This window comes from Ruditapes philippinarum, unplaced genomic scaffold (assembly GCF_026571515.1).
Source record: "Ruditapes philippinarum isolate M1 unplaced genomic scaffold, ASM2657151v2 ctg285_1_1_1_1, whole genome shotgun sequence".
NCBI lineage: Eukaryota > Metazoa > Mollusca > Bivalvia > Venerida > Veneridae > Ruditapes > Ruditapes philippinarum.
Genome location: NW_026858036.1, coordinates 284,099 through 355,607, shown reverse-complemented (window position 1 = coordinate 355,607; position 71,509 = coordinate 284,099). Strand labels below are relative to the sequence as shown.

General features: G+C 31.7%; 5 protein-coding genes and 1 long non-coding RNA gene across 6 annotated transcripts; 1 reads left to right on the top strand and 5 right to left on the bottom strand.

Moving 5' to 3' along the window:
- The first annotated feature begins 15,241 nt into the window (after positions 1–15,241).
- LOC132751883 (uncharacterized) lies at positions 15,242–35,667 on the top strand. Its single transcript, XR_009628735.1, has 3 exons — positions 15,242–15,609; positions 31,360–31,541; positions 31,691–35,667. It is a non-coding gene; the product is annotated as an uncharacterized LOC132751883 (long non-coding RNA).
- A 9,377-nt stretch (positions 35,668–45,044) lies between these two features.
- Positions 45,045–49,071, bottom strand: LOC132751899 (monocarboxylate transporter 1-like). The gene is made up of 3 exons (XM_060742113.1): positions 48,584–49,071; positions 47,813–48,211; positions 45,045–47,093 (listed from the first exon to the last, which is right to left on the bottom strand). Exons 1-3 carry the CDS (start codon positions 48,912–48,914, stop codon positions 46,912–46,914), a joined length of 912 nt encoding a protein of 303 aa, XP_060598096.1. The 5' UTR covers positions 48,915–49,071; the 3' UTR covers positions 45,045–46,911.
- A 4,909-nt stretch (positions 49,072–53,980) lies between these two features.
- LOC132751898 (uncharacterized) lies at positions 53,981–57,106 on the bottom strand. Its single transcript, XM_060742111.1, has 2 exons — positions 56,703–57,106; positions 53,981–55,714 (listed from the first exon to the last, which is right to left on the bottom strand). Exons 1-2 carry the CDS (start codon positions 57,088–57,090, stop codon positions 55,533–55,535), a joined length of 570 nt encoding a protein of 189 aa, XP_060598094.1. The 5' UTR covers positions 57,091–57,106; the 3' UTR covers positions 53,981–55,532.
- Positions 57,107–57,331: 225 nt separating this feature from the next.
- LOC132751903 (monocarboxylate transporter 3-like) lies at positions 57,332–59,658 on the bottom strand. Its single transcript, XM_060742116.1, has 3 exons — positions 59,309–59,658; positions 57,906–58,049; positions 57,332–57,711 (listed from the first exon to the last, which is right to left on the bottom strand). The coding sequence occupies exons 1-3, from the start codon at positions 59,568–59,570 to the stop codon at positions 57,332–57,334; spliced, it is 786 nt and encodes a 261-aa protein (XP_060598099.1). The 5' UTR covers positions 59,571–59,658.
- A 970-nt stretch (positions 59,659–60,628) lies between these two features.
- Positions 60,629–65,333, bottom strand: LOC132751897 (monocarboxylate transporter 4-like). Its single transcript, XM_060742110.1, has 5 exons — positions 64,662–65,333; positions 63,893–64,036; positions 63,328–63,684; positions 62,479–62,877; positions 60,629–61,815 (listed from the first exon to the last, which is right to left on the bottom strand). The coding sequence occupies exons 1-5, from the start codon at positions 64,849–64,851 to the stop codon at positions 61,634–61,636; spliced, it is 1,272 nt and encodes a 423-aa protein (XP_060598093.1). The 5' UTR covers positions 64,852–65,333; the 3' UTR covers positions 60,629–61,633.
- Positions 65,334–66,117: 784 nt separating this feature from the next.
- Positions 66,118–71,092, bottom strand: LOC132751896 (monocarboxylate transporter 3-like). Its single transcript, XM_060742109.1, has 7 exons — positions 70,869–71,092; positions 70,303–70,484; positions 69,619–69,762; positions 68,733–69,101; positions 68,027–68,168; positions 66,923–67,176; positions 66,118–66,602 (listed from the first exon to the last, which is right to left on the bottom strand). The coding sequence occupies exons 1-7, from the start codon at positions 70,982–70,984 to the stop codon at positions 66,454–66,456; spliced, it is 1,356 nt and encodes a 451-aa protein (XP_060598092.1). The 5' UTR covers positions 70,985–71,092; the 3' UTR covers positions 66,118–66,453.
- Between the last annotated feature and the right edge of the window lie 417 nt (positions 71,093–71,509).

The window sequence follows — 71,509 nt, the reverse complement described above, 5'->3', positions numbered from 1 at the left end:
GTAGCAAACACTGTTGTACAGGTGTCAAATGTTCTATTTACGTGGTGTTTATAAAAAGTACGGAAAAATTGCGAAGGAAACATAAAAATATATCTTGACTAGGCTTGATAAGAAGTTAAAGGCTATATAGGAAGAATTATTTAAATCGTGTAAAATATAACAATGTTATTTTGTTTTCATTTGAAAGATTTGAGATAAACAGTCAGTCATTGCTGTAAACCGTATTGAATTTAAATATCAAATAAAAAGTTATCTACATATTGTTTGATAATTACGGTGTTATGAGTGTCTCACAATGCACAAAGGAATTATATCATATATTATATAAATATTTAAATATTTAAATATGCACCTGGTGGAACAATCTTACATGCAAAATAATTTTAAATAGCATTCATTCATTTCCAATTTCTTTAACAATATTGATTTATGTATTAAGAGTTTCTTTGCTCATTTGAAGGTAAAATCATAAAACTTCAAACCAACTACTTTTGCACATTTGTAGTTGGTTTGTATTTACACATAATATATTTCTTTTATTGCTTATGATCAGTCATTTATCACATTCAGCTGACTTAAATTATGCTAAATACAAATCAGTGTTAAACTTCATGTTCTCAAGTAGCACTGTGTTACAACATTCATTACAATGAAAATAACTAAGTACAACAACTAAATATTTGATTTAACAACTGTTTCGGGATACAAGACGACTGCTTTATCACTGCGCTATTGACGCACTTAGCATTTTATAATAAGTTTGATAAGTTTTTTTCAATATTCCATTGGACCAAATGGTCCATGAGGATAAACAGATACATGATAAATGACAAGACAGTGTAAAGCATATACATAACATGTGTAAGTGGAGAAGGTGTACATCAAAATGTATATCATCAATTAAAATGAACATCAGAACAAAAGGACATTCAACTTAACCTAATGTTAAATAAATTACCACTGTCTAGCAAAACTTACAGAGAAGTGAATTTCGTACATTGTATTGAATTAATTTGATAAGATACATGTATATAATATAATGCATCATATAGATTTATATTCATATTTGCTTGAGTATGTGTATGCTGTTCTTGTCGAATCAAAATACAAGAACAACATAACCATTTGTCGGTAAATTTAGATATAGAACGTGAGTCAATTTAAAAAAATTAAATGAATTTGACAAAAACTCGGATGTATATACTGTATCATATAAAGTTATATTTATACTTGTTCGAGTACGTGTTTGTTGTTCTTGCCGAAACAAAACACAAGAACAACATAACCATTAGTCAGTAAATTTAGCTATAGAGAGTGGTTCGATTTAAAAGGACGCATAATCTTAAGAATCATTTAGCTATATATTTACAAATATATATCCTTGACATGTATATCTTCTAAACTAAAGCATTTACTAATTCAAAATTATTAAGCATAATTGAGTGATAAATGTATGCTTTATATACACGGTATTTGTTTCTTTTAGTACTAGGATTAAAGTGATAAAGAACTGATTTTTTTTTCTCTCAGTCAAAATACCTAATTACATATAAAAATTGATGGCCTATATAGATTAATTGCATAAGTGAAGACAAAAAAAATGAAGAAAAAAATTATAAAAAATTGGTTAATAAAGCTTGCCCAATCTGAGCTTTAAACTCACACCTTACCGAAACACTTGTTCTGACTTTTTCAGAAAGGGGAATTTACAGTAAGTATTAAATACTTTCAATTTCAAATTTCTCAAAGATGTTTGCTTATTTTTAGAGGGACCTACAGATTTTACCGTTTGTTTGTCAGCTATTGTCGCGGCAGCAGCAGCAGTTCAAGAAGCAGCACCAACAACTAGTATACGCAATTGTAGTATGACTTTAACTTTATAGAATATATTAGGAGGGGGACAAAACTTTATAGATAAAATATTGGTGTCATTATATATATAGTGGGAAGTGGGTCACTGTTATACATAAAATAATGATAATAAAATAGACAACGTTACACCTGCCAATGACCTTCCTGATAAGTTGCAAAGCATGTTGACGATATAAATTTAAGACAAAAATTTAAATGTAAGAAACGTTTTATTAAGGCAGCTTCAACACATGGTTATGTCATAGCGAGTAAAACTTTATCTTTTTTGAGTGTTATATTGGACCATTCTTATACATGAAGTGATTTTCAAAAATGGATTCACATAAATTTTCGACAGATATTATTGAAATTACAGCGCATCCGGGCGCTTTCAATATCGGTCTCATTCATTTTATTTATAAAATGTAGACAGACACGGATGACCTAGCATCAAAAGAAATTGTGACACGGGAAAAGATCGGCATATTTGTGATCAATTTCCCCAGGTGACGCATAATGGAGTTGTTATTAAACGGTAGAGTAATTTGTATACAGGTTAATTTTCACCAAGGTATCAAATCTACCTTAGTAAAATACAATATAATTAATAATGTATAAATGGTTATATGTTTAACCAAAAGTCAACTCATCTAAACTATGAATGCGTCGATCACTAAAACATAGTGAGTCTGATATTGCGATTTCATACATATGACAACTACTATGAACGACATGGAGGTTCAAAAAGATTAAACGGTGGAATCGTCCCTCTTTAAATCATAAACATACATTGTATATAGAATATATAAATCGGTCCCCTAACGAATTACCTTTACAGTAACTTTAAAGATGAACTAGAACTACTACAAATTCAATGACACTGAGGGTCATGAGTTTTATATTATCTTTCAGATCTTAATTAAAAGTCTAAAATTCGTATTACATAATCATTTTATATCTGTTAATGTGTCAACAGACGATGACTTTCATCAAGAAATAACAGTGTTGAGCTTATTATTTTTCTATTGTCAAAATAAGATGCATGGAATGTAATTTATATTTTGCTACAATTATATAACTAATCAAACCGACTATATCGAAACACTAGTTCACTTCATATTACGTGTATCAAAAACATAAATATATCTTATCTACATACGTTGACTTGGATATTATTAACTTTCTTGACTTTGTTTACTTTGGTAAGCTTAATACCAGCAAGTATCTGAATCACTCCCAGCCATGCTATTTTTCAAAATTTACTATTTTGAAATAAACTTACACTATTTTAGTTTCCTCAGTTTTGGATTAAAATACTATTAACTCTTTCCCCCATGAGCATATTGTGAAAAATGGCCGTTTTCACTGAAAAGCCTCCTGTTACAAGTTCAAACTGCTATGAAACTATGAAAAATGCTTAAATACTGATCAAACTTGGCACAAATGTTAACCTGGCCATTGCCTTTGTAACGACATGCTCAGTCTTAAATTTCCTGTTACCATAGCAACGAGGGGACATCTCAAAATTGCCAAAAATCACTATCTTGCCTCGATTTTTTCCATCAAAATTTACTTCAAAGTGCTGCAACTTCTCAAGGGATTGAGATAGAGTCAAAGGCTTTTCAGCATTGTTAACACGTTACCTTATGATCGACCTGGGGTCATTTTTAGCCTCTCACAAGTCCAAAATTTTCTTGGCCATGAGTGGGACTCCGCTCCCCTTCAAACCCCCCAAACAAAAGGGGGCACATCCCCCTTCTGGCAACCCCCTGATGTATCTTTTGGATGGGGGCGGCGCCGAAAAAGTGCTCACTTTTTTTAGCAACATTTCTTAAACGAAAACATGTGTTTGGGACCCAAATAGGACATTTTTTCACTCATTCCAGGCCTAAAAAGGTGGGGGGTCGAAAGTGCGTTGTTTCGCGTATATATAAGGTAAAGGGTTAAGCTATTGACATTAAAATGTAGTCACCCTATAAATTATAAAATGTTAAATTTTATAAATATTATAAAAGGGATATACAGAAGAAAGTAAACTGATTTCTTCTTTTGTGTTCTTAAACAGTTAAACTAAAAATGTCATATACTTATACGAAGGAGATAAAACTCTTTCATAATGATTTTGAAGAAGCGCGGTTAAATAAACGTATGTTTCTTTGTTTAGTATGTCTTTGCCTTCCTCAAACACTTCCAAAGTGGTTATGTCGTTTTGATAGATAAAGCTGTTGGTTCAATAAATGGTGCAGTGGTTTTGATAAGCGGTGATGTCGTTTTGACATATGGTGCTGTGGTTTTGATAAGTGGTGATGTCGTTTTGACATATGGTGCTGTGGTTTTGATACAGTGTGATGTTGTTTTGTTATAGGGTGTTTTATTTTTTGTATATAGTTGTCAGTTTATATGAGTAGGTACGTTTGTAAAATATGGATATATGGTGAATTCGTTTTGATATATGGTGTGTGGTATTGATACACGGTGCTGTGGTTTAAATAGATGGTGCTATCATTTTGGTAATACATGGTGTTGTAGTTTTGATGGTCAAATAAATTGTTATAGAATTATAGACAATGTAAGGGAAAGGCACAAATCAATACAAAATGCTGTATATTAAAAGCCACAAGTGAATAAAATTTAGAGCTTGCCTGCAAGGAATGATATTTAACACTATAATATCATGTTTTTACTTACTTAGTAAAAATGTTTTTTTTCTCAGAACATAGCAAGCTGTGTCAGATATTTTTCATTAAATTGTCACTTTATACTACTGACGAGGGTGTATTGATCGGTTTTTGTTAAAGCATCACCACTGGGACATTTTCAGGCGTTACAACATTTGTCCTTTTGAACAATCACACTTTTTTTCCGAAAATACGGAGTAAGTGAAATACCTGAAACTAAGAACATAGATTATTCTACCAGACCTACATCAAATGGTACAAAAATCTCGAAAAATAAAATTCCTGTCTCAGCCGTTTGGTTAGCTCAATAGGTAAAGTGTTGGATTGTGAATCGAACGGTCCGAGTTCAATTTGCGGGCGTCGCAGGTCTTGATCATTAAATCCTTTCTACGATCATTCGCACTGTACCAATGCACTGGCATATACAGAAGTAAGCAGTTCCTTGCACAAATGTAAGCCACTTGTTAAGTGGTTGACAGCATGATTGTTTCAAGAGTATAAATGCAAATCTCAGACGGTATTTTTAAATTTACAACACATTTCAGGTGCCTTATGAATAAAATGTGTCGCTCTCTATCCCAATTACGATTATCATGTGACTTTGAATTGCACATCTCAAGTATGTTTAACTGTGGTATTGTGGAGTTGTCAGTTTGGGTAATTTTCACCAGCAATTATAAAATAAATTTTATAGTAATAAAAGATTGAATACTATTAGGAAAAGTAAGCAGTTATATTATCTGTCCATTATCAAAACTTTCAAATACTCATTTACTTGAATATGCATTAGTGATGAGTCGACGCCGAATAAAATGCAGCACTACAATAAACTTTAATACATTCTGAAAGATACATTATATGTTAAAGAAATAAGATAACAAGACAACGGTACCAATATTCTAACAAACGTGTAAAACCTCAATGAACTGTATTGTATACTATATAAATAATATTGTCTCCGTTACCTATTTCAAGACAGGTATTAATACGGATTATTGTTACATCCACTTAAAACCTTTCAAAAATATTGAGGATATTTAAGCTTTCGTTTACTCTATAAATACAATATTTATTTTCATTGAGTAGTACGAAAATAAATATACCATGAGTGGCTGCAGCCACAAACGAAATATGATAATTTTCATGCCACAAGGTTAAAAATAAAGCCTGTGTTTATAAGGAAAACTTAAATTTTATATTCCTTATATAAATCATTCTTTTTGACAATTTGAAGGGCTTCCCCATGAATGTGCGTTTTGGCTGAATTTAGATAGTAAGTGGTTAGGCACCAATGAAAATTCAGAAAAAGAAATACTGCAGTTAAACAAAAAAAATACAAAGAAAATACGGCGAATATAACATGTTTTTATACAAAAGGAACGTACTAGTAAGAGCATAATTATATCATTATTTAAAATGTTAAACTATCCCAGTATTCAATTCAAAACAACTACGGAAGTCGGGTTATTTGCTCACATTTCAGGCATTATGGACAAATGAATCGTATAACATTGGATTTATTCAGTTTATTTTTAAGTTATAGACATATACTGTGCGGGTGAATTTAAGCGAGACATATTAAAATTTGCCATTGCAAAAAAAAAAAAACAGCAATAATAAGTTATAAGAATAAGAATAATAATAATAATAATTATTATTATTATTATTATTATTATTATAATAATAATAATAATAATAATAATAATAATAATTATAATAATAATAATATATTATTTAATTTCTGAATTTATTTATTTTAATAAGTTTTATTCTATTTATTTTTTTATCTATTTTTTATCTATTTATTTATTACTATATTTTACTTTATGTTTTTGTTATTATTTGACAGTTAAAAGTTCTTTAGTATTATTGTTTGGGGAATGAAATTTGGAAACATAAACAAATAACAAGACTAAGTGAGCAAACTTTACACTTAAACACGCACATACATACGCACATACATACCTACATACCCACCTACCTACCCACCTATCCACCTTCCCACTTACCTACCTATCTACCTACCTACAGATCAAAAGATTTTAAGTATCGACATTTGACCAGAAGTGTCAAGTATAGACTGTATTGACGACTCATTATGCATTAGAAATGAATGATGTTTCACTCTTTTAAAAGTGCAAAAGTGTTTGTAAAAAGGTTGTAATATTTGGTTAAGAGAACATATGATATGCCTATCACATGCTGAAAAATCGCTCCATATAAAATGGTGTGCAATAAAGATGTTAACAAATTGGTATTTTGACAATGCTAATAAAATATATTAAACTGTAATTAAACAAGTTACCACGGCGTAAAAAGCAAATAAATGCTATGTAAAATGATGAGTATTTTTTTCTTTTCTTCTGTGTTGTTGTTTCAAACAATAAAAAGTACACGAAAGATAAAACAACTTTTGAAAAAAAGTCAAAGCATTTGTAGACTTAATGGTCAGTTAAAAAATGCATAAAGCTTATTTGGGAATTATAAATATTGAAACACCAATGCCATCCAAATGCACGTACTCTTCGACACAAACTTGCTCGAAATTAACACGTTAAAAAACCTTGAAATATGTAGTAATTTGTGTAAGGAATACCTTTCACCCGATTGCTTACGTCAATATCTACCAGATAGCGCTGTTTATATAAATACAACACCGATTATAAACGCCAGCCACCCTATGAATAATTATCATTCATGCTCTATTTCAAATACACAAACGTTTATAAATATTACAAAATAATTTTCATATTCATGCTTCTATAAAGATCCGTATATTTAACCACGGTGTATCGTGTCTTGGTGTACGGTTTCTCGGGTAAACAACTTCGTTAACTTTTTTCTATTTACTACTTGTCTGTAATAATTGTAGTTTAACATGTATATGCGAGTTATACTTAGATGCATACAAATTAACACCTTTGTTTTTTTATTCTTTATAATACGCTTAAGATCTTTTAATGATTAATTATGTGAATATTAATATTTGTATCATAAAGGGTGTTTTTGCTATTCAAAATATGATATAAGCTGAATATCTGAAACTATTCTATAATACCTAGAAAATTCATAATAGTCTTCCAAACACTTTAATAATCAAATAATGAATTCAATATGAAAATGGAATGTCAAATCATTACCTATAGGCATTTTGCTTATTATTGGGATTGACTTTGTTTGTGCATATCAAACAGTATGAAAAACAAGATCAAGACGGAAGGGCGGCAGTCAATGAATGCATGAATTTACTAAAGAAGTAAAAATGTATTCGATTCTGAAGCATAATGTCCCTTTCAACACTTTAAAACAATATGTAAGCATATATATATATATATATATATGTGCATATATATATATATATATATATATATATATATATATATATATATATATATATATATATATATATATATATATATATATATATATATATATATATATATATATATATATATATATATATGCTTACCTCACCAGACATATTTGCAAAATTCTAAAATGACAACCATAGCTATTTTGTAATATTTCCTAGGGAAAAAATAATAAAAGTTATAATAACGAGATTGAAAGAAAGATCTCTTGACTGATGTAAGGGCACCGAATGTTTTGTAAAAAAAAACCAACAAATAACTGCACGGATAATGTGAAAGGGTAAATCTGTAAATATCGGTACAAGTACAGCGGTATTTTGGTATTGCAAATACAGGCTTGGCAAAATAACAGATGAGAAAAAAAAAATTTTAAATTAAGTCTTAATTTTTAGTTTCACTGATATTTCTTAAAGTTTAAATGTTGAAAAGTACATGTTGCTGATAACAATTATGATACCAACTGCTGTGCTGATAAATTCAACAATAACTGGTTCTAGCATTGCAGCGGGGACAACAAATTCAACAGTGACTGGTTTGTGGCGACAACAAATTCAACAGTGACTGGTTCCAGCAATGCAGTGGGGAAATCAAATTCAACAGTGACTGGTTCTAGTAATGCAGTGGGGACAACAAATTAAACAGTGACTGGTTCCAGCAATGCAGTGGGGACATCAAATTCAACACAGTAACTTGTTCCAGCAATGCAGTGGGGAAATCAAATTCAACAGTGACTGGTTCTAGTAATGCAGTGGCGACAACAAATTCAACAGTGACTGGTTCCAGCAATGCAGTGGGGAAATCAAATTCAACAGTGACTGGTTCTAGTAATGCAGTGGCGACAACAAATTCAACAGTGACTGGTTCCAGCAATGCAGTGGGGAAATCAAATTCAACAGTGACTGGTTCTAGTAATGCAGTGGGGACAACAAATTCAACAAAGTCTGGTTCCAGCAATGCAGTGGGGACATCAAATTCAACACAGTGACTTGTTCCAGTAATGCAATGGGGACATCAAATTCAACAGTGACTGGTTGTAGTAATGCAGTTGTGTTTATCTAATACTTATTAGCTTTATCATGGTAATTGTCGTGTACAAAATTGTTATTGTTTTTGGCATGTATGTACCGCATTGCAGACTTCTGTTGAGCAACTGTCTCTTGTTCAAAAACAAATATATCCACTCCAGGGAAACACCTTTCCGTAACAACCAACATCTTTATCTCTCAAAATATACTGCCCGGCAGAGGTTGTACTGTATTTTCAAGAATGTATAAACATTCCCTATGTAGATCTATATTCATTTTTAAAATTATATAAGCTTGATTTTACAACATTGTTAATTATATACTTAATGTTATATACAAGTGTTTGTTTGTTCCTTTGTTAGTTACCTAAATTTAACAAATTAACATATATATTTAAATATTTTATAACACCATATATTTAAATTTTGTTTTTATTGTTATAAAATAGAATATAATTGTAAACCTGAATAAGCTCAGAGGTTATAGTGTTCAGCTTATAAGAACAGTATTTCAATTTCGAACATGCTTTTGGGTGCAAAATATGAGTTTATTTCAAAATCATTTTAAATACTAGGCATTCATTTCCTCTTTTTTCAACAATATTGACTCGTGTATTAAGAGTTTCTTTGCTCATATGAAGGTAAACTCATAATCAGTATAACTTCAAACCAACTATTTTTGCACATTTATAGCTGTTTTGTATTTACACATAATGTCTTTCTTTTATTGATAATGATCAGCCATTTATCACCTTGAACTGACTTTATAATGCTAAATACAAATCTTCATGTTCTCAAGTAGCACTGTGTAATAACATTCATTAAATTGAAAAGTAACTAAGAACAACAACGAAATATTTGATTAACGGACTGTTCTGGGATACAAAACGGCCGCTATATCAGTGCGCTATTTACGCGCATGGCATTATATAATTGGGTTAGGAAATGCAGGTGATAAATACACGTTTTTGTTGTGTTTTTTTCTTTTGTACTAAAATTGAAGTGATAAAGAACTGATTTTTTTCTCTCAGTTACAGATAAAAAGATGATGGCCTATATAGTAGAATTGCATAAATGTAGGCAAAAAATGAAGGAAAAATATAGAATAAAAAATAATAAAGATTGGCTCCTCTGGGCTTTGAACTCAAAACTTACCGAAATTCGAGTTGTCACTCTTTCAAAAAGGGGAATTTACATTTAGCATTTATTACTTTAAATCTCATTTTCTATCAGTTGTTTGCTTATTCGAAGTGGGACCTCCAAGTTTTACCGTTTGTTTGTCAGCTATTGCCGCGACAGAAGCAGTACTAGAAGCAGCAACAACAAGTATACGCAATTGTAATATGACGTTGACGTTATAGAATATATAAGGTGGGGTCAATATGTTATAGAACAAGAGCTGTCGGTAGGACAGCAACGCTCGACTATTCTTAGTGCTTGATAGTAAAAAAAATGCTTGATACATTTACCTCCTCCTGTTTACAGGTTGGGGTCATGATGGTGAACAAGTGTGCAATGTTTCAAAAAAATATGTCAATGGACTTTGAAAATATTTGAACTATTACAAAAACTTTAACATAAATTCTAAGTCGTAAAAGGGGCATTATTCTGTCAAAATGCTTGATAGAGTTACCTCCTCTTGTCTACAGGTTGGGGTCATGATGGTGAACAAGTGTGCAAAGTTTCAAAGCCATATGTCAATTGACTTTGAAAATATTTGAGGTATTACAAAAACTTTAACATAAATTCTAAGTCGAAAAAGGGGCATAATTCTGTCATAATGCTTGATAGAGTTATCTCCTCATGTCTACCGGTTGAGGTCATGATGGTGAACAAGTGTGCAAAGTTTCAAAGCCATATGTCAATGGACATTGAAACTATTTGAACTATTACAAAAACTTTAACATAAATTCTAAGTCGAAAAAGGGGCATAATTCTGTCAAAATGCTTGATAGAGTTACCTCCTCCTGTCTACAGGTTGAGGTCATGATGGTGAACAAGTGTGCAAAGGTTCAAAGCCATATGTCAATGGACTTTGAAAATATTTGAACTATTACAAAAACTTTAACATAAATTCTAAGTCGAAAAAGGGGCATAATTATGTCAAAATGCTTGATAGAGTTACCTCCTCCTGTCTACAGGTTGAGGTCATGATGGTGAACAAGTGTGCAAAGTTTCAAAGCCATATGTCAATGGACTTTGAAAATATTTGAACTATTACAAAAACTTTAACATAAGTGGTTACGCCGACGCAGACGCTGACGCCGACGCCGACGCTCGGGTGACTGCAATAGCTCTACTTATTCTTATCGAATAGTCGAGCTAAAAATTAGGGTCATACGTCATTATATATATAAGGTAGTCAGTATTTGATAGAATGGGGACACAATTTTAAATAAATGATGGCCGGGGCTCATTATTCTATGGGGGTCACTTTACAATGTTGCACCAGCCAAATGCCTTCAAAATGAATTGCAAAGCATTTTAACGTTATATATATAAGACAAAATGTAAGAAAAGTTTTAAAAAGGCAGCTTCAACACAAGTTAATTGAAAAAAACTTGAGTATTGAGACATTTACATCACCGTAAGCATTATTTATGTTAATACTTAATATGGTAAGTATATAATGCTCGTGTTTATAGGGAGTAATTATTATAGGCACACAGATGAAACATCATAACATATAGATCGAGCTAAAATTCTGCTGTATACCACTTATTATTAAATGCATACCGTAATTCAATTAGAACGCATAAAGGTTATGTCATAGCGAGTAAAATGTTACCTTATTTTGATTTGATATATTGGATATCATTCTTATACAAGAAGAAGAAGAAAGATGAATTTGAATGAATTTACGACCGGTCTCATTCATTTTATTTGAATAATGTAGACAGACACGGATGAACAAGTGCTAAAATAATATATAGTGACACGAGAGAAGATTGTTTTATTGATTATGCAATCAAACTGTGGTTGCTACAAACCACTGAATGTATTCACACTGGTACAAGTCATACTGGTTATAACATAAGAATCATTTACCGCCTGTCAGTACAGATCTGAACATCAAGCTTAAGCATAATTGTTTTCAGCGATAAAGATGCTCTGCAGAGTTTTCCGTAAACAGTTACCCGAGAGCTAGATATTCTCTTTAAAGCCGCGCGTGTAAGCCAGGTTTGTTAGCACCGGCGTAAACAGTACATTATCCTGTCTGATATGCAAGAAATTGTTGTTGTCACTTGTTTACCTATACCTCTAGCAAGGATAATTCAGATCTGATAAGGAGAAAAAATACTCTAATATGAGACTTTCTTGCAAGCAGTAAGCATCTTGGACTAATACTGAGTAATATAAAATATGTAAAATGTGTAAGTATACTAATATTTTAAATTTTATTCTGGTGCAAGCCAGAAATGATATCTAATGCGTATCTTCCGTCTGCACTCCAGTTCAGGTTGAAACTTGCCATATGATATCCCCAGTGTCAGTTTCATTATAAACCCACTATATCCCCCAACATAATAAAGATAGTAAACAGTAAAATTACTAACTAATAATAAATAAAATTAATTATTGATAAATTATATGAAGGAATCTGGGTATTATTTTAATATTTGGTATTCGACTGGTATATAAGTACCCGGCAGAAACGAATATCAAAGAACATTTCGAAAAAGAAGATGGGCAAGGTCACACTGAAACCCCTTTCCAAGCTGGAAATATGGTTTAAATTATCTAAAGTAAATCAAATCAGAAGAATCCATTGAAAATATCATTTAAACATTGACCCATAATTATCACCACTACCTTCTTATAGCCATAGGCATTATCAAACCGAGCCTGCAGCATTTGATAAAAACAAACAAAAGTTTTTAATTGAGATATTTCAACATAACTGTTTACAGATTCAGGATTCAAAATATTTTATTTAGTAAGGTATACATGCTACACAACACATATATACAATGATACAATATATCTTGTCAATATGACATTATTTTATTGATATTTATATTAACAGAAAATATGATACATATATTCATAGCTTAATAAGACAGAAAATGGAAGGTAGAAAAATGTAGGATGAACTAATGGAGAAATTGTTTATTTTATGAATTCTGCTAAGTCACTGCCAAAATAAGTCAAATATTTATAATGTTGCTGTTCATGGCATTTTTTTGGGGTTTGTTTTTTCTTCATTATAAGGAATGCAACTCATGTTTACTAAATTGTTTGTATCTTAGTCATAACAGACTATTCTAGATGTAAATAGTCATAAAAACAATATTTAATATTTATGAATTGAATATAATAAGATGAAAGATTTACCAGTTGAATAAGTTCAACAAGCAGATGGAGGTCCAGGAATTATGGATATATAGATATAAATATTTTTTACTGGTTTTTCTAGTTGTTGCGGCTAGGAATTTTATATTTATTCATTTAAAACTGGGTTGTTAGTTAAGATTTTATCATAAAGATCTTAAGGACTCTAAATAAATTTATATTTGTGGTTTCAGGGGAAATTAAAATACTATTTATGCCAAAACCAAACCCATTCATGGGACTTTAAATCAGAAAAGGAATGAATAAATCTATCTACTTAAATAAATTAATTTAAATTTTAACATAACTTGGTAAATATCAAAACATCAACAACAAATATGCTTAGAGAGAACTGGTCCTAGCAATCCTGAACATATTGGGACTTTGGTCCCATCTGTAAGATTGTTGACAAATTTTGTCATGGTGAAGAATGGGTTTTAGTATCTCATGAATCTTCGATTAGAAGAACAACACAACAACAGATCACCTCCATTGGATAATGCACATTTTTTTCACCCTGTTACCATTTTATAGGACAAGTCTTGTGTGATACTTCTAAACATAACATATTTAATCAAAGTGGACTAATATTATAAACTTTTTATATGCATTAAATATTTTTAATCTTGTTGCATATAACTATAAAAATTGATTAACTTGTATAAGAGATATTGGTGGAGTGACAATGAATACATCATATGTTCCTGTATATATAGAAACCAACTATTGACTTATAGAAATTGAATGTTTACAAAATGATGTAGATCCAGGAGTTTACACGACAGGGGTTTGATAAATTTTAACTTATTTTCAAAAAAGGCAAGCCTTTGGAGTTATAGTTTATTTATGTGTTCCGGTTCAGTGGAGATGATTTGTAAGCGGCTGGATAGCTCAGTCGGTAAGAGCTGTTGTACGGTATTCCGAGGTACCCAGGTTCGAGTCCCGGTCAGGCTGCACATTCTTCTCACCCAGTGACATTCTGCGCCCAACTTGAGGCTTTAACTGAATATAGCTCAGAGCCAAATTCACATTGCTTTGTAACATGAGAAATTTGAAGATGAATTTCAATATAGCAGGAAAGTATTTCACGCCTAAGAACATAACTATTTAGGGGAGACCGGGTAGCTCAGTTGGTAGAGCCACGGTATGATATTCCGAGGTCCTATGTTTGAGTCCCGATCATGTTTCACAATATTTTGTTTGTTTTGTTGCTTTCTTTACTGTAATTAATTTCAATCTTTCGTGTCGTCATTTCATATACACCCCCTTGACTGCAATAATATAAAAAAATGAAAAAATAGAGAGTGGCATCGGTGGGACGCACATTTGACAGTATGATAAAACGCCAACTTTTAAGCGATTGTACGCTAAATATGGGGCAATAAAATGATTTTTATTGTCGCATGGAAATAAATGTCTCCCCTCCGTCATTTTGTGTTTTGTGTTGTCGTGGTTGAACGCCCATTCACAAAATACTGACAAAAGATAAAAAATGTGTGACAAATGAAAAAAAAAATATGTTTTTCTAATTCTGTCACTCTTTTATGTTTTTGCTACCACAACCAAACAACATAAGAAAATGGCACAAATCAGACACCATAGTTTTGTGATCATAAATTGGCAACATGGCAGCTTGGCATTTGCTTCACTTAAATGCAGTAAAGGCAAAGCTGTCGAGTTCTATTGTTAATTTGAATTGTCATTTTTGTCTAAATGATTTATATACATATAATCTGATGAAAAAATAATGTCAGAATATTCAAATGTATGCACCTAAATAATTATTCTATGCTGAAGTTTTATACCAATTTATTAAAGCGCTTTGTTAGAAAACAAAGTTACAGGCAAGTTTTAAAAGATATGTATAAACCTTGCTAATATTTCGCCCGTGTGATTATTACGCGAGACCGGTTATTAACGCCAGCTATCCGATGAGTCATTATCATTCATGTTATATTTAAATTTAAAACATAAAGTTTATAAATAGTACAGTAAAATAATTTTCATATTGTGTTAACGTGCTTTGATAATAAAACAACTTCGTTAAAATTCTCACAGAACGTTTAGGAAGCATTATTTTAGATATATTTTGTCTTTTGTCACGTCTTCAAACGTTTAGACGATTTTAATATTCAGTTTTTATTTAACTGTAAATGGACTAGTATTTTAAGAGAGTAGGTTTTAAATATCAGTATATCTACAACTTAAATTAAATGAAATTGGAAGGACGTATTGCAGTTTTTAAGAATCATTTGATAAATAGTGAATTGAATAAAATGAGAGAAGACAAAAACATAAAAGGTGGAAAGGATTTGCACTTCGAAAACACAGTATGTTCTCTAAATAATTTAATGTAAGTATGACTTTGTCAGTTTTTCCTTCTTCTTTTAAATGTTGATAAGAACTACTTCAGTTAGATTCCAAAAGCATCAGGATGTGTATTGGCCGCATAATCTTTCCACAATAATCTTGCAATGACTTGAAAGAAGTTTTAAGCTAAATATCTAGGCACATTTATAAAACAGCTGTTGCAAGAGTTAATAATGTTAACATTTTAGAAAATGGTGGTGTGCAATCAAGAAGTAAATATAGTACTGATTTCATTGAACTTAACCTAAACCCCCAACATCCGATAAGACTATCGGATGCAAATGAACCCTCTTTCTACATTGTTTTATCAGTGATAGACGTCCAGCAAAAGCTGACTAAGTGTACTTTTCTAAAAAATAGCTAAAGCAGATGATGGGTTTTTACACACAAAAAAATCTACCTTTCTCAGAGAGACAAGAAAAGTTGGCCTGATTTCTGATCACCAGTTGTAGATTTCCTGTTTGAGGACTTTCAAGTTTATCCCTTGATACCAAAGGGTCAGATATATCTATTCTTGTAATGCCGCGTAAAGGAAGAACTACACATGTATTGCATTAACTAGTATTCGGAAAGAGTAACTTATAAACAGTAACATTTTTTGTTAATCGATTCATTAAAAAAGTGATATCTAAACTTTTGAAACACTCTTTGATTATGTAACTTGTATATAATGATGTGTTTTAACTATGTCATTGTTGTCACAAATGTATTTATATATTGGTTGATGTCGATGTGCTTTATATGCATAAGACTGAATAAATTTTTCTGTTCTGTTCTGTAATATTTCCTGTTTTGACCATTATCAACTTATATATGGTATAATTTTTGGTATATAATTTTATACCTCAGGTATATTTTAATTAGGAAGTGTACTGCTATGCTGCTATCAGCAGAGATAAAACAAAATATCACATTTCGGTGTTTAATTGGCATACAACACTACAATACAGAAGGGGTGACAGGGCTTGTAAGGTTTTATTTTTAATATATTATCTAATTAAAGAAGACTTTCTGAGACGAACAGTGTGAAAAATTGTTTTAGTTTTTACTTACATGATATTTAACAATAAATGTGACTACACAATTATACCTTCCATACCTTACACATTTTGCATCTTCTATATTTTAGCTGACCTTTGTCTGAAATCAGTTTAGGAGGGATTTTTTTGTGCTTGGAAAATAGTAATTTTGTTTCGTGTTTTCATTGATTTGTGTTATTCAATATAAATGGATAAGTTTAGTTTGTAGTTTTTACTGGTCACTGAGAGCAGAAACCATTGAAGCTCTGTTTAACCTCATTAATTAGAATTTGGAAAAAGTGTGTCACTAATGTTAGAGAACAGAAATGAGGTCATAGACAATGCTCACATGTCAAAGGAAACTGGAAATATAGCTTACGCCATCAAAGAGATAGCCAACTAGTATTATTGTTTATAAGACAAAGAGCAGATGAAACTAATGATTTTGATTCTGACTTTACTTTTTCATGTGAAAAATGTTTTTGTTTCTCATGTGTCAAGTGAAAGAAAAGCCTTGAATGGAAAAAAGGTCAATGCAAAAAAGCTAAAAATCAGATACAAAATCTTTTGTTCAATTATGTAAAGACGCAATGCTTGGTGTAAAAGGAAGTAACGAAGAACCAATGTATTTCTTTATTGAAGAAATGATTACTTCTGAGCACTCATTTTGTTCAACTTGAGAAAATGCAATTCAAAATTTTGTGTTAAATAAAGTAAGGAAACTGTATCCTAATCTACTAGTACAATCCTACACTGGGCACTATTTCTGTCCTTATTTGATGAAATTGAAAATTACTACTAGTATTTATAACTTCAAAATAATGTGTCTGTAAAAATTTATATACTTACAATAGTGAGAAATACAAGCCAAGAGTTTTATCATTTCTGTATATATTTCATTGTGAAATGTACTGGATTTATGCGCTTTTATTGATATAAACTACAATTCATTTGATGCAAAGTGGATTATTCCGACAAACTTTAGAAAATCATTATATCAAGGTAAGTAATACATTGATGTTTACAAACAATGTGGTCACATGGTTATAAACATAATAAACTCCTCCCCTTAGTTCAAATTTGAATTTCTGTCATCATTTTATATTTAATTATAAGAATCTATTTCGTCATACATTTTCAAATTTGTTATCTAGAATCAGTGATTAATCATTTGGCTTCATTTAGGAATTTTTCCATTGGTAAAAAATGGTATTTTCCTGTAAATATATTTGAAAATCTCTCTCTGAGCTAAATACAGTTTGAAAATTCAAGGGAAACCACCCACCAGCCATTACCTCCCTTTTATACCTAGGCTGGGTCTTTAAATTGAATTATGTGAGCATTAGCTTCTTGCAAAAAGTGTGGTATATTCTTCCAAATATTAAACAGGTGGATTGCATATCAGAGCTGGTATTGTAGTAATTTACATTTGGTATTTAATATAAATATATCCTTTTGTTTGTTTACTATATAAAAACATATTGTTCGGGGTTTACTTGTTTATGAAAAAAAAAAATTTATGCTGGTTTCTTTTTAAAAAATATAAAATATTAAATTGTAAAAAATGATAATTTTGCATTAAAATATTTATTTGTTCCTTGTTTGTTCGGTCGTAAAAAAAAAATTTTTTAAAAGGAAGCAAATAATTTACTTACACTTTATTTTCCAAAGTTTTAGCACAAGTAATGAATGAAAACTGATGCCACCAATTATTATACAAAGTGAAAAAAGAACATCACAAACCCTTGGTTGTCTTGAGCATAAAATATTATGACCGGAACTGGTACGTCAACAGAGACGTTCTGACCAGAAGATTACCAATTAATATACCCAATAAACCCATATCCTATACAAAGACGAAACCACTTGTGTTAATGTGAATGTCTCAAAATGTGAATTTCTGTTTGTCATTAGTCACCTTTTGTTAAAAAAAGAATAAACATTATCAAATTATCTGTAAAAAGATATACAGTCTTCAAGTCGAATTTACAATGTCTGCTAGTCACGGCTGTAACAATATTGCCAATGCTACATTGGAAAAAGTTCACATTAAACAAAGAACAACAAGTAATGATTACTCAAACTTAATATCCTTTTCTCTTTTTTTCATGTGAATGATCAAAGAATGTTTCAAAGAATCATTTTTTTTAATCCAATAAAATGTTATAAGTTCCATAAGATATTTCATTTTTGTAAGTCTGAAAGGTTCTAAACTTCAATAAAAACTCAATTTAATATAAATAAACAAATCATATATAATCAATATTCCCGCCAAATATACAAAAAAACAAAACAAACAAAAACAAAAAAAACAAAAAAAAAAAAACACGTAAAATACATGAACAAAGGTGCCATACACCGTTGAGGTAACCATAAATGTTTACATACAGGGATTTGTAGGTAACGGTGTAAATATGTATATATCAATGTACATTACACCGTTGCTTAAATGATACTTTACATCACAGCAACACCAGTACATATAAAAAACGAACATAAAGACACAAAATAAATTCATTACATGAGTTTATTATATGATTTACTTTCATACATGAACCCTTAACATTTATTTAATTAAATTACATTTTAATAAATAAATGGTCACGATGTTCGCGAAAACGGTTTCTGTTATATATATTGCATTTTGTATGACTACCCAAGGAGTGGGCTTGTGTTTAACTTCATTTAATTAAGTGTTACTCAGTAACTTTAGCGTTGTGCAATTTTCTTTTTTGTGAATTTGAAACGATTTGTGACATTATGGCCATTACATAAAGGTAGAACCCTCACAACGCATTTCCTCAACTTTGAAGATTATCTAAATAGGCTCGATTTGCTGTGAAATTCATTGGAATAATGATCCTTGATACAATCCAACGTCAGGAGTGTTATGGCTGTGATAAATTGTGTATTAAATCCGAACCGCGTCACGCATCTATAAATAATCAATGTATTACTGCGTGCTGCACAACTGCGTAACAAATATGTGTTCGTAAACAACATTTGTTTGAAGGTTACAATAGTATAGAACGTTTTTTTTATTTTATTTATTTTTTTTCCGTGAAATATGGAATATATTTGCACTCAACATGATGAAACTCTATATATTTCACTTGTCGTTCCGGCTCGTGAAAAATATGCAATTTTGTTTAATTTTACCCTTGAAATATGGTGCTATATCAGTCATATATATTTCATATTTTTTAGAAATAAATATGAAATATAAATATGAAAGTGGACGAAGTCAAAACTCATATTTATTTTCACCATTTTGTGTGAAAAATCTGATAAATACAAAACAACATTTGTAGAATTTGGTTTTGAAAATTATCTAGAATGATAGAAAATGGTCTAACTAAGAAAATAAATCCGAACACCAATATCTTTAATTCAGTCATTAACGATGTACAGACGTTTAAAGAGTTGTTTACGTGACGTCACAATATAGCGCTAAATATCGCGTTCAAAACAAGACAATAATTATATTTCTGCGCGCTGTACAATTGCAGTTGCGTAGCAAGCAAGGGGGTTCGTAACCATTACCATTTTTCTTTGATAATGAAATTAAATAAAAAGTTTGTTTTTTTCGTGAAATATGGTATATATTATCACTCAACATGATAAAATTCCACATATTTTCACTCGCCGTCCAGGCTCGTGAAAACATATGGCATTTTATCATGTTTCGAGAAAATATATTCCATATTTCACTCAAACGAAAAAATGCCCTCTTAAATGGTGTTTTAGGTGAATACTTTTTTAAAATTGTTTTTCAGGTTTTTTTTGTATTAAAGATGTATTATGCCTGTTCAAGGGTAAATAGAAACTAAAAAGTTGAAAAACAATTGATAATTTAACGGTAAACTTCTCTTAAATGATAAGGATTCATGTATGTTCGGTAGGGTAAATTATTAATCTAAGTTGCATACAGGATTCCTCAAGGCGAACAAGTCAACTGTGTCAAATAGTGGCCCTCTAGAAACACAGTTTTCTACTCTCTGCTATTAGCGGGATAATCTGATTAAGTAACAATAATCTTAAAATAGCTAAAACGGTCCGTATTGTACTAATATGTTTATCACATAAATAAAAATTTTAAGATCAGGTTCAATAATTCTAACTTATATGATACTTTTTTGTTCTTTATGTAAACGACATGTTTTGTTCTCAAAATCGCCCGATTCTAGAAAACTATAGTGGGAAACTATTGTAACACAAAGCGTAGCCTGTCAAAAACTAAGACAATGACTTTCGAAACTGGTCATGTAATATTGGGTTTGTAATTTACTTTATCCTGTCACTTGTAACAATTTCGGCCCGATAACAAGGTGCCGTATATTTTTACTGATCTACGGCACTTGATCACGTGGTATGCATGATTTGCCGGACTACTTTTCAAGAAAAACTATAATTATTATTATAATGTTGGACTTTATGGTTGGTGGATAAATTTGTTTTTGCCTCAGAGTTTCCAATAGAAACGTTCTTTACAGGCCGTTTGTTTATTTTATTTCACTCTATAATTTTTCAAGCGAAATAGAAATTATTAAAAGTGAATAAATGTAAAACTTAACTCGTTTGCGACATTAAAATAGCGTACTTGATTTGATTGTTTTGCACGTGCTGTTTGGCGCTACATTGTGACGTCACGTAAACAATACTTTAAACGTCTGTACAGCGTTAACGACTGAATAAAAGATATTGGTGTTCGAATTCATTTTCTTGGTTAGACCATTTTCTTTATCTATTCTAAATAGTTTTCACAACAAAATGCGACAAAAAATTGTTTTTATTTATCACATTTTTCAAACAAAATGGCGCCCTCAATGTGAAAATACACAGGGAGATAATAAGAACGGCGAGTGCATTGTTGTAGAATAATGCACGCTTCGGGCCTTCTTTGTTTGTATAGAAACATTTCCGATAGTGTGATTAAAGGTAGTTTGCCTAATAAAATTCTTTAAAAAAAAACCGGTGACAGGATAAATTACCAATAAATTCCTCCGCCTCGCCAGATAAACTTTCTCCATTCACGGCACCAACCTATTATTCTCTATGTACTCCAATAGAAACTGGCAAGTCATTTAAATACTTAAGATTAGACTTGTTTACAAATGTTAATTTTAATCGTTCTTAAAATGCACTTGCTAAGCATGAATTTGTAAATGCAGTCTGTAAATAAATTGTTACAAATATTGAATAATATTGAAATGCCTGTCCAAGAAAATGTTGAAACTATTTGATATATGAGACGCGCCATGATAAAATCAACACAATGCGTTGCGACCAGCATGGATCCGTTTGGTCATTGCGCGGCTCATAAATTATTGGTTGCTCTTTACTCAATTATTGCTTAGAAATATCGGGCATTCATCCAGCTACAGGTATTGAAATGGTCAATGAACTTGTCAGCCTTTTACGAAAAATCAGATAGGGTCAACAGTTATTCATAAAAATATGAATATGCCAAAATACTGCATGAAAACAATATCTCTTGATAACAGTAGAATTGTAAACAAAGGCATTATTGTCGCAACATACGCCCGTCAAAAAAAATTGATGGACATGTTGGCATTATAGATATGCATAGCAATTAACTCTATGTGTGACCTTGACCTTTGAACTGGATCGTGTATGAAGCAATATATTTAATGGTGATGATCATTTCTATAAAGTATCATTAAAATTCTCCCATGCATGTAGGAGATATGCTCTAGACACAGTCCAGATATTTCATTATCTTAGGTGACCTTGACCTTGCATAAGCTGACCTAAAATACAAGTGCAATGACTGTAGTAATGATATGATCATTTGTGTTACAATCCATAAATAAATGATGACTAAATGGTCTCCATACACATATTCATCTTTTGTATTTGAACTTTGACCCCTAGATCGACATTGACCATAGTCGCCTTTTGCACCTGACACTCTGCCCACAATGTTTAACGTATTACAATCCCTCTATGCCTGAAGAAATTATGCTCAAGAAAAGTGTTTTTCAATGACGTCTTTGGGTGACATTGACTTTCGACCTAGAGACCTTGCCCGTTGCACAGTTTTTTTTTTATAGTGGAAACATTTCTATGAAGTTTCATAATATTCCTTTCATGTGTGTAGGAGATATGCTCTGGACAATATTTGAATATTTCATCATCTTCAGTGACCTTGACCTTGAATATATTGTCTTAAATTACAAATGGCTGAAAGTAATCGATAGAATTCCAGTTACAGTTTAAAAGTTATTGAGCATTTATGTAGATTTGACTTTAAACTGGCATTATTAAATAGACAATGTTTGCTAAAAACTAAATACACAAATTGCTCTCTTCAAACATGACGTTTTTACGTTATTCCAAGTAAAAAAAAATGTTCCCCTACCCCCCTGTGTTTGTTTTGTTGTACGGTTGGAAAAGGGAAATATCATAAACAATAAAATTAAATTCAATCCAAAAAAGGGGCTGCCAAAAAATATTAAGGGATTACCATCCCCAATGCATTACCCCAGCTTTGAAAAGGGATTCAAAAGGCAGAAGTAAAAAAAGGGCTGAAAAACGAGTATCTATTTGTGGGGGGGGCGTAGCCCGAGTATAAAACGTTGCCAGTGTTTTGATGTTTTTTCTTTTGTATTAGTCAAAAAAAAGAAAAAGTTCCCCCGACTCCAATATGAAACCCAGAAAAAAGGAACCAATGAACGAGCATCTAAATATGATTTCTCTATCGATTTCCCTTTCCCGTCGTCACAATATGTAAACCCCAGACAAATGAACCAATCAATGGGCATGTTCTGCAGTGCGGGTAACTGATACCTGCACTCCAGTTAACGCACTGTGCATGTATATGTATACGATTTAACTCTGACACATTTTCAAACAGAAAAAGGTCCCCAAACTATGATACAACTACTGTTAACTACATTGAAAATGAGGGCTGTAGGTTAAATCCCCAGAAAAGGTCAACGTTTTTTTTTTTCTTTCTCTTTTTCTTTTACCATTATTTATGTATCTCTCGTGTCCAATTTGGAAAGAAAAATGTTTAATTTTGATTTTTTAATTTATATAGGTATTTATTGGCTAAATTATGCTAAATCTAGTAATAAATATAGTACCTGATATTTTCAAAGTGTAATAAAATCAAAACTAGACGGTAAAAGTATTTCATATTTTACAAGATCAACCAATATACTTCTTTAACAATTAAGGAAAACTTTGAAAACAGGCACTCATTTGGGTACATTTTAAGGATTTTTTAAATTAGGCTCCCTAAGTAGGAAAATGGTCAGACACGTGGTAAAAATGGATGGAGTAGGGTAACACAGATTTCATAAATTTTAAGTAGAAACCATAATTTTGCTTATGTGGATTGTTGGCTTAATGGTACTATTTGTTTCTTACCAAAAATTAATGGGAAAACATTTTTCATTAGAATGTTATTGCAGATTATTTAAAGGTTCCTCATTTCTTAAAAGGGCCCTCATAACATCCTAGCTTGAGTTCAGAAAAGTGGCCATAACTTGATTTCCGTACGGTAAACTTTGTTTAAATTGTGCATACAGGTGTACTTTAAGATATTTATCTGACCTATGATGTCAATTTTTCAGTTCCTTATAGTGCCGATTAGGGTCGTAATACCTTAATAGGCCGATACGTTCACGTAAATAAGATATAATTTATATAAATTTAAATGGCGGAAATTCAAGTTAGGGTGAAATACCACACAGCAGTTATAGTCTATAAATCTTTGAACAAACTGGCACCGCTGTATACGAGTGTAATTTTCAGTTTCTCTCACAATTAATAATATAATTTACGATAAATCTCTCATAAGGATCTTGTACTAAAAAGTATACATTATACTAATTATTTAAAGGATTCTTTTACCTTTTACTTTACAGTATTGACGTTTGGAACAAATTACCTCCTACTATCATAAGATGTTCGACTTAACAACCTTTAAAAAAAACAGCTGTAAAATTTACTTTCTAAGTTTACAGTAAGATACATATTTTAACTTGTATCTGTTGTCATATTTTTTTTAATCTTTATGAGTTTATCTATAATTAAAATGATTAAAATGAGTATCAGTCGGATGGATGAATGAAACTATTTTATCTTTACACTCAATAATTTTTGTTTGTTTGTAAAAATTAAGATTTTAATGCATGGATCTACATTTTTTGTTAAATCAGAAGGTCTTACTAAAAATAAGTATACTTCTTACTGTTTAAACTTTGTATGCTACCTTCTATATTTAAATATATTATTATTTTCATTATTTTTATATTGTCATGATAATGACCATTTGTAGTACAATCCCTCAATGAATGATGACTAAATGGCTCCTATAGACACTTAAATATTTTCATGTGAACTTCGACCCCTAAATGTGACCATGACCTTAGGCGCTAAGACCTGAATTTTTGCGCGCGACACTCCACCTAACAATGGTGAATATTGAATTAATATTGAAATCCCTCTATGCATTAAGAAGTTTTGTCTCGGACAAGTACTTTTCAATTACATTTGGCATAGAGACATTGTTTATGCCCGCGACACGGCTTCTAATAGCTATAAACATTTCTTTTTCCATCCATGCCTGTAGGAGATATGCCCCGGACAAAAAAAGGACGCCGTCCGATGGCATGCCTACCCACTACGGTTGTTCCTTTTATACAACCCGTTTTTCAAACGGTCGTATGAAAAGATTTAAGGCCAGCATAGATCCGACTTTGCAAACAAAATAAGAACATATAAAAACAAAAAGTTGGGTTACACGAATAAGTGATATTTTAGAAACACATGGATTTGAAAATATTTGGGTTAAACAGTGATTAGATAAATATTATTTAGAAATTGTCAAAACAGAATAAGACATTTACTACCAAAATGGTCCTCCTATATAAATAATAAAACAAGACAACAAACGTACGCATTAATTAAACACATAGTATATCGACAACCGTTTGTTACCTTTATTTATGAAAGAAAATCGCTTTTATCTCTCAAAATTTAGGAAATCATCTTAAAGGTAAACAGATACACCTAAAGTATGTGAATATAAACGCGCGGAAATGCATTAATTGCACAATGAATTTTACAAAAACAGAATTATATCTGATTTTACTTGTCCGTCCAAAGTACAAGGATAAAAAAAAGACTTCGTTAATAGAAAAAACAGATCGTTAGATATCTGTATATTTTTCTTTAAACTGTATTTCTCTGATGATATATAATTTTGGTTATTATTTGTTTATTTTTGAAACACCTCGCGATACCAGAAAATTCTTTGTTAATAGCATTGATAGTGTACTTATATTGTTCACATGTTGATGGTCAAATCATTGTATAATGATAAGATTAATAAGATTTTGAAAATTGAAAGATCAATTGAACATTTTTTTCGGACATTAATATCTTTAGGGCACTATTTTAATACTAGTGAAACTTAAAGGCAGATTATTGTTTATCTTTTAAATATCAAATGCATTGGATTTGGTTCATAATGCCTCAAAAATACTTCGATTTATGTCTCAGAAAAAAATCTGGAAACAAAGTGATTTCTCGGATGCATTAATCACAACAAAAGTACATATGAATTGCATACACGGTTTGATTAAGTCTGTACATGAGGAATAATCAATAAGTGCAATATCCCTCACGACCCTTAGCTCCGGCTTCAGCTGTACTCAATTCTCAACCTTTAATAGTGCTGGCATCAATGATCCCAAAGGACCAGAAAAAATATAACAACACTTAATAAGCATTTTGTATGGAAGCCAAGTACTACTTTAGTTACATCTTGCTACTTTTATGACAAATTATTGCACATTTAACGCTACCCTTTTCATGTAGAAAGCATCTATTATCTCTTTAAAACCATTATTGAAACATTAAAAAAGCGGTTGCCTAACGGTTATGATGTCCGACTCTAAACCGGGGATCATAGGGTCGAGCCTTCATCGGGATCACAATCATGTTTCACAATGACAAATGAACTAAATAAGTAATTTACATAATTTCCGAGAAATTGTTTCGCAATCGAGCTTAATTAAATACGTTTAAACTAAATGCGAAACTTAACGTTGACAAAGGAACACAATTACGCCAGTTGTAACTCATTTTCGCAGCCATTTTGTTCGGTATTTAACATTTTATTTATTACTAAATTGAATTGAAATGGACAAAATAATGATGTTTATGCTTTGATGTGTATATGTAAAAGAATTCTCAGTACATAAGCTTAATGTATTACTTAGAGTATTTATTATCGAATTCACTTAAATTTGACTTAAGTATTGTTACCAGTAACATTTAAGATATATTTAAGAAAATTCTAAAGTTGTGATGGAGAAAGAGGTTATTTTAAAAGGTTTAGTTATTACTGACCCTTTTTAAAAAGTAACGAAATAATCTTTTCAAATTAAACTATAATAATTGGAATAATTCCTCGACTTTTTGTCGGACAACATATCTTGTTATATTCTCATTTCTTTCACTGCGATTTTTAACACCCCCGAAAGAAAAGCATATAGTCGACGCCTTGTCCGTTCTTTCGTTATTCCGTTTGCCAGTCACCCTCTTTAATAACCTGTAAAGTATTGAGAAGGAATTGTATTAATAGATTAATAAAGATAAATGAGATGAAATGCATTGTCCAAGAATCATATATATACCTTGCTTAATTATATATCCTTTCAGTTAAATATGCGTGATCGGCACACCTCGATAATTACCCGCAAACCGCTCATCGGCATTTTAAGTAGTACTATCACACGATTGCAATGGCTAAAACTAAGCAATAGAGTTTTGAAATAATAATTTTGCATATCACAGATAATCTATTTCTACTCGATAGCGAAAGCTGCATATTGTGCCGTAACCATCATTTAACATAGACGACAAAAATACTCACAATGTTCTTTTGTTTGTCTTTTTCAGCTGGCTGTCACTTTTGTCAAAACATAATCATTATTGTATATGTCATCACACATACCGTTAAGTTTCTTCATTATCATGGCATTACATATCTTAATGTTAAGCACGGTTTATTAGTTTTTTTTCAATATATTTTATTTCGGGTGATGCCTTTAAATGATCACAAAAAGGGTTTATCATTTAACCTGTTTTGTTCACGATATTTTATTATTTTCCGGTGATGTCCTCTTTATTAGCAACCAGAGAAATTAAATACATGCGGCGTAGGGTGTTGTTTCAGTTCAAGGGTAGCTTACTTGTACCATTACCCTGAAAGACTTGTGCTATTCTTTATTACACCGAACCAAATTGCTTATTAATCCGAGTGCAATGCTTCACTGATTATTGTCAGGGGAGGGAAATAGAGCATTACGTTTCCGCAAGTCTATGTAGTGGTAAGGTGTTGAAGATAACACCCACTGAGGTTTAAAATATTTTATTCAAGTCTAGAAGAAATCTGTAACAAAACAAAATTTACCATCAACCCGCTCCTCTTTTCATTTTGAGATACCTTGTTGATATTTTTAATTTAGATAATTCTTATTTTAATCAAATGGTGTCTGATATCTATCCCCATTAACTACAACTTAATAAAACGAACTCTTGAAATTTATTGCATAATATTTGGATTTTCCACAAGAAAATCTATGATAGAAGAATTAACCTTGACTTCTCTATAGTTAATTATCCACATTTAGATGGAGACGTACCCCATGCAACATCTTACGGGGATATATGTTTCTCAGTTAATTAGATTTGCTTAAGCTTGTAGCAATGTTAAGGATTAAAATCATTTAACGTTTTATTGACAAAACGTTACAACCCAAGGATGTTGAGACATACCGCATGCTTAACGTTCAAGCCTTTTACAGTTAGACACAACGCTTTCCTCTTTTGATGACATTTGACGGACCAAGAGGACAACTCTTTAATGGACAGTTCATTAAGCCATTTTGGACTTAAATGTCTTCTGTCTTGCTTCTTCGGCCCTTGTAGGTGACTTTCTTGTTGCTCTGTCTTCCTGTAAGACATTGTGTACTTTTGTTACGGTTATTGGGTTAACTTTTATATGTATCTACATAATCATTTCTGTGTTTTACTTAATTCACCTTTTGTAACCAAAGCAACTGTTAGAATTTCACTATTACAATGTCTCTGGTGGGCTAAAAGTGAAGTTTGGTGCACCATTAACCGGTTTAAACGCCCTGCAGTACTTATATTCCAAGGCGGCACTCCTTTATGTTCCTTAGACATATGTCTGTTGTTTTATACTATTATGATGACACTTTTGTGTCCCTTGTTGTTTTGTCGTCCACGATATCTTCCCTTTGCCCTTAGTTATGTGTTTAATTGTAATCCTCCCTCCCAGACCTTCTATTCCTCTTTTCCAACGCTCTTAATGGAGTAAGCCTATTAATTAATCGTTCTTTAATTTCATTGCCGGTTTTTATTGTTTCCTATTCTATGTTGTTGTGGTAGTCACCCCGTCCGTGCTTTTCCTTGTGCCGTGTCCTGTTTTTGTTTGGATCCTGTTTGACTTCTGTCAGTGGTCCTGTGTTGCTAGGTCTATTGGTGGGTGAACGCCACCCTTCCTTGTGTTTCATATTTTGTTAATTAAAACCTGAAACTACGAGCTTCAGATCCTCTTGATACCTTAAGCAAAATTTTGACATTGCATCATCTTAGATTATCCTAACCCCTGACCCGATGACCTGGTTCATGTGCAAGACGAACAGTTGAAGTCTCATGATGAACATTTGTGGCTAAAAACTCAATTCATACTATTCATTTGAAAATTTCTCCATGCACGAAGAAGATATGGCATGGACAAGTTTGGACGTCCGCACACATAATCACTGAACAACCATTTTGAAAACTATGTCAAGCTCAGCGCAAGCGGGCTCAATAAAAGTCCTCTGACTTCAAGATATTATACTTCAAAACATAAGCAAGATACAGCGCCAAGAAACAAACATATTTCAATATTTTTAATTGAAATTTGAGCAGTTGTGACTTTGACCTTCATTTTGTCAGATGGAGGGCATTTGTGCTAAGAAAAATTTAAATCCATCCATGTATATAACCCTTGACCTTTGAAAAATTTGAGCATGCTATAGACCGGACAATTCCGGACGAACGTACAGACTGACGTACGGACGCACATACACCGAAAAATGCGCCAAATGTGACAACAAAGTCAAGCCGGATCGACAATAGATTGATTATAATACAAATTACAGACAGATTTATCATACAACAAAAAGTTACTAAATTTAAAATTTCGGAATGTTAATAATTACGATATATATATTATAAACATTTCACAATTACAATTTAATTAAATATGTACATACAAGGTTTGATAGAAGAGATCTTCAAAACAGTAATGTTAATTATAAATAAATATGTTAATATTTCTGTAAAGAAATAATGAATATTTTAAATATCAGACAGAGATGTTATGCTTTGATTGCAATAGAAGGAGTGCTCAGTTAGTTTCTCAGAAATGTTAGCGCTATCCAAGAATCAAATCAACATACAAAATCAATCACTCATTACTGAACTTGCAAAACAACAAAAGGACAAAAGACATACATGAAAACTTACACAACAATATATCTGGTCTGGACTTCAATAGAAATCACTTGGAGAAAACGTGAATTATTCTAACCTTATATACATCTATGTAAATTACTCGCCGCGGTGAAAAATGCAAGAAAAAAAATTGTCTGGTGATAGATTAAAAAAAACCATATGTATGTAGTTAATACTAAATGATGGTCCATCCGCCCGCAAGAGCACAAAAAGCAGCATTCTCTGTCGAGTACGGATCCCGGTAAATGTCATCATTCATGCCCTTAAAGAGGTAATTTTGAAGCACAAAGTGGTGATAATTTACATCCATGTAATTTCCACGAATTATACGCCAAAGATATGAATTTTGAGCCAAAAGTAGGTCACTGTACGGCGGTCAATGAGAACCTAAATGTACAGGAACCTGTGACAATAGGAAAGGTCAGCCCTGACAAGGGCTGTTTGTGCCAGCAAAAGGCCTGCCATTCAAGCCGTCTTACCGTGCTAAGGGCTCACCCACCTTAGCACACCATCCTCGTCGACCAAAGCGCCTACTTTGTAGGGCCACTTCCCCATCGGCATTAGTCAAGGCACCGGCAGCTTGTCCACAGTTCTTGGTGAAGTAGCGGACCCGTGATAACGCCCACGGTGGCTTCAATTTAAGTAAACTACCAGCCAAGCTGTAAATCTTCTGCCGACGCCCTGTGCCTTCTCAGCGACGAGCACGCTCCGAGGGGAAGTGAGAAGTGAAAACAAAAATCAATAACACACACAATGTATATGAACTTATTTATGTAGTTAAATAACAATAAAAACATGTTACGTGTCTGCCATCTTATTATCGCTTTATAGATGATATATATATATATGATTTTGAACACTTAATTGTCTTTTTTTGTTAATAATGGTTTGAACCATCCACCAAATTGGTATCGCAGTTATGTAAAACTAATTGTGAACAAATTATTCGTACAAATCACGCATTGAAATTGTTGAAAGGGTACAATTGTTAATGAGAGTAGAATTGCAATGCTTAAATTTGGTGTACCAAATATAAGCATAGAAGGTCGATGAAGTATGGTAACGGATAAAAGCAACAGAAACACAATTTAAGCCTGAATTCTTTATTTTTTTTCATGATTAGATGCACTTTGATTCTTTTACAGTTTACATGCTTTGATGTACATCTCGCTGTTAACAATTCCGATACTGATTGTTGTGATGATAGTTTCAATAGTGACTTGTTCCAGCACTGCAATGGGGACAAAAACTTTTAGCGATACATTTGTGCATCTACTTAGTGAAGCTGCACACTTTTGGGCAAAATGCGTTTTGGTCTTAATTGCAGGTATTTGTTTCTTTTGTTCAGTTTTGTTACTTAGTTTCTTTTTCAAATCAGTTTTTTTTATTTGTAAAATGTATTTATTTTTATATTTTTTTTACCAGAAATGTTAAGCTTTGGCGTTGTATTAAACTTTTTTTTTCTTTTTTTTTCAGAAATTGTATTGGTCTTGTATCCGTTGCATCGGATTGCGCAAGCGCAAAGACACAGTGAAATTATGACTTTCGTTCCAATTGTCCTACTTACTGTTTCGTTTATTGTCTTTATGTTAAAGCTTGAACCAACCCCTCAAAACTTTTTTGAATATTTCCTAAATTCATTAATTTTATTTTTCTTCGTTTTATTTTTTTGACTTTTCATCACGTTACAGCTACGGCTTAAAACCGCCTTCTGTAGACCAACTACCTATTTAAACAACAGTTAGTAAAAGAAAATATAATAGACAATATCAACAAGGAAAGGCGGCGTTCAATAGATCCTCACAAAAGATCTAAACACTCCAGAGCAACCCCTTTCCGGACAACCAAATTACCTTTATCGAAATAGATATTACGCTACAGAGGTGGTTCTGTATTATTCAGAATGTACAGAATTGATATTTCCTACTTTAATTCTATTTCAAAAATATAAAAGTTGATTTTTACTGCATTGCATATGAATTGTATATAAAATATGTTTGTTTGTTGGTTTGTTTGTTTCTTAATTAAATATTACAAAATGATCATTAACACCATATACCTAAATTTAGTTTTTGTATGTAAGAATTACCATAATGGATGTAAAATTGTTTTATGCTTTGAATACAAGTAAACATATCTCAGTATACAAATCATAATTCATTTAAAATAGTTTTGACTTATGATTAAATTAAGTTATATCTTGCATGTAGATTAGAAAAATACAACATCAACAAAAAGACAACAAAAAGTGCAAAACAGACGTGTACTCGTATAATTTTGCAATTAAATGTAAAAAAGTAATAGTAATTAAGTGATTAACATTTCAGCATTTAAATTGACTTTTCTGTAAAAAAATGCACTGTTTAGTCACTCAACTGTGACTTTTGTAAAAACTTGAAGAATTAAAATGATGTGTTATGAGTTTTGGAGATATAGATATATTTCTTAACCGACTATCTTCTAAAAAATCAAATTAAAAAGAAAACGTACATCATAAATTTGTGGCAAAACCTATATGACCATTAAGAAGGTGATGAAAATGATAGTCAGTGAGGCCGTTGTTTAATCAGTATTGGAACTGTTTCCTAGCATATAAGCCAACTGATTTGAAATTTAGAAATTGTTGGTTTGCGTCAACCTTTATTTAGCAACTTTTGTAATTAAGCAACGGCATAAAATCCCGCCCGATGAGTTTTACTATGTTAGTTCATTCCATTTAACGACGGTTTATATCGCGACCAGCGTCAACTAAATGTCGGCCCAAATATACGACATTAAGTGTTTAAGTATCTATTAAACGGCCGTTACAATTTCAATAGTTTCAAAATCGGATAAAAATTGCTGAACACATTTTCCCCATTGTAATATTCACTTAGCCATATTTTGTTAGAGCAATAACAAATACAACACCGCATTTGTCATGTGCTAAGGGTGAACTTCCTTCCTGTAAAAAAAGTAATCGGAACGAGCGAAAAAATGACAGACAGCTAAAAAGGCCGAAGAAATCGAATGTTGAAATCGTATGTGGAATTGAGTCTGAGTAAAAAGTAAATGGCATCGTTTATAATCAAAAAGAAACGTAAAAGGTAATTATTTCTGAAAGGCTACTTCACTGTTCTTTTAAACTCAGCCTTTCCTTGTCGGTGGTGTAGGTGCTCATCTTATAGAAATAATCTACTCATTGAACTAGATCTCGAAAAAACTAACTGAATTTGAAATCTGGTAGTGAAAAAACTTTTTGCTAAAAAAAAAATAAAAATATTTGGAGCTCTGGCTGCTTTGTTTCATGGTCACAATGACCTGCTTGATATTAATATGACCGTAGATCACATTTTCACACACATTTCTACGAATAAATACAAAAACAAACACATATTGATGACCTTTTTTTAAAAAGGCATAAATGTAATTATGAGACTGTAATACATACATAATATTGTAGTTTTTGTTATTGTAAAGAATGATATTATATCTATGACTTGTAGTATAAAAATCCCTTTATTTAGTATCGGATTTTCCAAAATTCTACTGGGAGACCAGTTTATTAAGAAAAACGTGATTGGTAAAACTCTAGGAAAAAAATTCCTATGCTTGTTCATATTAAACACGAGATACATAAATTTTAAAATAAATGCTGAATGAGCAAAAATGTTTATACTGATTTTAACATTAGTCATTTTGACACCAGTGACCTCTTTCAACATAAAAAGTCAGAGGACCATTAAATGTATCCACTTGCCAAATAATATGAAATATATCATTGAATAAATTAAGTAATTAGGAGAAATTCAAGATTTTGGTCTTGCGTATGGCACACTTTTTGTAACATGCTGCACATGATTATGTGCAGGGTCATTTTAGAGTGGCCTGATGCATGGCTGAGTTTTGAGCCGACAAGATTTTCTAACTGCTAAGAAAGCTACATAAATCAGAAGTGTAGCCCAAAACCTGCAAATGAAGCTTCCGTAAGAAAATCTGCAATGTAATAATCAGTTCAGTTTACAATCCAATCAAATCGGCTTCGCTTATTTCAAAAATGTGTATACCTAGATCATTGTATGGTTGCGAATTGTGGTTTAACCTTAAGAAGACTATAAACAACTTGATAGATTTCTTAGACTAGCAACAAAATGATGCCAAGCTCAGTTTTAGCAAAACATGTGTTCAACGTAAGATTATCAATTTATGTATGTACCGAAGAGGAAAAACAGCATGGGTTTGTTCCAGATATTGTAACTATTCTTAGGAAACATAAACACTCAATGTTTTTAAAAAGTAAATAGAAAGTGGTGTTTTTCCGTCAAAAGAGTCATGGTAAATGTTATGCAGAACAAAAAAATAAATATTTTTGAAACATAAAAGTATCCTTTAGGATGGTTAATGATGACTTTCATAAATTTCGTTTTTTACATACAAACATAGGGAGGTCAATTTTATGAGAATGTTCTTATAACTCAACAAGCTTAAAACACGCTATTCAGATTAGCAAATTATACATAAGAAAACAAAATAATACAAACATTTCAATGTTTCTTGATTGTGGAACACTCTGCTATGATGTCATCAAACATGTTATTGTAAATTGTAATGAAATGGAACTTTTTCGAAAAGAATTGTTAAAAACTGTTCATAAATATATTTATTAGAATAGCAATCGCAAATGTTTACTTTTGCATTAAAATGCACGAAGTATACCAACCTCGTAGAGACGATGATTTTGCTTTAACAGTATTATGTTAAATATGCGTGCAAGTTGTCATAATAATATTGCTTTTTAGAAGATAATACGATACTGTCATTAGTGATAACTGTACAAGCATCAAAAGTATATCACAAGATAAAAAATTGTATAATGAAAATGTAAATACTCATGAACTTAAATAATCTATGTCTATTCGATAATTATTCTAAGTTTAAGTATTAATGCTTATGCCTTTTTCACTTGATATTTTCATGTTGCATTTGATCTGTACTTAACAAATATGTTATGCGTGTTATTACCACCAATGTCTCCTGTTTATGCAAAATTGTATATGTGTATATTTGTTATTTTTCAGTTAAAAACATTGTATTATAATGTTTATCACTTAAATGTTGAAATAAAGAGTATATATGCACCTACAAATTTTATGTGTTCATAGGATATTTGCGCAAATAATATTTGCCTGTAACAGTGGCACATTTATATACTTAAAGGCATATTTCATAAAAACCATGTACAGTATATATTGATGAGATTAAGCTGTGTGTTGTAATTATATTGTAAGTACAATTATCATTATGTTGCTTGCAAACAAATATATCTGCATTAACAATAATTATATAAAACTTTAAATAAAGACCATTTCATACTTTGTATTGACATATGAGTGTTGTTAAATAATAGTCATCCTTTCAGATCCGGAATTATAAAAAAGTATTAGAGTCAATAATGCATAGATTCCAACCTAAGTTTAACTCTGATATGAGAGAGTTAAAGATCATTGTGTTCAACAATTGAACATTTAAGACTTCTGATAATACTTTTTACAGTGCTAAAATTTATATAGTTAAATTAAGCCTATAAGTTAATAAATTTAACGGCCATAGACCCCTAAAATTGTTAAAAGTTATACAAATGAATTAAATAAACACTAACCTTTGTATAAAAGATTAAAGGTACTCCACTGAGGTACGGCCGAATGTCACAAAAGAAAGTAAAATTTCACAAACCGATAATTTTTTGTTACCTGCGTGTTAGGGACATTCAAACAGAATCAGTGATACATTGATATGTGCTCTTTGGATTGGCAAATCGTTTGAAATACATATTTTCTCCAATTTTGTGGGAAAAGCGTTTAAACACCTTTCAGTTTGCAAATCTGAATAAAAACAACGGTCACGTGATGATTCTCGGGATGACTAAAAAGCGAAACGGAGAATTTTTTTGTGTATCGGCAGCAACGAAAGTGCGAAAGTGGAATATACCAACAATCCATAAATTTAAAAGCAAATTATGGGTTTGATTGTTAAATTTCTTGTTGTTCACATATGTTCTTGTGAGAAAAATCTTTCAAAAGTAATTTCAATATATTTAAAGCATTACATTGTTGTAATCATGTTTTTTTCTCCATTACAATGATGAATTTAGCTAAACGTACGGAGTTGGAAACTGACATAAACAAATTTTACAAATATTCTATGTTAATTTGAGATCTTTCGTGTAATTCTTAGATATTATGTATAAACTTTGTAATGGTTAAAATATCATGATATCTAGGCTAAGAAAATTTACTTTGTCAATCAGTGTAATTGGTCCTTTTTCAAAGGTCACTTTGGTTTATCTGACACTCGTCCTGGAAAAAAAACTTCGTAATACCTTTTATACAACGAACATGAACTTGAGTATTGTAAGCATAAAAAATCACACGCACACTCAGAATGTTATTCCAGAGATTTCTCTTTAACTCTGATCAAAGCACCGAAAGCACTGGCTAAATAGAGAATGAATCCGGCCTCATTATAGGAAATTTAGGCTTCCACTTTATTAGTTAATATTTCTTATGTGTCTAGTGCATATTATTAAAATTCTATAAGAAAAAATCGATCTCCTTTGCTAGATAGATCTGAAATTTAATATTTATCATTTTACATACATACTTGCATATTTATCCGGATTGGATGTAAACTTTGTTGATGAGAAGATTACTACGTTTTGATCTAGACATTCAAAACTATAGGTAATTGATACCTGTTTCATGCACATGGTAAACATTATCAAGAAGGTCGGAAAAGAGTTACAATATGGCTCTATTAATATTATTATTATTATCATTATTGATTTAGCAGATATCCTGATAAATTTCTTTCTTATTGGAAGGCCTCCGTACTAGTGATGGGTCAATTGAGCTGTGCTTTAATGTTACCAATATATTGAAGCTTCCCGGTGGAAAAGAAATGGAGAGCGTTATAAGAGTAAAAAAAGGAAAACTGGAATAAAGACAAACAAGGCGACGGCAACGTTGACAGGACGCAGCCCCCGACACAGTCAAGCTTCCACAGCAGGGTTATTGTCGTGACTGGTTAAATAAACTTAAAACTGATTATATAGTTGTTGTTTTTTTAAACCCTAACATTCTTTCAAATTAAACGAAACAAACAAAATCATGATACTTGCAAGACAAATGTGAAGGGCAGGTAAGTAAAAGTAACTTTAAGAATTCAGTAAGATATTATTAACCTCACCTCAAACAACAACCATTACTTAAACTTTGTTTTGTAATACTTCCAACTCCTAGACGGTATACAAACTTGGGAAAGGGCAATGCATATCTTAACCATTGTTTTTACTCCTTATAGCCTGTTTATCATGGCATACTCATTGTTAATAGTTTTGTAAATATTTTGATAAAAAAGGTCAGGTTCATTTCCCGACTATTTTGGAAAACACGAGTGACTGGTTTCAAAAACTGCAATGGTTAAATATTGATCGGGTGCATTTCATTGCATAAATAAGTTAGGAAGAGAACCCTGCTTTTCTTCCTTTATAGCACTAAAACCTTTACTTTTCTCTACTTTTGTCTCTTCTTTCTTCCTGTTTTTCATTTTTTTTTGTTTAGTCTTTTTATTTACCACTTGAAAGCCTGAAATTAAATTTTTCATTGATAATTTAGCTGTGGTCCTGTGTTGCTTGGTCGTGTGGGTGTTGCATTCATTGAATGTTACCATTCCTTTTTGTATTTCTGATCGAAGATCAGGAAATACAAAGCTAACAGTCAATCTCTGACACAGCGGTTTCACGACAAACCTAACAACAAGCAGTTCTTAAAACAGCTGAAAACTAGCGATTTAAAAGAAAGAAATATTTTCATTTTGTTATAAGAATCCAACAAATTACAACGCATTCAAAGTTTAAAAGTAGCTTTGGGTTATAGAATTGTCAATGAATGCACATTCACAAATTACGCGGATGAATATCATTTTAATCAATGAAAATGCTATTTTAAGCGATGTCGAGAGCGTATTTCAAAAATAAATCTGACTGTCGAGTAGTGGAATATATACATGTCGGACTGTTTTGGCGAGAAGATTTTTGTTAAATTATTTACATCAATGTTAAACAACAGGTTTATCTTGAACAAAAATCCTCGAAATTAATAAGGATAACAAACACGAAATGCAATGAAAAATCTAAATTTAGAATTACTTGATTTTATTCAGGCATTGTTCGTATATCTTCTCCGTGGTGCGAGGGTAACGCGCTCGTTTAGTGTGTCTGGGGTTCAAATCAAGTTCAAGGCAATTGTTTTTTATAAAGTTTCTTTGTTAAGGAAATAGCCACGATATGCAAGGATAAAGTGTGGCTGTCATAAAAATGAACATAAATGATTTTTTGATGCAACTCTAGTCATGCAAAATTCCATATGTATCAAACTCTGGTACCAAGCAAGAAGAATTATAGTACATAAAAATAAACTTATACAGGAAAATAATACAGTTATACAGTGCGATTTAGATTGCAAAGATCAGAAAATACCACAGAGCTTGCAGCCTTTTGATTTATCTTGTTTTCCGAATGTATGTTCTGGAGATTAGGTGGGTTGTTCTCGTAATACTTTAAGATTTATAAGATTGTGTATTAAAAGCTTTTGTTAATTGTTTCGGAAATAGTGGATATCGTTTTGAAAATTTATAGAGCTACTGAAGTATTTTAAACCCATGAACGAAAAATTTCACAGTAACAGGAATTAAAATTAATTCCTAAGTATTTCGGTTATAGTGATTATACCGTAATCAAACGTTAAAGGTCTCCTAAGAAATGTTCTTTGGAATTAAATACTAAGTGTAAGCACTAGAACATAAACCACCAGATTGCTTGCAAAATCTTTATCGGCAGGAAAAATTGGTTCACAAAACATGATTTTTCACAGTCATGATCAAATGAACAGACTAGCTGTCATTTTCTTCCTGTTACCGAAAGATACGAACAGACTGTCATTTTCTTCATGTTACCGAAAAATACACACCAGGAAGATTTCAAGTAGAAGACACGTCACTGACAGAATGTTCTTAATATTTGAATAGAAAAGAATTTGCTAAAGCCAATTTATGAAAGAGAAATCGGGGATGCCACTTATTAAATTATTTGCCCATAAAAGAGGGTTTATTTTACTCGTTTAGATTATTCTCAAAAACAAAAGTCTCAAAAAGCAAAGGTTAGCTGATATCAAAATGTAAACCGCGACATATAAAATTAATTTACCTGTGAAACTGGAGTGAAAATGTGTTAGTTTATCCGTTTTTTTCTTCAGTGCCTTCAGCACTTTGATCTTATATGTAGTACAAGTAAACTATATCGTTTTCACCGAAAAATCATTAAATTCTAAACAAGTTTCTAACAGAATCATAAACATTTATTGTATCATAGTTTGAAGACATTTCTGTTGAAAACGTGTCAGAGTTAAATCGAATTCATATACATGCACAGTGCGTAGCTGGAGTGCAGGTAATAGTTCCCAACACTCCAGAGCATGCCCATTGATGATTTTTTTCTGGGGTTTCATATTGTTACAACGGAACGTGCATTCAATTTTGCCTATGGTATAAATATGATGTAATTGTGTGTGGAACGTGTATGTACGATCCTATCAAGATAGCCTAAACGTCGCTCATTACATACACAGATGCCCGTTTGTGCCAGAAACAATTTTGCAAAGGGGGCACATGAGCTCTTACTCCACCAGTAAAACTGAAGAGTCGCCAAAATGACCTACACAGTTTTGTGTTACATAACCCCCACTTCATTCCAAAAACAAACAATCAAAGCAAATGAGACATGTCTTGTATTTGATTTAAATACGTTATAGATAGCGTTAAATACATTTATTAGTGTGATTACACTGTGCTCGTTATAGTATAAATATCACCGATGCATTATGTTTGCCTTAGAATATTGAAATTGAAACTGAAATGTCAATGAAAATAATTGTACATGTATATTATATCTTCGCTGGCGTTTGATTTTTCAAGACAACGAAATTGCTACCTTGATTATCTTTTATACAGTTTTTCTTCGTTATACTCAAGTTATATAAAAATGAAAGGTTACAGTGTTGAGAAAAAATCAATAGACTTTTTTACCCCCGTTTACTCTGTTGTTTCAAAAATGTCCGTTGCGTATTTTAGTCATACCCGATGAATTGTGGGTAACTTCTGTACATGCCTGGGAAAACCAACTTTCATTTTTGCATCAAAAGCTAATGTGAAAATGCATTTTCTAGCATACTTGTTGTTAGAGGGTTGGTTAAAGTGTAAGTTATTGTTATTTTAGTTATAATATTGTGATTTGTGAGGAAATTTGTTTACATTTTTTTGGACACCAAATTACCTGTCAGACCTCAGTGTAGCCCCTTTAAGACAACATTTTCATTGGCTAATACATAAGTAGCATTTTTATGTGTTGTTATATTTTTCTGGTCATTCGGGATCTATGAAGTGTTGAGAATTGAGTACCGCTCAAGCCGGTGCTAGGGGGCGTGAGGGATGCACTTATTCATTATCCCTCATGTACAGACTGAATCAAACATAGTTTGCAATTTTCAAGTAATTTTGTTGGGATAAATGTTTCCGAGGGATCACTTTAAATCCAGATTGTTTTAGACATGTATATAATTAAGCTTATAAAACAATTTTCAAACATCAAAGACTATGTAAAATATGTTATGTAAATATTTGTGCACATTATATGCAATCATTAAAATATATGCAATCATTTCTTATTGAAAAAATGACTTAGACTTTATTGAACATAAATTTCTTATTACCTCCCTTTATTTATATGAGATGTTAACTTTGGTATTGCCTTTATAAAAAATTCTTTTTGGACCTTAAAATATTGATAAATCTTAATTTGAGCATCATATTTATTAATATATAAAACCATGAAAAAATAAAGTTACAGGATATTTAATGAAAATTAAGTAGTACAAAGACTTTAGTTAGGAAAAATTCTGTAAAAAGGCTAATTAAATTTCGTAGGTTCCCCAATGGCCACATAATGTCAAATGGTAAAATGTGCAGCCTGACAGGAAGTTAAACCCAATACCCTGTGAATAATGTACCGCGGCTTTACCGACTGATCTATTTGGCCGCTTAATTATTATAATTTATTTAAAAGCCGAACATTTCAATACCGTAACAATTAATTGAGGTGCGGGTAATGAAGTTTCTGATAGGTGACTGGCCTGTCATTCCAATTATTAAACAATTGTAATAATTGTATTTCTTCATAATCATATCTTTTTTATACGTTCATGTCAATAAAATACCTATTCTTGTGTATAGACAATGAGCAGTATTCAAGATACAGGCATTAATCTTAAAGATACATGGTTACAAAACTATTCCCATCATTTATTCCCTTGAGTCATAGATCTACAAATGAGTTAAAACCAAACGATGGAATATCAATTACTAAATAGAGAATAACATCACGGTGATAGGGCGTTTACCATAACTTTTCCGCGCAACGTCAAAATATCATACTTCTGACCGAGACACCGTACTGGAACCGTTTTTATTTGCACCATACTTTATATAAGTAACTGTTAATTGACCTGCTGTTATGTTATGTTGCTGATATAATTATGTTATTTTATGGAACATTTCTGAAGGTCTGGTCTATGTAAAGTATTATAAAGTATGGTGCAAATGAAAACGGTTCCAGTATTTATCGGTCAAACGGAAAAAGAATGCGGTGTATAAATTCAGTGTTGTACGGTGCTCCAATATTCGAATAAATCGGCCTTTTTACAGCTTATATTCCCTAAAATTTACAATAGAAACACACAATTTTGTATGGAACTTGAATTTATGCCTAACCATAATATATACACGAGCTCGTAAGGTCATAGAACAAATACATCGTCGTTTTAACACATGTTTTTGTGACAAGTACGAGTCATGTTGAGGTAGACACGATCTTTTGTAAACACTATTTCTTCGAAGCATGTATTTTTTGTGAATTGTGTTGTGCTAGATTAACGATAAATTGTTTCAAAAATTCGATGGAGTACTTAAACAATTGGAATAATTTTGCAATGTCTAGCAGTAAGATATTTTGTAAGCAGAAATATACGGTGTCTCGGTCAGAAGAATGATATTTTGACGTTGCGCGGAAAAGTTGTGGTAAACGCCCTATCACAGTGAACATGCCACTGTCAATCCTATCAGGCGAAGCTGATATTAAATTGAGTACATATAATCTATGATAAAGCAGACAGAACAAAAAAAAACACTGTCCAGTCTACTATGCGTGCGAATTTACCACGAACGCCAAAGGCTTGAGTCTCGTCAAAACGATGAAACCGGTATTAAATAACCGATAAACATCACTCACACCGATATTAATTATGTTCTAACATGACAGAATAACAGAGATTACTTTTTTCAAGCTCAAAGAAAAAACTTCCATTGCCGAATTGTATGATATTTATGTTATAACGCTGTTCTATTTCAACTCAAATTTCACCAATGTTTAAAAAATAAACAAAAGAAATAAAATGAATTCAAAAATATGAGTCACTTTTTTTCACTTCCGCTTTTGGGTCTATCCTCCAAACGGGCACGAACACACGCACGCACACACACACACACACACACACACACACACACACACACACACACGCACACACACACACACACACACAGACGCTTTGTTGTTTTGCATTGATATGTCATGTTTGTCCAGCTATTAATTATTTCCATATACTGGTTAGATTTTTTTACCATCAATCATTGCAAAAAAAAAATTAGTAAAAATTCAACTATTACACCGCCAAGGTCATTTAAATGTCAAAAGATGTTTTGTTTAAATATGTAGACAATTAATTAAGAAATAAAACATTTCTAGCCAGTTGCAGCAACAAATTATCAAAATTCAATGTTTTACCTTGAAGGTCAAGGTCATTTATGACTTAAGGTTAGTCAGTTAAGTTAACTTGAAGGAATATTCCAAATGATTGCCATGTCGAAATACATGTATATAGACAACTCAATCACTAACAAATGATTGCCATGTCGAAATACATGTATATAGACAACTCAATTACTAACAAAAAAAATATAGCCTTTCTTACATTTTTGGAATATTTCTAAGTAAATAAAAAGAAAACATAAGTATGTCAAACGAGCTAATACAGATATAAAACTTGACAAAGAAAGTCGCATTGCAATATTCCTTTGATGTGCCAAGGTTCAAGTCAATGTATCTACCCGTTTCCAAACTTGAACGGGACGGGACAAAAGTGATTCCTATATAATAGCCTCCCCCTCTATGTTTTTTGGGGATATAAAAGTCTAGGAAAGAGGCATTTTCATGAGTATAAATTGAAATTGCAACATGTCTGATGCCCATTTACCAGTGGTTTAAGCGGTATGCAATCTTCTTAGTCTATTTTTTTGCGGATATTCTAGTTAATGTACAGAATGAAATGATCATGCTATTAGCAAATTTGCTGACAAAAAATGTAAAGCAAATTTAAATGCTCAACCGTCATTGCAAACATTTTAATTATTAATATTATTTTATTGATTATGAATTTGCACAAGAATAACTAAAGCCTTCCTAGCATTTGTTTGGGCAAAGCCAAGTACAAACTTTGATACGCTGTCATTGACATACATTACATTGGGCCATGGGTGATAAAATGTTGTAACATACAGGCAATGTTTAGGACCAGTTGTCTCCCTCTAGATGTTTGCACTCTGTTAAGGAATATTAATAAGAGGATGCATCATGTTTCATTCTTTTGCTTAAAAAAGCGTATAAAAATAAAACTCCCCCTTTTCCAGACAGATTAAATATATTCACTACGTTATCATACGTTTCATCATCATATTATGTTTGTGAACAAGATATATTTGCAGTTCTATTACATGTACACAGGTCTAGTTGTAAGTGTTTAAGTTTTAAAATATGGTGCTAAGGCTTGGGCTGCGATTTATCATAAGTTTGAAAGTTTATTTTACTTTTACGAATGACCGATTGTGTCATTTCAACTTTGTTAATTATCTGGTTCGTCTTCACGAATTTACTATTTCAATTTCAAGAATACACGAGTCGTGATATCGTGAAATTGAAAACGTAAAGTTGAATTCGTTACGTTAAGATCGCAAATATATGAAGTTAACAAACATCGTGAATTCGTCCAGTTTAAAAGATAAAAATCGTAATTTCCTGAAGCTGCCGTCGTTAATTGGTGAATTCCGTATGTTGAAAACGTGAGTGCAAAAAGTTAAAATTGTGAATTCACGAAGTTGATATCGGGAATTCATAAAGATGAAATGTCCTCCTTGTCATCATGGACATCATTGTATACAATGGTAACATTGTTTTATTGTTAGTTCTGTAAGCATTAGCTCCGTAACTTTTCATATAATTAAATGTAATGAAAGTATATTTTGTTCGTTAAAACATTGATTTAGGCTAAATAGACAGCTATTCCGTAATGAAAATTAATATGTTTAAAACAAAAGTACAATGAAAGAGGTATGGTGTCGTCAGCTATGAATATATTAAAATGATTTTATTATAATCATGGTTGTCAACTATCACAGAATGTATCCAATAAAAGATGAGCTTTAGCTCCTGTTGTGAAATGATAAGTGGATATTTATCAAGACAGTTTCTGTAAAGTCTGTTTCCTGGTTTACTTAAAGCACACAGTGAGCTCTGTTATAATCATTGTTTATTTGCAAATAATCATATTAAATATTTCTACAATTTTAATATCAACAGTAGATATATATAGACTAGCATTTTTAAACAATAATTCAAAAGACTTAACTTTACGGTTGAGATTCCTGCATTCTGTCTGAATGTTCATCGGTGTTATTGCATTTATACAGTGATATAATTTGATGTATCAAAATCAATATTATATAACAGATTCTAATTTATGAAATCAAAGAAAAGTTGCATACTGTTCCTTAATATACGAGGGGTGATAAAAATAGCCGGGACTAAGCCATTAATTAAAAACAATATGCATAATATATCCTTTTTAAAATGAACGATTAAACACATTATGCTCACAACATGCATATCTAAGCAAACATAGCAATACGGCGCAGTATGAAGGTTTTCACAAAGTCATAAACTGTGACGTCAAAAAAACGTTTGAAAACCCCGAAAGCCATTCACCGTAAGTGTGCTACCAACTAAAACCTTTAACTTGTGAACTTTTTGTTTGATTAAACAGTTGTGGGAGGATACACATCTTTAAACCCGATGTCAAATATGTACTTCTGAATAAGGTAGCAAATAATTCCATCTACTAAGGTTTACAAAATGTTAGTCATTATAAGAAGAGTCTTTTAGAAGCACCACAGCGACGGAGAATACGTTTTAAGAATATCACAACCATTATATGTTTACTTTTTACCTTATTGATTATTTATCCGCGATTTTATCAAATTTTGAAAATGTTAAAAAAAAATAAAAAAGGAAAAGATAAATGAAGCTTATTTTTTCTGGAAGTATTCATTTTTAATTCAATGTCTATGTAGTTTCGTGAAAATAACAATAATGGGAAACTTGAAGAATGCAAAATGCAACAACATTGGAAAGAGTGCAGACTCGATGTAATTTAGCATTTTCATTGACTAGTGGTAAATACAAACTCCGAACCACGCAGAAGAGCCCATGATTTTAGTAGAATTACACATGTTTTATACGTCTTTGATAATTTTGAAATTTTAAATTAAGGAGCATCTGTAGATTTATTTACACGTTTTGTTAGAGAAACTGCGTGTACCTAGGACTTTCCACTGTCATTCTTGAACGTTTTATACAAACCAAGCTTCTTACATGTTGCAAAAGCCTGTAAGATAGTTTCACCAGGTGCATATTTAAAAACACAAAAAAAAAACATTATTTTAAACACGGATATAGATACACAAAATGGAAACCAGTAAATAAATAAAATGCTGCAACCTTATAATACATATTATTACAGGCACATCTTAATTTGAGACAATAGAGGGAAAGTTAATGTTTAATAGTATTTAAAACGCCTGCCCGAATACAGCGGAACTTACGTACCTTCAAATTAACATTCTTGTTGTATTCTATGAATAGTGACTTTAAGTACCGGAAAACATATTAAACAAAATTATGCACAATTAAGAAAAATTATCAGTTGTTAGGCGGCGTGTGTATCCAAGCTGTTTTATGACAAAACTAAAAGCATGCAAGATTTGAAAAATATGTGATATTAAGTTTAATTGTTTAACTTCTTAAAAACTGTTTCAAAGCAACGATTGTAAATATAATCTTCACAATATTTATAGTAATTTGTCAAAGGATTAAAATCTGATGAAGAGTAAGATTACACTTTATATAAGATCTGATAATTCCATAGTTATGAAGACCGTTCGCATTTTAAAACACTCATGACACCGTTATTATTAAACAATCTGTAGATAATTATCTTATTTGATATTTAAATCAATTACGGTTTACAGAGTTGACTGAAATCTGTTTATCTCTTACAAATGAAAACAAAATAACATTTTTATATTCTACATGGTTTACACCATCCTTATACATCGAAAGTAGACAATTACCAAAGAAAGATCTAAATGAATGTAATTCCGTTTTAAAAAGAAAGAATGCAAGTTTCTTCAACACTTATTGTAAAATTTTTGTTAAACATAGTTTAATCTATAGATTTGTACTGTGAAGAGAGTAATACATGTTGATGAATCAAACACAATTTTGCCCTTTCCCGTTTTCTCATAATGCACGCTATGATTATCAAACCGAGCGTTACTAATATAGAAACAACGATTCCAACCTCGTATGTGAGGTCATAATCTCCATATAGGTCCCTTAAGCTACCTGAAACAAATAAAGAAAATTTGAGGTTTAGACAGCTGTAATCATGTAATAATTCATGCATAATATTTAAGAATGCACAATACATATATTTTTTTTTAATTCACATTTGTCATTCATGACTACGTTTCTATTTGAATGTACAGTTGATCAGTTTTGTAAACAATCAGTTTTATAAAATACATATGCACAACGGATGAGAATGCATTAACAGTTATGTAAAAAAATACACATTTAAAAAGGAAATATAGCACCGTTAGTACTCGAGGGCAGTTAGTCACACAATGTTTTTGCCTTATTGCTGACTGAAATTCATTCGGTCGTTAGCGGAGTAGTTGGTTTTAACCAGGAAAGCCAGGTAGTTAACCGACTGCCGCGATAAATCAAAAACACAACATCAACAACAACAACGACAAAAACAAAACAACAACAATTTTTTTATGAAAATGAGAGATGTTTTATTATTTCTACTTCCATCAAACATATTGAGTTACCTAGAGCAGATCAGATATTGTCTACACATTCACTAGTGTCTATTAAAAACACAGACAGTACAAGTACGATGGACCATATTCTGTCAAAAAAAACCATTCTCTCTTAATAAAAATTAAATGAGAATGAAGCAATCCATAATCATTATTTTAAGCCTAAAAATGGGTATAACGTATAATTCATTTGCATCAAGATAATATTTATGATAACAGAATGAAATTAAATGCTACCTCCGACATAATTGCTTAGTAGATTTCCGACTCCATATGCCATGTTCAGAAAAGAAACAGCTTGTTGAAAGTTTTCATTGTCGACAAATTCGTACATAATAACTGGAAGAAACACGTTCATTAAACCAAATGCGAACCCATGAACGGCACAGGCTACATACATCCATTTGTCGAGAGTCTGCAGTAGTATGAAAAGGGAATGTCCAACTGCTAGAACAGGACACGTATATAACATATTATACACAGCTGGGAATGATTTTGTCTTTAATTTCACGATGCTTCCTAACAAGCGTCCAACAAGGTTTGCAAATCCTATTACAGAAATAAGAGCTGTTCCAAAGACATACGTATAACCAAGTGATGACATCTGGTCAACAAGAAACCACATTTCAAAGTTTGCTGAAAAGAAACAATCGTACTAGCAGGCATTTTTTAAATAAAGATCTCATATTTAAATAATTATCTAGAAATGTAGCCTCTCATAATTGAATTGACCGTACCTCTATCAAAACGTTCGAAATCGTATTTACTATTACAATGACACATATTTTGTGTGCGTCTGAATCGGTCAAATAACTTAGTTTGCAATAAAATAAATGGTGGGTGTTAATAAGACATTGGGACAAAGATATACTCGTACACTGACAATTATGCAAACGCGTCGGGAAACAGTTGTGTTTTTGTATGTATTTTTCTTGTCAAAATATCCATTGTTCCATATATTTTTGATTCCACAAAAGATGTATATGCTAGTATTTTTCAAAATTTTACCTGTACTAACAATAAGAATGATGTTCAGAAGGTACAGCCAAACTACACGATCCATACATAGTTTTCTGTCAAATATTGCAGACGTGACATTATTTTCGCCGCTTCTGTCAACAACATCTTTGGAATAATGAATCAAAATACCGCACGGAAAACCTTGTAGAGCGATACCGGCAAGGATGATGAAAACGCCTGACCAGTGGAAGTCATCAAGAAGAATCCTATAGATATGTGGCATAATTATCTGTCCGACACTTCCTGCAACTGTCAGCAATGCTATTGGAAAACTTGCATCTACTTTATACATCAAAACTACTACAGCAAAAGGAGCCATGTAGCCAATTGATAAACCAGCACCTAGAATATATAAAAACGATACGGAAAAGGGGAATCGTTTAATGTTAATTTAAATAATAACTTAAATATTGTCATGATAATTTCGGTGTCCATATTGATAAATGTGCATGTTTATTTAGGACCTTTTTGCTCAAAGATCAGACGTATTTTTTCCTTTTCACCAGCACAAACATGGGTTACGTCAAAGAAGAAACATTTTTGAAATTAATATGCTGCAGGTTAACTTATTTTAAGCCTGATCGCGATATCCTTTTATGTTTCATTCACGATTGTTTTGTACTCGTTTATAGATGCCATGCAAATGTTTTGAATATCTGAATATTCACTATTAAATGAGTAAAGGAGTCTCACCTACCTCTTTCAATTAGTTACTTAGGAAATCTATAATCCTAAAAATTAGAAATCTGAAACATTTCCTGGCTCTTGAAATTTCTCGACAAAGTTGGAAAGATTAAATTGAGGTTATACAATCTATAGATATGGAAAACACATTCTTTGTGGTTGTCATTCATTCCACGTGTTTTAAACTTTATTGTTATTGTTTATAAAATGCGGTTCGAAATTTAATTATTGATATCTATGTTATCCCAATGGAGATCGAAACAATATCAATGTGTGTTGTTTACCAAATTAACAGAAATATTGACCCAAAATAAAACAGATATTTACCACTTATAACTCCCGTGCAAACTATAATAGTTTGAGAATTCGATGCTAGCGAGCTTGCTGCAAATCCAACACATGCAATTACTGAACCAAAAGCTACAGACAATCCTATTCCTAGACGGTGTATTGCAAATGTCCACAATATACCTACAATATATCACATAATTTTTCAAAAGGAATATACCTTCGAAATAATAATTTACTGCGAGCAACAGAAACGTGCGTTTCATTTTAAAACCTTCAAAATATAAACATTGATTTGGTATCTACAATCTGACTTTGATAAATGGTTTGTAAACTGGTCAATTCAAACTAATTAAAGTACAGAAACTTAACAAGAAATAGGTAATCCGAATAAACTACTACGCAACTAAATCATATATTTTGTTTACCTCCTCCATATGCAGTAAAGTCGAAAGTTCCTTGGATGAAGGCGCCAGTCAATCGCGATGTACTAAACACGTCAATTAGGTCGGCATACATAACACTAAATCCATAAATTAATCCAACACTGACACAAGATTGAATCATGCATATCAGTGTAACCAAGAACCGTCCTCCGTATTCCATCGCTTTGTTGTAACCTGCACCAAAGTTTTGATCAAATGTTAATTCCGCGTCGTTTAGTGAACAATTTTTGAAATACTGTTGTTTTTGTCACGTGAGCCAAAATATGTTTCTTATTTTAGTTGACTGTTTTGATTCTATATTAATTTGCATGTGATTCGACATGTTTGTAAAAATAAAGGACATTTCAAACATCTGTTTAACGCAATAACTCATAATAAATAATTTTCATTTTACTGTCGATAACAAAAGAAACAGGACTAAAACATTTTTTTCATCACCCCTAGACCACAAAAGAAAAAAAGAGAAATGCAAACTACCAAAAGAACATTTTTGTGCGGTCACTATGTTCTTCGCTTTTTATACTAAAAGTGAACTGTGTTTCTAAGGCAGTGAACACAATTTGCGGAATAACGGTCGGTTTCATAAAGACCATTGACATAATTAAAGTCTATTGTTTAAGACAGAGATTAGGGTGGATGCAAAAGGATACATAATTGCTTCGCACTCATGGTTCTACTGTTGAAATATTTACCGTGCCAGTACAAGTAATCTAGTAATGCGAAAGTTTTGTACAAAAACATGTAGTCGACATTAATTTTGTCAGGTATACCCCTCAATAAATACTAGTGCAATCATTAGATGTAGGTTTGAACCAACAATTAATGTAAAAAGTTACAGATTATCTCTATGCTTCGGAGCCTCTTAGGTGAAATTTTCCACACTTTTCCCCCCTTGACTTAATTTGTTTTTACGAAATATTATTTACAGCTCGAGGTCAAAATTTGAAAAAAATGCAGGGCCTTTTAGAGCTATTTTTTGTTCTGGTTTTAATTTGGTAAAATTATGTGGAATTTTGTGAAATTGAGAAATTTTCAAAAATTAAAAAGCTACCTAACAAATTGGTGTTAAAGGGAGACACAGGCAAAATTTTCATTGCTTCGTTTTGAAGTTTTCAGCTATTAATCTGTAAAATGTCCACGTGGGTCAGGTAAGAGCTTTAGGATTTCACAAATGTTGTCACAGTGAACTCTGGAAACGTTAAAAAATGTTAAATGAATGGGTTAAAACTTGTTTCAATCACACAATATTCACAATGTTTGTCATTGTAACTTCCAGGGTTTGTTCAAGTCATATGTCTTGTTCTTAAACTACTCGGTGATTTTGCCTGCGTCTAAATTTCGTTCAACATATATAGATATTTTTACTCTTCAAATCCAAAATATATAGAGTTGATACAGAATTTCAAGCTGGGACGTTTCAAAAATGTCATTTAAGCGTGACTGGAGTACATAAAATCATTTTGATATTTTTGTCCTTAATTTGCATGTGAATCCTTTGAAAGGGGCTGGCCTCCAGATGATTGACAAAAAGAAATATTCTCGTATTTTAGAGCTTTGGTAATATTCATAAAGACATTGCATCTAAGTTTCTGACTAAATATATGTTAGGCAACAAAATATAAATAACGATATTATTTCTTCTAACTCTTATGCCTTAACGCGAGGGTATAACAGTAATGTATTGGACATAAATAACCGCCAGTTTAGAAGTACATGTTCGGGGGACAAGTTTGTTAAAATTGAGTTTTCCTTTTGTCGATTTTATTGCGTTTTAATGCAAAATATCATATTTTTATGATCACACGGAGCTCATACATAAATTTTAAGGAGATATATTTTTAGGGAAAATCTGGGGGCAAACTTCGTTAAGTTTTACTAGTGTGTATTATCAAAGAAAGTAATAATACAGCCTGTTTCATTTAAAAATTCATGTCAGAAAAGATTAATTTTCTCAAAAGATAAAACATTTTGTTATTTGCCAGCTGTTGGGAATATGTTTAAGAAAAAAAAAAGAGAATATTTTGGATTGAGAATGACTTGTCACTGAAAAGCAATGTTCACTCAAATATAGGTACTTGAGAACCATCAGACCTATAATCATTATATTTGATGGCAAGGTTGCTCCAGGCTTTTGATTGTGAGGTTACAATTTTTCATCAAGCTAACAATGATCTTCAATACGATTTCGTATAAACAAATTTATATTTCATAATTATGAATCAATATTTCTTAAAAAAGAATTAATATTTCGTACAAACGAATTATTTTTTCGTAATTACAAATAAATTGTTCGTAAAAATCGAATTATCATTTTGTAACAACGAAGTAATATTTCGTAAAAATGAGTTATTATTTCATGAAAACGAAATAACATTAAAAAAAAACGAAATAATACTTCGTAATTACGATCTGATATTTTTTAAAATCGGATGAATATTTCGTGATAACGAATTAAAATGTAGCACATTCAACCGAAATAATTTCCGGGAAGAAAGTGTGGAAAATGTCACCTTTGGTCTCCGTACTGTGCGCCGTATTTCCAAATTAATGTTTTAGCAAATTGATCACAAATGTAAAACGTTGCAACCATTTTAACCCCAACAGGGTTTTAAAGCGCAAACTATCGATTAATTTGTCTAATTATCCTTCGCAAAATTTTCCACTTTATCTGCCACACTCGAACAATGTTAGAAATTCAAATTTATGTTTATACGCTTTTTACCATTTTTAAGATTGTGCGATGGTTTCTTTTCATATGGTCCCTTTGATCAAACGCTGGCCAATCGTCATGCACTGAAGACGTCAATAAAATTTATCATAAGGTCTGCGTAAATTACACAGAAATCATAAAATGGTTACAAAAAAAGTTAAGAGTATTGCAGCACTTGAAATGTATAACAATGTCTACAGTTATGAAATATATAATATCAAACATAGGTTTTAAAACAATACAAAATTTGAATATACTGTATAAATATACATGTATAGATATTTAGCTGTAGTAATGAATAAAATTAGATTTGTTAATTAAATGTTATACTAACTTATACGCGTTGATACTTGGGCATGAATGTAACATACAGCACAGATCGTTCTTTAGAAAAAAAACAAATATCTGAATTATGTAGTCATCATTATTATATTAAAATCGACGTTACAAATGTGCATTATTATAGTACGAATTGCTCATTCAGCGTTTTAATCTTGTAATGTATAAACCTAAAACATACACACTATGCTAATTATCCTATGATTTATGACGAGTTTCATAAGTCATGTATGTTTTCTTGGAGTATTTATATGTACATGCATTGTAAGATACAAACAATAAATAATTTATTGTAATATATTTTAATATTGCAAAAAAATAATAAATTGAAATCATACGAGGGATGATCAAAAATTAACCGGACTTTGTAAATGATTCTTTACCTAATAAATGAATTTACATAAAAATACACGGAACATAAATCGGAATCTATCCCCTAAATGATACAAAAAATACCAACAAGAAATATAAACAAATAAAAAAGTTATGCTGCTATTGGCATGTACATGTAAAGCAATGCGGCGCACGGTATAACTTTCAAATTGACGTTAACGACGTCACAAACGTATTTTCCTTAACGGAGCAGTTTTTTTACTCATTCACGGAGTAGGCCAATACGTGGTACAGTCATGTTGTTGATGCGGCGGATCCACTGCCTATATATATTTCTGTACAAGTGGGTATCATATTGTATTGTAAAAGAATGGATGATGATAAAGAGCTCCTGTAATGACGCAAATTTCCGTTCTTTCCTTCTGTAACTTGATTGTTGGAAAAATTGCACATGCAATAAACTATATTATGTATTACAAATAATGTAAAATAATGTTGCTGAATGATAATGTATCATACATAAGAAAAAAATACAACTATGAACAAAATTGTCATTATTTTAAAATAAAAAAAAACGCATAGCCGATTTTGAACAGTGACTGTCTAATTGTTGACACAATTTCTCTATAAAACTACTGCCTAAAATAAGAAAATAATTGATACAATTGTAAACAAAGAATACAATATATGTAATTAATGCATTAACTATTATCATTTTAAAATCCTTAGAGCTGACTGCACCGTGCCGTAGCTACTGTCGAACATCGTTGACAATGTCCGCAGTCAATCGACTGTCATTTTTCAACGTCTTGGCGATTGACGTCCCCAACGTCCTTGAAAATTTCTTTTTTCTGTCTCTCCCTTACTTGTTTTCTATTTCTCTATTACCCTTTCTTAGTTTTTTTTATGCTAATCAAAAAATATGCTGTGGCTTTCTGGAACTTTTCCCTTGATAGCCATAATCTTTTTCTACGTTTTAAACAGTTTCTCGTCTTACTTTTGACAAATTTTTCTTATTGATCGATTTTCGAGACATTCCGACGACATAGTTTTAACGGAGTATTTCATTAACATGTGACGTTTGAATTGTGATTGCAAATATAAATATGATTTGAATCAAGTAATTTTTACTGACAACGTCAAAGATATGGTACATGACGTGTTGGCGTATTTTGAGATCTAAATGTCCCATATTGTAAAATATACGCTGCTTAAAGAGCCTGGTGTCAAAGCGAATTTACGCACTGCGCCGGGTAAGCGTTACCATGGTTTTTGAATTCGCTGTTAAGGACAAATTATTTGCGTTATCAGATTAGATAAAGCATCAGTTTAAAGGTATTGTTTTCCGATTAAGTGTGATATATAACAATAAGTGATAGGTTGAAAATTCATCAATTGATAGTCACAGTCCGGTTTAATTTTTATCATCCCTCGTATATAGCAAGCATATAAAATAAAGCCATTTATCAATATTTTAATAACTTAAAGTTCTCTTTCAGATAATATACATGTCTTAAATACACAAATTGTACGTTACATTGGAATCTTTAATATTCCATATTTAATATAAAGTCATCATCTGTTTTTACTATATTTCATTTACAAAGTAATTATACTCTAACAGAAGTTCTGATGCATTTTGTCACGATAAAATGTGAAGCAAAATTTAACACACATTTTAATTTGCTTTCCTTGGCATGGGGAGGGGGTTAGCCTTGCTAAGGATTGTTGCTCTAAAATTGTTAAATCCCGTGTAAAATCATAGTTTTGAGTATTTGATTCCCTTGTTGTAAAGATTTTATTAATCAAACGGATCTGATTTGTTTCTATATCAGCATCGGTGATCATTTACATAACCTCTCTTCTACTAAGTTGGCTCCTTGCCAACGGCAAGGGACCAGTCAAAAACAGAAGAAGGCACAAGTGCAAAACGCGGACGGGTATAAATGTAAATTATTCAGAAACTCATCCATTTGTGTCACATGCCATTTGATATATCAATTTAGTAACAAGCTATATATATTTATTTCTAATGTTGTTTACAGAAAATACTGACGTACCATAGACATATAATACAATTCAAATAAAGAAATAACCAAATTTAGACCAGGCAGGAAAAACAATATTTGTAAATAGTTTAATTGATAGACTTATATTTTGTGACTTGTTCATTATATTCAGTTATAAAACTCTTTCTTTCCATGTCCCGTTTTCTTGTTTCTTTAGCAATGATTACAAAACCTAAGGTAACTATGATAGCAGCTGTCACTCCAAGCTTGTATGCCATATCATAATTTCCATATATGTCTCTGATAATACCTGAAACAAAAACAAATTATAAACTGTCCGGACATAGAGGTATTCCGACTAAAACTTTTCTATATAATCATCTAGTTATATGAAAAGCAGGTTATGATATCACAACTGCATTTTTTATAGGGGATTTTTGTTTGATTGCCTCAAATTTTATGATATCTTACAGATAATTTGATAAAATTTCGTGGAAATTAATTTAAGAAACACTTTTCATATCTTAAGTGTTTTTGCCGGGTTAAACGTCGCAAAAACACAGCGACTTTCCAACTTTACTAGTAGAAAATGCATTTGGCGCCCCTCCGTATATTATTTCAGGCACAAACGGGTATAAGATAGAACCTTTGACGTTAATTAGGCCAGGGGGATATATTTCTCACATGAAAAAAAATCCCTGATGAAATTCTAGCCAACATCACTTTTATATATTATGTAATCAATATTTACTTAAAACATACACATTTACATTTATATAACGCCGTATTTAATATTAGTTTGCATTACAACTAGTCAGGTGCGCCACATGACGCCAATTCGTAAGGCGTCTTAAAAGCAATATGAATTGTGCGTTTGATATATTTTCAATGCATGTTACGGGATTGAACAGTTTGTTTTTATTTATAAGTTTTGTATTTCAGACATATTTCATACATCGTATTCATATATTCTAGTGTCTTATTTAAAAGCGTTTACTATACACGGCAGAAAGCATTTATATGTTATTTGTGTAAGGGAATGTCATTTACCGCCCAACGTGACGCAAACTGTATTATGATCCTTTGAACAGAATCTAAAATGCCATACTTTTTATTCTGTTCTTTAGATGAATGCTTATTTTGCGGGTGTGTGATTTTTTTTAAAACTTCAATAGAAATACATATGTAATGTTATTAACCGTTTCTTGTGCCATAATTGTTTTCTTTCAAAAATTATAAAATAAAATCGGATAATTTATACATAGCAAAGAAAAAAGGTATCAAAAAAGGTAAATCACCTCCTATAAAGTTGCTTAGTAAGTTTGCAACACCAAATGTCAAGTTCAATTGAGATACTGCTTGTTGAAACTTGTCTTTGTCGGACAAATCGTAAATAATAACTGGTGCAAATACATTCAGCAACCCAAACGCTACACCATGAACTGTACAAGCTGCATACATCCATCTGCCGAGCCTTTGCAGTAATATAACCAGTACGTGTGCTACTGCTAGAATAGGACATACGTAAAACATGTTGTACACAGCAAGGCATGAATGTTTCCTTAATTTTACCATAATACCTAGTATACGCCCTACAAGATTTGCAAATCCTAACACAGAAAGTAACGATGTTGCAAAGTGCTGAGTGTACCCACGAGATGTCATCTGGTCGACAAGAAACCACATTTCAAAATTTGCTGAAGTGAAACAGTTAATAATATTTATTGGTTGACGCATTATGCATACAAATCATTATCAAATGATATTACTTACTAAAATTATGTACATTTATAAACTGATGATGATTTCTAAAAAATATATATATTAAAAAAAATATATAAATAAATACAGGTACATTATTTTCTGATTTTTAATTGTAAATACGGTTTGAAAACGGAAAGAATTATATTAAGTGTTTTGAATACATTTAAGAGGAACATGTTTTAAACGTACTTGAGGCAAAAATAAGAAGAACTATAACGAGAAATAGCAAAGTCACAGGATCAAAACACAGTTTCTTGCAACATGTTCCCGAATTTGTATTGGAGTTATTCTCCTTTATGAAAATATCATTTGAATATTGAATAATCACACCGCATGGCAACCCATGCAGGGCAATACCGGCTAGAAGGATAAATGCCCCGGACCAGTGATAAAGATCAAGGAGAACACGATAGATTTGTGGCATGGCCATCTGTCCGACACTACCTGCAACTGTTAGCAACGCTATCGGAAAGCTTGCATCTGTTTTGTACAACAAACCTACCACTGCAAAAGGAGCCATAAACCCGATCGATAATCCAGCACCTGAAATGTTAAAAAATATCTATCACAGGTGTTCTTTTCCATATTTACACCAATCATGCTTGTCAAATCAGTAAATCATTTTGTTTCAAGATTCTTGGATTAATATCATTAAATCCTCGACTGGGCATAGACAATCATATGACTCATACTGCTTGTGGCACAGAATAGATACAAATGACAAAACAATATTTTACCACATATAACTCCTGTGCAAGCAACAATAGTTTTCGAATCCGATGCAAATGCACTTGTGCCGAATCCAACAAAGGCCAATAATGCACCAAAAGCCATTGATGATCCAATGCCTAGATAATGTATTGGCCATGTCCATAATACACCTATAATACATGAAATAATTATTGAAAGCTATGTACTTTTGCTGTATGATTATAAGAAACAAAGAAGACAATAATTTAAAAAAGGAAAATCCATGTTGTGTTTTAATTTTGAACATTACCATAAAAATGATATAGCACATTTACATTTTATGTGTTTTTATAAAATATATCAGTGTAAATGCTACGTCTAAACATGGCTCACCGATACAAACTGTGCTATCTCCCTGAATAAACAGACTACGGTGGCAATCATCATCATATTGTAAGCAATACAAAAGTCCCCTACCGGATAGATGCCCAACATCTTTCTCAAGGGTCATTTGCCAATAAATGTTGCCATTGTGGACGGATTGACACACAGACAAACGGGTGGAGGGTAAACCTCAAGTCCTCTCCGGTTAAACCGGTAAGGGCCTAATAATTGCAAAGCATTTTAACGATACTTTGTACTCATATAACTGCTAGGACATCAGCTTTCAGATAAATACGTTATCTCCTGATATTATCGGAGGTGTATAACCACAAATACAATTTTGCAAAATTCACATTTCAAAGCCGACTGACTACCATTATATTTTTATTACATTTTGCTCTAAAAGTATTCTTTCATTATTATTATGTAATGTGCAATATGTATGTGTGTTGCAATAAACTTGCAATGTTAAAACTAATTCAAGAATTGAACATATAATTATGGAAACAATATAGATTTACTGTTTATATGCTTTAAAGAAGTTTGAACGGAGGAAATAAATTTATGACTTAAGGTCACATGTGTAAGCATTTTAGGCACACACATTTTTTACTTGGGGACAATATGCCGTTTTTCATGGAATGGCACTTATGTGTCACAATGAAGGTTCCACGATAACCGCCTTATGAACACATCTGCGGATCTTTTAAAATTCAAAATTGTACACCACCAGTTTATGTTAAATGTACAATTCTGGTTGGGCCGGTGCTTGGGGCCTGGACGGTGGTTTGCGCTTGACAATACCGTCCATGAACAGGCCCAATCAAACCGAGCCTGCATTTTTTTTCAATTTCGCCGTGTTGTGATTTCTTTTGGAATTCTTATTTTCTCTATTCCATTCCTTATGTTGAGCATTTATCGTGTTATTATGCACTCAAGTGTTATGTTAGTTTAAAATGGGACTAGAATGAGGTGTGTTAGAAATTAAGAAAAAATAGACTGTAATCTTGAATACTGATTGAGGCAAACAACCTGTAATGACAGAAAATATCAGTTAAAGCAATACCTCCTCCTAATGCAATGAAATTAAAAATTCCTTGGATCAAAGCACTGGAAAGTCTCGATGTACTGAACACGTCTATTAGTTCAGCATACATAACGCTAAATCCATATATTAGTCCAACACTGACACAACATTGTATTAAACATACAAGTGTAACGAAAATCCGTTTTCTACTTCCAGTGTCGTTTGCCATCGCTTTAACCTCAACACAATGCACAAGTGTTGTTTTGCTAATATAAGGTTTTGATGTAATGAAATATAACATATATCTTGTAATATATGCAACTAGATATGTTAATTTAATTTTGTGCTGCTGTGTATTTGATATTGCAAATAGATAAATACATCATGGGTCATTCTTTGTTGGTATTTGTAGTAAAGAGAAAACTGAGCACGCTAGATAAATTCAATTTCTATTATTACAATGACAAAGAAAAAACGACTTAAACTTTATTGCTATCATAAATAACTGGATGTCAGCAGTTAGCTGGAAATAATTACGCAAAACTCATATCCTATATAATATAATAATAGTCACAAAGAACATGTGCTCAAGTAATCAAGTCGAAAAGATCTAAAACCACGTGCAGTGTTGTGTGAACGTTTTCAGTTGTATTGTAATATTTAGGTTTTATAACAAGAAACCTGTTATATTTAAGATTGTTAAAGATATGAATGCGATATGAGGGTAATAGCAACGCATCGTTTAGTAAATACCTTTTTAAATGTCAAATGTAAAGTACAAAGTATACAAATTCCCGTACATCTCGAAACGTAAAACCTACATTTCTCTGAAAGTATAAACAAAATGTTTTATGAATAACAAAGTTTGTATTCATATTTCACAGTTGCAGTTGTCGTTGCACACTATCTTCATATATAGAAACATACAAAACATGTTTTTAACAAGCGGTAAGAACCTGAAGCAGACGATAAGTACTTGAATTTTATGTTGTATATTGTTTTATTTTGCATTTAAATTTCGCTTGAAATTATATGGTATAATAAATAGTTTCAAATTATTTTAAGACTGATTCAGATGTATTGCGGTCGACTTTTCGATCATGTTTAAAAAAGAATATTTTTGTCGATGTTTTTTAATGACACATAAATATGCGCTTTTTCTTAAACCTTTGTAAACGGTATCTTATTTGGTGTTTCTGTGATATGGTATAACGTTAATAAAAATGCAATTCCATTTATTGACTCTGTTTCTCGACTTCTATCAAGAATTATTAATCAAGTTAAAATGACAGACTTTAAAATCGCCAAGACCTTGCTAAAATATTGAAATTTGCAACAAATTAAGTTGTATTACACCGAAACTTTAATGCTCACAGACACACTCTCTTACCTGTTCCACGGTCTAACAATACTAAGCAACGGCAATATCCTTAGGGTACACTGAAACGACACTAAAGTTAGTTGTCATGAAAAGACACAGCGATCCATGATCCTGTCTAATTAACTCTCATCGTTTTATAATACTGATAAAAGATAAAACACGTAATTTAACAATAAATACATTTTATTCAACAAATTAATTATTTGTTAAAACGAACTGTAAACCATTTAAACATAACAAAACGAAGAATGTGTGACTCCACTGAGGTTTAGGGGCCTTAAACATTACATTTCGAATTTCTTACATAAATCAGCTGGGGCACTTTAAACAGAAATATATGCAAAGATAGTTAAAAAAATACTTTGAAATAAATTGACAATCATATTTTAATTCGTTTCTTACCCCGATTTGAGTGAAAAGCGTTTAAACGCTTTTCATATTGGGACATTCTTTTTACAATTTGAATATTCTGGAAAATTTTTTTAAAACGAAGTGCGTGAATGATCTGAAATTTTGCACAAAGATTAGAGGTCCAAACCTACATGAAATGGTGCATTTATATGGAAAAGAATATTTTCAGTCCCATCGTTTCAAAAAACCTCTGTGGAGTCCCTTTAAGGTACAACACTCAATGTAAGTCTAAAAATTTCAAAGTTTTGTGAATGCTAGGTGAATGCCGGTGCTAGGAAGGCGTTGACGGTACTTTGCACAATCTAGTATCGTCCATGAACAGGCTTTATCACAACGAGCCTGCAACATTTTCAATGTTGCCGTTTGTGTCGCTCTTAAGGGGTTCTGTTTTTGCTCTGTTTGTTGTTGTTTATTTTTGTTGTTGTTGTTTTTCCATCTATTTTAAAAGGTATGTTCATTTAGTAAGATATTAAGTGCTAAACTTATTATTAATGCAGATTACAGTATTTTATATCTTTAACACTCCTGCCATGTACATGTGAGAGGATGTTGCATCAAAAACATACAGTTGTTCAATCCATACTACGGTATGGTATCTCTTTTACATTGCCATGGTGGAGAAGACTGTCACTTTCTCTCTGACGTCTATGTTGGATAATTGTTAGAACAATAAATCCGATTGTGATCAATAATGAAACTGCTATACCTATTTTATATGCTGGATCATATTCACCGTACACATCTCTTATTGTACCTGAAATAAAGTGTCTCTTTGAAGCATTTCTAATTACAATTATGTCGTACTACTTCACAATTGTAATAAATAAAATGTAATATCTCGTATTCATGACATTGCACCTAACCGTAATTATCAATTGCTTTAAATAAATCATATTATCATAATACATATGACATATTTATTTATTAACACATGATTGAATTTTTAATAAAGCTATAGCATTTGGTAAATAAAGAGAAAATATATTCTGACATGAACGGAATAAACCAGTTACGTGCATTTGCTTTTGTTTCATCATGTAAAAAAGTGTTTAATATACAACCTTATATTATGGTTCAAATTTGATGAGAAATATCAAGACAAAAATTAAAAAGAGTGCGCATCTTACAACGCTCCATACATTTGAGGGAAAAACATGTAAGAGGACTACATTACGATTAGATTTAACTAAAGAAAAACAAGAGGAAATTTTCACAAGGTAAAAATAATCGGAAATCACCTTGTCTCCACCTTCCGTAATATAGTATATATCATGGAGATGCATATTTTAATAAGGCACGATAATTATGTAACGTTCTTTTATTTTATATTGAATTAAAAATAGAACAATTGTAGCAAAAATCAACAAAGCTAATAACTAAATGCTACACTAGCAATGTGGTGGTATTTATTCCTTACCTCCTGTAAAATTACCAAGTATAGTTGCAAGACCAAGTACTATGCATACCAAAGTAAATGCTTTTTGAAACTTATCACTTCCAAACAATTCGAACGTAATAACTGGTAGCATTGCAACAAGAAGTCCATATCCGAAACCATACACAATACAAGCCACAATCAACCAGTTGCCATATATTTGAAGGTATATCACAAGCGTGTGAGCTATTGCCAACAATGGTCCAACATAAAACATATTGTATATGGCCGGTATCTGTTTCAACTTCAGTTTCAGAAAACTTCCTATAATGCGGCCAATCACATTTGCACAACCAAGTATCAATAGCAGGAAAGCTCCAAACCGTTGTGAATAGCCAATTGATACCATTTGATCAACTAGGAACCATGGTGCAAAGTTGACTGAAAAATAAAGATTGATCATATATCATTAAGTAATTAAAAATAAATTTAACACAATTTCATCTAGTAGTTAGATAGTAAAATGTGTAATATATCTTCCGCACATTTATTTATTGATCTTGTTGTAAGTTTAAAAATGGAGGAAACAGTACAAATATACCTCCCCCATCGATTTGTCTTATGCAGGCGTATGATGTCAAAATGAGAATACACTAAAACAATAGTAAAGAAATGATACCAAAACCGGTAATAATTAAGATCCATTTACAAATTTTATTAAAAATTCACGTTACCAAACATTATTATGGATATAATAGTGTTTTGTCTGAAGAGAATTGTATGTAGCATTTAAAAGAGTCTCAAATCATACACACCAATAACCTTGATTTACCTTATTCAATTAAATTGATTTTCAATTGAGGGAATACCTACTTTGCTTAAAACACATACCTGTTGCAAACGTTACAAGTGTGATAATCAAATATAACCATGTAGCATAGTCTGCCAGCAATTCTATTCCAAACACATCATTTGACGACGTTGCAGTCTCTTTTTCAGATGTATCAAGTAGCTTATGTGAATAATGAATGAACAGCCCGCATGGTATGCCCTGCAACGAGATGCCTGCAAGAAGAATAAACGCTCCAGACCAGTGGTAGTAGGTTAGGAAAATTTCGTACACATATGGCATGACCATTTGACCCACGCTTCCAAAAACTGTTACCAATGCTAATGAAAATCCTGGCTCCTTATATATCGCTCCTACTATTGCAAAGGGAGCAAGAAAGCCAAGCGACACACCTGCCCCTGAAAAATAAACCGACACTTGAATGTTAACAATGAATAGATATTTAAGGAAGGTACAGATGCCATAACGAAAAACAATCGAAGAACAAGATAAAAAATAGTGCAAAATGTTTGTTTCGTAAAAGAAAAATTCAATTTGAGATCATTCTTGAGCAGAAATAAGATTAAAGACAATTTATTCCAAATAAATTAGAAAATTGTGTCATACCAGCAATAATCCCAGTACAGACAACAATAGTTTCGTAGTTGCTAGCCAGGGAGCTTAGTATGAATCCTATGCATCCAATTAGGGCTCCTGCGACCAACGATAATCCATAACCTATCTTTTTTACTGGCCATGTCCATAATACTCCTATGGGAATCAAAATGGTAAAGCATGAAAACGAATAGAGAAAAAAGGAATCCCTAAAGTAATTCTAAAACGGCAAAATGTTGCATGCTCGGTTTGATTGAGTCTGTTCATTGACGGCACTGTCGAGTGCAAACTACTGTCCAGGCCCCTAGCACCGGCTAAAGCAGAATTCAAAATTTCAACATGAAATGGTATAATTTTGAATTTAGAAACATCAGCAGGTGTGTTCATACGGAACATTCATACTTTCAAACAAGAAGTAATTGAATTACAAATCTAATAGATCACCTTCTAGAATTTAATACATGACACAACGTTTCTTCTAGTTTAATGTTTTATGGTCAAAACCAAAATGATGTATTTTACCACTGAAAGATCAGTGTCAGTTTGGGCTTTAACATCAGTTCAGGTTTTTTAATCAAAGACTTCTTCAAACAAGTTTGCAAGCATAAGCACTGCCGATACCTCCGTAAAAGATATTTCTATTGACGTCGGCAAACATATCAAATCAGTTCGGACGACTAACTCACATTTGTTATCGTTTAATTTGTATGGGTATCGTTTAGATTCTTCTTTTGTATGACTTTAACTAGCTTTTCTAACAGATAATGACTAATATGCATACCTCCTCCAAGAGCAACAAGATTGTATATTCCTTGAATAGTTGCACTTTTTATTCTTGTCAAATGAAACACATTTGTAAGGTCTGCATACATAACACTAAATCCGAAAATAAGACCTAGAGATAGAAATATTAATATTAAACAAACACACATTACAAAAAACTTTCGCCAATCAAAATGTGATACGGTCATGCTTTTATCTGGGATAAATTATTTTTTTTACAAACAAAAAATATCATCTATATCATCCGTATTAATAAGTGGTAATAAACTCACTTTGAATTGAAGAGAAATTTATTTGTATTTGATTAAAATGTATTGATTTTAACTTTATTACATTTACATGTCTTTATTTTAATCAAATTGTATGTGAAATCTCAGACATTATGCAAGTGTATGCATATGTTATTAACCGTGCCAGTGTGTACTGTAACTTACCTTGAAACTGTGAAAGAACTATATAAAACATGGCAAGGTGACTGCTTTCAATTTTTAATTATTTATCATATTATTCTGTACGTGTTTTGTCATTGATCCTCCGCAAGTATTTGATCTGTCCTGCTGAGCTCCTTGCCGGTGCTGCTGTATTGCTAAATTATGTTGATTGATGGGTTTATTAAATTTCACCTTCCTTGTTGATCCAAAGTGTCATATTTTACAACAAAAAGCTTCTCTCCAAAGTCTCCTCTTTTTCTAGAAACATTGTATGTGATTTAAAAGCATGTGAATTTATTGTAATAGATAATAACAGACATTGTAAGAGATTATTATTATTTCATAACACATTGCAGTTATATAGTACTATAGCACTTAATAACTAAACATTTCATACACAATGCTGTATATACCTTGAAAAACCGAAGCACGCATAAAGGTATCTATAAATCGTAGACGGTCAATAACGTGTGTGCATACAATATGTTTTCTTTTGTTCTGTGTGGCATATTTTTTCATTTCGGATGTCATTACATGAAAACAGTTTAAATTTACTTCGCTATTATGACTTTATACTTTATATATACGCAGCCGTATGAACCTCTGACGCCATCTTATTAACGTGTGCCTTTTTCCAACACGTCTAAAGCCTAAAATTGCAGTTTTTTTCTTATAAACTTGTCGTTAAAACAACACTTTGCGTTAAATAAATTCCTCAGACAAGTACTCACTGGACATACTGGAAGATACATTGTTGACATTAATGTAACCATCTGGTCACATATATCTCATTTATGCTATATTTCCCTGTATGGATATTACAACAGAAACATGTATAACTAATATTATATTAATTAGAATAATTTCATTAAAATACTTAGTTATGAATAAAATTAAAATGTCACGATCTTTGATGTGTATCATAATATTATGTCGTATACTATTTTATAAACGCTGTTCTGATTAGCCGATAAGCGTCTAGTCTAGTTCAGAAAAAAAAATATAATATAATATTATCTTCCATAAGCTTTATTATTTGTTATTACATTCTGTTGGAAAAAAATTAGCATAGTTTCTATTAAACTGCATTAAGCGTTTAATAATTAGATATGCAATCAAATGACATGTTGACCATTAGAAATTTCAAAAAAAAGTTTATTGTAGACACATTATGTTATAAACCGCGATTAACAATATTCCGTAGTAACATGTACGAATATGTTAAGTAAAATGCCATTACCCACAAACATTTTAAGACGACTAAATTAATGAGGTTATCAACATTTGAAATGTTTGATGATGTTATAATAAAAAAGTACTAATAACGTTCTCTATGTATGTATTGTTCGGATTATCTCTTTATTTAAGTGAGTCATATTGCACTTCCCGTCGTCTGCGTCGATGTAAAATGCATGATACTATTGCACTATTGAATGTTATCAAAATAGTAACCCCAGCTGCGATATAGTACGCAATATCATATTGTCCAAAGCTATCCCGAATGACTCCTGGAACGAAAACAAAGATATAATTATTAATGAGCTATTGTTATTTTTTGAGTTATACTAAGGTTGAGTAGTGATATGTTCTTGTCGTTACAATGCTAGTCAATAATTATACCATAAACAGACTTGTTAAAAATTATACAAATTCGACCAAGTGTTGCATGTGCAATTTAATCCTCCGACAGATGTCATTTTATATTTATATAAAACATTAAAATTATGTAAAGAAGTAATAAGATAATGCCTAATCTGTTATTTATAAGTACAATTGCATATTATGTATAGCTAGGCTAATATTTATTAATTAAATGAGTTAAACATACCCCCGATTACATTACTAAATAGATTTCCAATCCCATACATTAAGTTGACCATTGACATGGCTTGTGGGTATCTTGCGAGGCCTGACGCCTCAAACATGATAGTTGGTGTCTGTGAATTGTTCATACCAAATGCCGCCCCTTGTAGAATACAAGCAGCAAAAACACCCCAATAACCAACCACGTTTATAACAAGTATGTGTCCAAAGGCTATGACAGGACAAAGCCACAGCCAGTGGTATACTGTTGGTATCTTACTGTAATTAGAAAATTGAAATGAGATTCAAATAACAATAATTAAAATAATAATATAAAAGTTTTATTATATACCTATAAATTTTCTGCTTAAAATACACGCAAATCTTGAGGCGCAAATACGCTTTAACGGATATAAATTTCCGTATTATGTTAGTGACAAATACGGTACCATATATGGAAGTATCAGACTATTTTTGACGTTGGTTCCGATCATAGCTTTGTATAACGTTGCATTTGGAAACGGGAATAAAAATTATTAAAGGCGTGGCCGATTTTGCAATAATTATTTAATCATCCGTCAGTCATGAATTTATTTTTTGACAACTACATTTCATTTTCTAAATAAAACGAAAACGAATATAATAAAAGGAAAATTATGATGTAAACGCTTTCAGAGGCTATGAGTTTTTCTACTCGCAACGTTGGAAAATTGATATCTTCGGTCTCGCGAGAAATCAATTTTCCACCGCTGCTCGTAGCAAAATACAAAGCCCCAGAAAGCTACTACAACATAATATTCCGTATCGATTAGTATTAACGCATTATATGTAATTTAAATTGCAATGTGTGTGCATGTGAAAAGAACACAATAAACAGTAGCAATCCTTAAAAAAATGTAATCTAATTGAACAGATGAAAACAGTAATTCGATTTGACTGAATCTTTTTATCAAACCATCAAAACATGCAACAACTCTCACGGTCGCCCAGCATTGGCAGTGCAGTATTAAGTATTCAGTATCAAACGTATTGGAATTAATGCTGAGAAATAAACATTGAATAATGACAGAAATTTGAAGATTTTATACTTTAACCTATAAAGAGATGAATGTTATATTCAAGTGCTCACGTGCATTTAAATCTCAAAGTACTTCCGCTCACCCGTCCGATAAAGTTTGCGAATCCCAAAGCCGACACAAGGATCGAACCGGATTCCCTAGTATAACCCCGTGACGTCATTATGTCAACAATAAACCAAGCTTCAACATTACCTTATAGAAAAATATAGTCTGAGGTTGAAAAGGGCTACATTAGTGCAAAAATGTTTTAATATATGTAAATGAATATTATGTAGATAATGTCGCGTGACACGATAGGAAGAATACGAGTAATACGGTGTATACAGGTAAATGAAAATATCGATTCCAATAAAAAAATAAATCATTATAATCATTATGTAACAAAATCCCCTTCTTCCAAAAAAACCCCCAGGTTTTTTATGAATTATATCATTTATAAGATATACGTGGTATGCTCATCTTGGTATAAAAACAACGACAAAAAATGTTTTACAAATATTGCTAAAATAAACTGAAATTGAGGAAAATATAAAAAACTGCATTATTTAAGGCACCAATAGGCACCTGATAAGAACCATCGACGTTTCGGAATCTGATTGAATTGATTCTTTACATGAAAGAAGTCCCGTGCACAATCTCAATCGAGGGCGGTGAGGGACAAGTGGTTTGAAGAGAAAATTAACCACTTGGCCGCGGAGACCCTCAATTGATAAAGAATGTAGTAAATTAAATGTTTTATCCAAAATGAAATGTTACCTGACAATGCAATTATTAAGAAATCGAACAACAATATCCACAGCACAATGTCTTTAAGCAGTACTGTATATCCTTCGCAGGTAGAAGAATCTTTTCTATCATCATTATTAAGATCGCTTTTCACGAAATATTCTCTAGAAGTGTAAATTATCACCCCGAAAGGGATACATTGCAATGCTATTCCCGAAACCAAAATAAACGCACCAGACCAATGATACTCAGAAATGAAGTATTCATACAGGAAAGGTATTACAAACTGCCCAAGACTAGACCCTATTGTCAGGCAAACAAGTGGGAAACCGGGATCCTCGTGAAAAATCCAGCTTATAGAGATAAATGCGGACAAATAGCAGGTACTCATTCCAAGACCTTAAAAAACAAAAAACATTAAACAGAGTTTAATATTCATATATTACCATCAGTTGTAAATATTTATGGAACCTAAATATTAAGGTTAACAATATCTTGGTAAAAAAATTGAAAATATGATATGAAACTGTTGGCAAATTGGATATAAATTAAATAAGAATGATAAATAAAGAACAATAATCATTAACGTTCATTTCAAATTACATTTACCGTTTAAGTTCTACAAATAGCAGTTCCTGTATTTCAAATTAGTTTCAGACTCTATTATCACTGTAAATGTTAAATTTTGTATTTTAATAAGCAAATTATCACACGTACAAATTCGAATTGTATGAACAAGCTTTCAATAATGTCCTTTATCAAATCAAAAGCGACTATGTAGTATTGAAGTTAACCAGTTCCAAGTGCTTTCATAGTAAATAAAAGAACATGTTTTATGAGAATCATTTCCATAAAAAAGCAAGGCAGTTAGTTGCTCTTATTTCACGGGTAAATAAAAAAGAAACCGGAAATATACCTGCTACAACACCTGTCAGGCCTATTATAGTTGACAGATTTTGTGCAAAGGAACTTGTGAACAAACCGATACAAGCTACTATTGAACCTACAATTATAGTTGGTCCCGGACCGACTTTCTTTATCACACCTGTCAGCACAATACCTGTTAATCAAAACGTTTATTTATAACAGGTTTCTGTGCCCAATCATACCATGTGAAATGTACACACAATATGAAAGTATTTCAGCAAATTCGTTATAATTTATAGTATCTATTGCGTCCAGACATATCTATTTGAAAAAAACGCATGAAAATGGATCTTTCATATTATAGAAAGCAATAGAATAATTGTGAATAATTCAATATATCTTCTAGGAACAAAAAAGACAACAACAACAACATAATGAAAAGAAAACTGATTTTCAAGCTGTCTTATACGCATACATACACGCATTTATCAAAATATTATAGAGAATTGCGTATAAATATATTTCGATAATATTTATGATATTGGTATTTTTAATCGCAAATTAAAAGACTCTCATATTATTGATATAATTCAAAACACTGCAAACTGTTATGTTTGTGCATTTGTGTATATTTCAGCTGTGTACAGGTATGTTATCGAAGAAGTTGAGACTGGAGCCAGTTAAAATAAGAAACAGTCGTATATGGGGGTAGCTTTACACATCACAATGTTACCTGTTCCTACCGCGAGTCCAAGGTAAAGTCCTTGTATAAGAGCAGCATCAGATCTCTTTGCATCAAATACAGCAATCAGCTCTACATACATTATACTAAGACCAAATCCTAAACCAACTGATACAAACTGTTGTACAAGACCTGCAACCATGACGACCAGTTTTCTTGTATGCGATACCTTTCTGTAACAATACACATAATAAATTGGACATCTCAATGATTTTTATTTCTAGCTACATGTATCGTACGGTTTTGGTGTTTTTCTATCATACAAATTCGAATTTGTGTGTTTGTTTACAAGACAAGTAAAGCTGACGTATCCATACATCGAATATCAGTACTGAAATGTTCGATATTATTCTTTTTTAATTACAACAAATTATGAATTAAATCAGCATCCGCTGCAAGGAGAAATTGCAGATTAAACTGAACTTTAGCTATAAATATGACCAGTTCACGTGTTTATGTTTGACTCAACATTCAAAATTAAGATCGAAATAATTCCAGAACAATTATATAAATCATTGTCAAAATAGTGTTGTCCATTGTTGTTGTTTTTATCTTACCTCGGTCGTTTATCGATTATCCCATCATTTCTTTCCTTCAACACGAGGCGCGTGCTCTCTGTCATTGAATCATCTAGCGAGAATGCACTGTTTTCTACCGCCATTTTATATAGCATCACCTTTTAGTTATGATTTTTCGTTGTTTTAGGATGTACTGAAATATTTTCACGTTGTACATGTTGTAATGGAGGACGTTAAGACACTACTTGTGGCTTATAAATACAGGCGCCTGTATAAGCGATGTATATACGTGATAGTGAAATCATTAAGGATAGGTAACGTGTACTTAAATATGAAATCACTTTCTTCATAGTAGCAAATACTAACGACGTATATATATGATTATTTAAATATAGTAAATTAACATAATTTATCATAATAATTACATTAACCCCGCAAGTATGTTCTAAAAAACAGAAGAAACTATACCGGGTATTTCAAAACGAACGATGATCTTAAAACTATTCATAAAATTATTAAACTTTTTTTGTATGAAAAGAAGCTGTTTTGTTAGTTACTTCATTATGCATAGCACATATCATAACATTTTGCTGATTAGTGAATCGATAAAAACATTAGGTGGTAAATAACAATTATCTTTTTCCGACAAAAATTGCAATTTTAATCATTTTATTGATTTA

Bases quoted from the DNA above. Each gene is read 5' to 3' on its own strand.
- LOC132751896 (XM_060742109.1), bottom strand. From the start codon at position 70,984: ATGCTATATAAAATGGCGGTAGAAAACAGTGCATTCTCGCTAGATGAT. The intron at 70,485-70,868 runs GTAAGATAAAAA...GTATTGTTACAG, and splicing joins ATAATCGATAAACGACCGAG to AAAGGTATCGCATACAAGAA. The intron at 69,102-69,618 runs GTATATTTCCGG...TTGTTTTTTAAG, and splicing joins CCTGACAGGTGTTGTAGCAG to GTCTTGGAATGAGTACCTGC.
- LOC132751899 (XM_060742113.1), bottom strand. From the start codon at position 48,914: ATGGCTCCTTTTGCTGTAGTAGTTTTGATGTATAAAGTAGATGCAAGT. The intron at 48,212-48,583 runs GTAAAATTTTGA...GTTTCTTTTCAG, and splicing joins CATTCTTATTGTTAGTACAG to CAAACTTTGAAATGTGGTTT. The intron at 47,094-47,812 runs GTAGCATTTAAT...TATTTGTTTCAG, and splicing joins ACTAAGCAATTATGTCGGAG to GTAGCTTAAGGGACCTATAT.
- LOC132751898 (XM_060742111.1), bottom strand. From the start codon at position 57,090: ATGTGGTTTCTTGTCGACCAGATGACATCTCGTGGGTACACTCAGCAC. The intron at 55,715-56,702 runs GTGATTTACCTT...TTTTTGTTTCAG, and splicing joins ACTAAGCAACTTTATAGGAG to GTATTATCAGAGACATATAT.
- LOC132751903 (XM_060742116.1), bottom strand. From the start codon at position 59,570: ATGTTATATTTCATTACATCAAAACCTTATATTAGCAAAACAACACTT. The intron at 58,050-59,308 runs GTATTGCTTTAA...CATGTATTATAG, and splicing joins TTTCATTGCATTAGGAGGAG to GTGTATTATGGACATGGCCA. The intron at 57,712-57,905 runs GTAAAATATTGT...TTAACATTTCAG, and splicing joins TTGCACAGGAGTTATATGTG to GTGCTGGATTATCGATCGGG.
- LOC132751897 (XM_060742110.1), bottom strand. From the start codon at position 64,851: ATGACCGTATCACATTTTGATTGGCGAAAGTTTTTTGTAATGTGTGTT. The intron at 64,037-64,661 runs GTATGCATATTA...TGATTCCCATAG, and splicing joins TCTTGTTGCTCTTGGAGGAG to GAGTATTATGGACATGGCCA. The intron at 62,878-63,327 runs GTATGTGTTTTA...TTTATTTTTCAG, and splicing joins ACTTGTAACGTTTGCAACAG to TCAACTTTGCACCATGGTTC.